We start from the raw sequence: 52646 nt of genomic DNA, 5'->3' as shown, positions 1-52646 counted from the left end.
TTGGTGTGTTTGGGCTCACTGTCCCGTTGGAACAACCAAGTTTCACCCTTCTAGCTGCTGATGTGAGGCGAAGTGGACGAATTTGGAAGTGGTCATCCTTTTTCATTATTCCATCCACTTTATGCAATGTACCAGTACCACTGACAGCAAAACAGCCACATAGCATAATGCTACCACCACCAGGCTTGACGCCTGGTAGAGTGTTGTTAGGTTTGAAAGCCTCACCTTTACTCCTGTAGTACTTCTGTACCACTTTCCTATTTGGAAAAAGAATTGATCAAAGAAATCATAACCATGATGAGTGTATACAAACTTCTGACTGCAACTGCAACTGCTTTCATTATGCTCTGTAGGGTAAAATCCAGTTTGTGTACAACTTAAGAAATCTAAAATGTGTGTCTAAAACACCAAACTAGTTTCACTAATGAAAGCCTCCCATGCAGGAAGAAGAGCAGAGTAGAGTAAAAAAAAAAAAAAACGTGCAACACAAAATCAACAATATTTTGTGCATTAAAACAAAAAAAAAATATATTGAATAATAAAATTAAATAGAGTGGAAATTAGAATATAATAGGCAGCACAGCTGAATGAATGAGAACATAATAAATAATAATAATAGAGGGTGAACATTTTGATGTGACTGCTGATGTGCAGCAAACAGCTTCTCATAAAACATGATATGAGATGTGTCAAAATGCATTAACATCACTAGAGTCCAAAGTCCAAAGCAAACATTTCATACCCTAAAGATTATCTTTTGTTTTCTTTTGTTTTGCACGGTGCACTTCTCCTTTGTTCTCTGTCCTTTGTCTATATCTCTTCCTCCTTCGGCCCCTCTCTTTCTCTCCTTCATTCCTACCTCGGTCACCTTGCTACGACGTGAACCTCTCTCAGACCTTCTTGCGCCGCCGAAAAACACGAAGAAGATCATGCCTGCTGAGCTCAGTCTATGCTGAGAGAAGGAGGGAAGGAGGACGCAAGGAGAAAGGGAAAGACGGGAGGAAACGAGGAGGAAGGAGAGGACAGGAGGGAGGAAGGGAGGGGAGGGGGGAAGAGAGAGAGAAAAACGAGACAGGGGTAGTGGATGTAGCTGTAGCTGTGGGCCGGGGGGTGAGCTACCTAGCCCGGGCTGCTCTGCTGAAACATCCATGGGTGGCTGTGTCGGGAGCCACCACGACTCTTCGGGCAGCTTAAACGAGAACTCGGACGGCACTGGAGGTAACTTGCGGGGCTTGTCGACGTCTTTTATTGGCCACAAGCTTGCATTTCTTTTTTCCTTTTTTTTTTACGAAGGGCTTCCTCCAGGCTCCCTGCATGTTGTCCTGACTGGAGGTCTTCTTCCCTTCCTTTTAATATCCGAGCCAGACAGAGCCGAAGACAGACAGCAGTCCTGCCGGGTGTCTCCCTCCATGCACCTGGCCTTAAAACGGCAAACGACGCCTCGTCTGCTCTCTACTTTACAAAGTGGGAAACATTGACTGTGCCAGTCTGCCTCCCTTTGTTCTTTGGTGTTGACTAAGCTAGCCGGCTAAAACGTAGCTAGTTAGCTTGCTAGCTTTCTGCATAACAAATATGGGTCACAGGCAGCAATGGCATGCAAGGGGAGCGCTCAGGCGTGATTCAGTGTGATTTCAGATTTGAATTATGCCCAGATTCTCTGCACAACTTGAAGTTACTGACAGCTCGAGTAGGGGTGCACATATGGCAGCTGCTGATCTTTTCTTATATTTATCATTATTATTATTATTGATTGTTTTCGTTGTGAGCGAGGTGTCGGGTCATGCTGTGTCCTGAAAAGTGGTCGGAAGAGTGGAGGAGGTGTCAAAACTGTAGCTTTATGACTAAAAGCGAAACTTAAAGTGTGAGCAAAAAGTGATATATCGCACAAAACTGCAAGGTAAAGGTTAGTTTTATTTACTGAGCAATAAATGGAGTTGCATGCAGTCCCAAAGCATAGTAGGGATGACAGCTCGAGCAGTGAGAAATTGAGTGCGACACTGTCTATGAATGCATGCTGTAGTACATATTCCCTTTATTAGATAGTTTACGTTGGTGATATGGATAGGGTGCACAGTGAAAGAAGGGTGCTTTGTCAACTATAAAAGCTCTGGGTGGGGTTTAAGGGGAATTGTTGCGTTTAAATGGTGTGAATCTTTAAAAAAAAAAAGAGGGGGGGGGAGAGCCTCTTCTTGTAGTTTGAGGTGTTGTACACAACTTCCTTAGTGTTGTTTCCTGGTTTGTCTGATCTGAAAATGAGTTCTGCTCATAGCCAGTGAGTTATTTTAATTACAGAGCGGTAAATACAGTTGGTCATGTGGGTGGGGGGTGGAGACTTAGAGATGCTGAGATAAAACTTGGTTTCCTTTATTCATTCCCTCGTTGCCTCTGCTTCTGTCTTTGCCAGTTTTCAGGCTTCCTCCCTGACTAGATATTGGGTATGAACAGCAGCGGTATCTGTAAAATGTGGAGGATCAAGAGACGATGCAGCGTTAAACGGATGCAGACAAGCAAGCAGGAACAACGCAGTTCAGTTCAACATAGGCACATTTATGTGTCACTAAATCAGATCTCGTAGGCAGGTTTACACTGCAGAAATTTCTATGTTAAATTGTTGTACATACCGGCCTACATAAATCCTTCCTGAATGACACCCAAGTAGGTTACTGTTTAAAGATATACGTGAATTATTGGCTGACAGACGATGTGGAAAGCAGGCTAATGAAGACTTATGGACAGAGTCATGCAGACAATTTCATAACATGAGAGCATATCCGCAGGAATTCAGGCATGCACTGCTAGAAAATGATTACAGCTAAATGACGCACTAAAATGCTTTTATGTTCCTGATGTTACTGATTGTTTGGTACTTTTGCTAATGTTTTGTATAATCACATAAAATTGTTTAAAGAGCCTGTCCAATGAAAACTGGCACAGTTATATTTTCCTCTAAAGATAAATCAGGAACAAAAAAAGCAATTCAACTTCGTAGTTGAGCATTTCCGCCTTGGAACTGCTTTGTACCTGTGTTGGGTCTGGTGCCCCTCTAAGAAACTGGAGCTAGAGCCAAAGAAGAATCCTGACTATTGTAATATATAGTACTTAAGCGAGTCTTAAGCCACTTTTAACAAAAGAAGGAATGACTGTCAGGCCGTCGGATCTCCATCTGTCCATATTTGCAATCAAGTATAAGCATTTGACATTGTCACACTAAAGGCTCATGCTACCCCTTTACCATAACTTTTCTAATCAGGGTCCAAAATGAACAACCTTCTAATGTAGTTAGTTTCAGTTTGCCAAATAAATGTAAACGAGTATCGAGCTCAGGGTCACGGGAGAGGTGGATCAATCGTACCCAGTGGTCAAGTTCCCAGTCTATTCCAGGACTATCACAGTTGACAGCCAGCCATTCCTGCTCACATTGATGCCTATGTGCAATTAAGAGTCACAAGTTAACCCAGAGCACTTCAGCGTTAACTGCTGTACCACTGTGCTACCAAAATAATTGTGGGTTGCTTTTTTCCCTACTCACTTACATGTGTTCTGGTTCTGAGTTTGATAAGCACACGCTCATGGCTCAAACCAATGCGTGATTTAGACTTCTGTGGGAAATCTATGTGGTAACTTACGACATAACTGGAAAGTCCTTTTAACCATACACCATAACCTTCTACATAACCCAACGCAGCCCACAGCAACTTGAATGGCGTGGAAGGTTGAAACGCAGGGTTACGAGGAGTTTCCAGTTAATACGTAGAATTCCCACAGAAGTCAAAATCACGCGTTACGCAGAGCCTACAGACACCTTTTCAGACCGTCACTTACATGTTGTAGCTGTGTACTGTCGTCAGGGGCCAGTGTCACAAACAGCCCTTTTTTGTGCTGTTCTCAATACAGATCAACAAAGGCCTGAAGCAAAATTAAATGTTAAAAATAACAATAAGTGTTCACTTTTCAACTAATCTATACATAGCATCTTAGACACCAGTCTACGTGCTGTTGGGTCATTGGAAGACTGAAGGGGAGTACTTTTGCTTTGGTTGTGTACCCCTTTGCTCTGTGTAGGTAAACAGGCACAAACGTAGTACTATAAAGCAAGCGTCGCACAGCTGCTGTCTGAGCTATTGACTCCCTCCCTGACATTTTTCTTCTGTCCTCTACCATGTAAGCAATCATTAACACTAGTCAATGAGCAGATGATTAGGACTTTATGGGCTGTGTGAAGAAGTGGATAATTGAGATAAAGAGCCTACAGTTTAAGAGGGTTAAGTTGATTAAATGGTTAAGCATCCAGGATTTTTACTTTTATGTTTGATTAGTAAGTTAATTAATCGTTTAACGATTCACAAGAATTTGGCTTCAGTTTTGCTCTGGGCTCTTCTTTATTCAGCATAAATCTTTGTCACTTTGCTGGTGGATATTGTTTGTTTTGTTTTTAGTGTATTCCAGTTTTCTTGCCTGGTGAGTCAAAAAGTTAATTTGAAGCACAGTTTCTAACGCTGTTGAACTCAATCCATAAAATATATTTCAACTATGATACATCAACATGTACTAAACCTTGTGCAGTTCACTATTCTTCAGAATAATTTTCACATTGAGCACCTATGTATGAATTTCATTGGCACTGGGAAGTGGTTTACAGTATTTGAGAAGAGTTGAAGGTCAGCACCAGGAGAGGAACTTTAATGTATGTTTATCTGTGTTGCTATCTGTTTACTGTACAGCTGCTGCATTGTTTTCCTCCTCCCTGAAATATCAAAGGCTAAACCTGTCCAACTAGGTCCCCCTCAACCTACTAAACGCTGTGTACTGTAACCTGTCTAATGAGCTTATTTCAAACGGGAAGTCTTTTCAGCAAGTTCAAGCAAGTATTAAAAGTAGCACGGCTAGAGGCTTGTCTTACTAAAGTCAGTTGAAGGTTGGTGTTATTCGACTTTGCCACATGATCATCAGGGTTCGTGTATACCAGCAGGTGTAACTCAACACCTTGATCCATCAGCTTGCTCGCACCTCCCTGTCTGTGTTGTGTATTCAAACATACACGCTGTCCTGTGTGTCGGCCCCTTCGGCGGTGATCCAGATGGTGTTACTCACCTGCCTTCACGCTGCAGCCGGAGGGCTGTTAGATGCTAGAACCGTAACCATTTAATTGGGTTTAGTACCAATACATTTTTAGCTTCACTTTGTCTAAATGCTTCATTTAGACCTTATATTATAGTGTAGGCCCATTTTTAATTGACAATTGAATCATGCTTGTGTTTATGAGCAAAGCTGAAAGTCTTGTTTTGTTTCCAGTGAATCCTAACTTTTGTTATGCCTGCTTCCTCCTTACTCATAATCTCTACTTCTCATTTTTATCTTCTGTGGATTTCCCATCTTTTCTCATCTTGGATCCCACATCTGTCTACTTTCTCTTCCCTACATCCAAATTGCTTTTGTTTGTCTTCTTTCCTTTTCTTGGTATTTCCCCTTTACTCCTTCTTCTCTTTGTTGCTTCCTCCGTTTATTCCCATTTTGGTTCACACCTTTGATTCCTCTTTCCCTCCCTCACTTTTATGAGAGTCTTTTTCAATATTTCTGTTTGGTTCTTCAATTTTCAGTCTGCGTCAGTCTTCCTGTTTTTATTAGTTGCATTTTCTCTCTAAATCCCCCCTTTCCTCTCCCTCTCTTTGCCGCTCCCAGTGGCTCTAGGGCGTAACCAGCCCCTGAAGAGAGAGCGGCCTAAATGGAAAAGTGACTACCCGATGACTGAAGGCCAGCTGCGCAGCAAAAGAGATGAGTTCTGGGATACGGCGCCAGCTTTCGAAGGCCGGAAGGAGATCTGGGATGCGCTGCGGGCTGCGGCCAGCGCCTTTGAGAGCAATGACCACCTGCTGGCTCAGGCAATCCTTGACGGAGCCAGCATCACACTGCCACATGGTAACACACATTTCCACAGTGATGGGTCTAGTTGACAAGTCATAGATTTTGCTTTATTTTCTGAAAAATAGCTGTAATGGGACACTGAAATGTCAAAGTCAAAATCTCCCCTTCGAATACTCACGATACAGAGCTTTTACTTCATGCCACCTGTCAGCATTCAGTACCACACGCAGCTACTAAATAGTAGCTCTTCAATGTAAAGAGGTTAAATTTACATAGAACAGAGAAGCAAAGGGAGGCTGCTTCCCCAGGAAGTGTCTTTAGATTGCCCTCTGATAAGTTTCATAAACAGGAAGCAAACTTTGCCACATATTACTGAAGCATTTTGTTTATGTAAGTGCCTTCTTTGCTGTCCTTGTTAAAGTCACAGACTACAATTGACATTTTAGTGAACATGGAAGTAAATAGAGCGATTATAAAGCATCAATATAATTCAGCCTGCTATAAAAGAACCTCTTAGTGATTTTCAGTGACCACATTTTAGAGTTTAGGCTTTAGCTGCGAGGAAGTGCTGCAGAAGTAACCCATAAATAATAAATAAGGGGCATGTTCTTGCTCTGCTGAAAGGAGGAAGTAATAAGTCACCTAAGTATGCCAAAGAGTTCAAAACACAAGAGCATTCTCTTAGAACAAATCTACAAAATATATGTGGCTCAAATTCAGGAAGCCCAAATCCAAGCTGTTATAATAAGCTGCTGCAGTAGGCTTTCTACGCGTGGATGTATCGTTCTTTATTGTTCCCAATTCTTCAAACTTCACAAAAATAATACAGTTCTGTGCAGAATCCCTCATTTCTTTATATTTTACTTGAAAAATGGGAAATAGATGCAGAGTTGTTGAAACATGCAAACATACAGAGAAATACAGGGCACAAGGCAAAAACAGAGTTTGTATAATTCTACCAAGCTTGGAAGGGAATATTATTTTTAAGCATAGCCTGAACTTTAATAAGCAAGCTTTCTTGTAATTTCTTTAAGTAGTTTTCAGGAATAGTTTCTTGGAGGACATTAAAAGCCCTTCTTTAGATGTTTGCTCCCCCTTGGTCTGTTGTATGTCAACGTGATCCCACAATGTTAATAATGTTCAGAGTTCTGGGTCTCTGGTGAGGCCAATCCATGATGCATTATAGCCCATTCTGCCAGTTGCTTGGTGAAATTGGTTCCAAAGAGGGTGTTGCACCAAAAACATTCTGGTGATTGCTTTGGTCACCAGCAGATTGGAACAGTTACCTGTATTTTCTGTGGAAAACACCAATTTGGCTGCAAACACAGTCAAGCAGTAGTGAAACACTGACTGGAAACGATGGTTTGCTGCAGCGAAGAGGCAGAGCTTTTACTTTGAAGACGGATGCTGTCCCATTTCTGGTTTCTTCTCACAGTTTCACTACTGTTTGGAGACCACAGGAAGGGACCGAAGCAGTCGCAATGAGGTTTTTGCCAGCTGGTCTGGGACATTTTTCGAATTTTTCCCCTAGCGACCAGTGGTTGCTAAGTGGTCACTGACCTACCTCTCGGCCTTAGGTAACTGGGGCCTTATTAAGTTGATGATGGTTAGTGGTCACCTGACTGCAAAACCTGTATATGTATATTTTAAGTACCATTAAGAACCTCATGTCAGTGCCTTACAATGTCTACTTGATTCCTCTCAGTAGTTTGGCTAGGTCAGATCAGGTCCTGCTGGGCTGCAGCTGTGGATTCTCTAGACCTGACATCATTGTTTCACTCTACCAGCAGTGCAGTGCAGAGAGTAGACACAACACTTAAATATTTTCACCACTCACACATTTACATTTTCTCAGTCAGTCATGCAAAGCATTGATTTCAAATTTCTTTCACCATTCTGCCCTTGTTCACCAGGACACTTTTGGTCTTCCAGTACTGCTTTACACTTAAACTGAGCAGCATACAGGAATCAGAACTGACATTCCTAAATGTTTTCATCACATTTAATACATCACATGTTGTACAATTGGGATAGAGGGAAAGATGGATGGATTCTTAACTGGTCCCACAAGGGAAATGACTGTGTTCTGTGCAGCAGAATAAAGGCAAGTTTGCTTAAATCTTTTGGCTATGTGTGGTTGGCTGTGAAGTCTGTTTAATAGGTTTTAAGAAACAAATTGAAGTTGCGTTTTGTTTGATGTGAAAAGGCTTATCTTGAACATCAGGCCACCATTCTAGGTCTGTAGCAAAGGAAACGCATGAGAAAGAAACAACACATTCACAAATTTAAAGCAATTTTATTATGTCCAACATCCTAGTTATCACTCTTAGCAAGTTAAATATTAAGAAATCCAGAGTACAACTGAGGCTGACGAAGCCATCATTAGTTTTACACACACGTGTTGATGTTGCTAAAGAAAAGCCAGGGTATTTTTGTGACACCAGAATAAAACAATCGCTGTAATCTGTAGGATTCGCTTTATTCCTGTCTTTTCAGTAGCTGTTTACATTTAGTCTGCACCAGCATGGTAAAAAGAAAATGTTTGCTCACTATGGGACCAAACAGCGATCCTCAAAAATCCTTTAAAATTGCATTACCATTACTAGCTGAGACTTTGTTGGTGCCATTCAGGAAATGGATTAGTTTCTCCAAATCCCCACTTAATTCATAATGGAGACTTTTATTGTATTAGAGATGCATCATCTGATGGGTTCCCCTTTCACTGTTTTTTTTTTTTTTTTTTTTGTTTGTTTTTTTAAAGAGTTTAAGTTTTTTGTTTTGGTTGTTGTTGTTTTTTGTTTGCTTTTTTTAAAAAAAAAAAAAAAGGTTGAAAACAGATTTTGTGGTCATTGAAAGTTGCTCTGTGAACACTGAAATGAGATTCAAGTCTTTGTCTTTAGAAAACATAAGGAAATTATAGAGCATCTTTTCTGGAGCCATTTGCTGTCATTAGCCATTCATCCATCCATTTTGTGCTGCTCATCTGTCTTGAGGTATCAGGGGCATGAGGCCAACTCTTTAAGCACTTATGGAGACACTGAGTTGTTACAAAGCCATCCCAGAAACTACATCTCTCCAACATCTTTCCTGGGTCTCCACCAGGAGTAAAAACACCTCACCTAGGAGGCGTCCATGAGACAACCTTGTCAGATTCCCAAACAACCTCATCCAGCTCCTGTTGTGGAGGAGTAGCGGCTTTACTCTTATCTCCTCCTGAATGGCCAAGCTCCTCATCCATAGGGAGACAAGCCACAATTCGGAGGAACCTAATTCCTCACACAATCTTATTCTTTTGGGCACAGCTTGTGACCATAGGTGAAGGTATTGTCACTACGGCAGGCCAGTACAGCATTCTGTATCTCATTGTGCAGCTCTAGTGACAATAAAGGCATTCTATTCTATCTGCATCACTACCAGTACCACCTGAATCCATCTGTTAGTCTCCCAGTCTACTTTCCGCTCACTCTGTGATACCCAGGTCTTCCAGCTGAGTCCAGCCATGTAGATTCTCATCCTGTCCACTTCACACACTTCTTACAAGAGTGAAAGTTGGAGGTCATCATTCAATTAAGCCAACATTGCCACATAATCTACAACAGCAGATCCTGATACCACTAATCTCAAAACCCTTCACCCCTTGGCTGTGCCTAGAAATTTTGTCCATCAAAGTTATGAATAGACTCTTTAACAAAGGGCAACCTTGGTAGATTCCAGCTCAGGATCCAGTCTGATTTACCGTGGGTAACACAAACCAAGCTCTTACCACACTTGGCAGGCCAAATAGCCCATAATAATGGGCTAATACCGCATACTCCCAAAGCACCCCTCAAACGACATCCCGAGGGATGCGGTCATTTGATTTTTCCAAGTCCATAAAATGCATGTAGGCTGGTTGGGCAAATTCCCACGCAGTTTTGAATATCCTTGTAAGGATGGAAGGATTTACGGATTCACATCACTTATATTTTCATCCTTTAAAATTCAAAACGTGTTGGGGGGGATATGCAGCACAGCAAGCACTTCAACAACATGTTTCTTTGCTTTTGTCATAAGATTCATTCTTTAAAATTTGGTACAAGGCTAATTCCACCTTGTGGGTGGAATTTGTTTTTGTTTTGATGAAATGCCACAACCAAAAGCATCAGTACCATCTGGAATACATTGGTGTTCTGCAGCTGAAAAATAAATAGCTGTTGAAGGGAAAAAAATCAAAGGAAGATCCTTTCCAGATCCTGTTTATACATTTTCATTGAGCCATGTTAAAACTAATATTTATCTTAGCCTTTTGTGATGCTGGCTATCACTACTTCTTCATATTGTGCGCTCTCTGTTGTCCCACATAGAAGGAGCCTAAATAAACAACTGTTTAGTTGGTGTGCTGAAATATCGGAGGTAGGACAGCTCAACTGTAGATTTATTTGCTCAAATTTATATTTATTTTATGTACCTGATAAAAGCAGAGAGCTATAAAATATTTAAACATGCTCACCAATTATTTATGTAGACTCCTGCACAATATATAATAGTGTGGTTGTGGTTGAAATAATTGCTGCACTTTCGTTTTGTGGTGGTTTTTGGTGATTGCTGCTACGCAGTGGGCTACACGTGCCAGAAACCAGCCTTTTTGCCACCTTATTCCTTCACAATTACATGAACTCTGCACTTTTCTTGAAGGCAAGAGTTACTTTCATGTCCTCACCGAGGCCAAAGTTGTCATCATCTAGAGAGTAGCGAGAACTTTTCTGGGCTTCTGCTAACTCATCTCGGTTTTGGTTACAGGAAAACTCACTGCTACTCTCGGGTGCATCGTGCTTCGGTTTAAGTCATAAAACAGCGCAACAGCAGCAAGGTGACCTTTTTTTTTTTTTTAAATGTCATTTAGAAGAAACTGTGGTCAGGCGGTCTTCTCACTTTTGTGGGGAGAGTTTTTCATCTTTTTGGATGTCATCATCAACTTAATCTTCTGTTTTTGTTAATCCACAATAAATATGACCTTTTAGTTTTTTGGTATGAAAAGTAGTCACTTTGAATTATTTTGCAGGGTATGTATCTGTCAGGAATCCCCCTCGTGAACAGAATGGCTTACATTTTTACTCGTGGACACAACCTCTTCAGTATGCTATAATTCCCACTTTCTGTCCACCAACTCTTTTATTGTCAGAGTCTGAATCACAGAAATTACATAATGTTTCGTTATGTTTTAGTCCAAGATGAGACTTTCCCTTTTCTCCTGCTTCCACAGTCTGTCCCCCTACAATCTTTATTTTCTATTTGTATGACTCTCATTTCTCCATTTCATATTAATCCAGGGTATTATGAAGCATAGTTCAGGTTTTGGCTTTGTTGAATGGGAAAAAATGTTTTAACTTTCACTTTATTACAAATGACTAATAGATTTCTTTAAACAGAAAGTATTCCATCTCATGCACAGCAAGGTATATATATCTATATATTAGAACTTTTTTGTTTAGACAAGTAGTCCATGAAGAGTTACGAAAAGGAAAAATTAGAAATGACCCTCCTGTTCACTTTAGTGTTTTATGGCTCTGCATTGGAAGCTCCGAGTTAATCATTTACCGAGCTCTTACACTTCTGTTTATATTGTAATGTGATTTATTGACAGTGGCAATTCCTGCAAACCATAATCTGTAGCTTTCATTTGATTTATTAACCAAATTAATATTTAGATTTTTTTTTTTTTTTTTTTTTTTTTTTAATACCGGTATATTGAATTAATTGGTTATATTCTCCGTTCTTCCAGGAGCTCTAACCGAATGCTACGATGAATTGGGGAATCGATACCAGCTGCCAGTCTACTGCCTCTCTCCCCCCGTCAACATGATCGAGGAACGCTCCGATGAGCCCGACGGTTCAGATCCTGACTCCGGAACCACCGACCCGTCCTTGGGCAGCGCCGGTGAGCCTGGCACGGGAGGGGAATGCCAGCTTCGGCTTCGCCTCTCCACGGGTCGCGACCTCCGGCTGGCAGTCCGTTCCACGGACACAGTAGGCATAATGAAGCGGCGTCTACAAAGTCAGGAGGGCGTGCCTGCCGCAACGCAACGCTGGTTTTTCTCAGGGCGGCCCCTGACAGACAGACTGCGCTTGGACCAACTCAACATCTCAAGAGACTATGTAGTGCAGGTCATCCTCAGCCAGCGACCACCACCAGAGCCTGAAACTACACCAGAAACATCAGGGCCAGTGGCAGCAGAAGAAGTAGCCGCACTGCCACAAGAGCCCACGCCGGAGGAGGATTGATGCTCCCAAACTGGCAGCCTGGAACGGGGCATACCAGTGATGTGATAGTATAAAAGTTGGAGGATAACAAGGGACACAAAAGAAGCTGATTTCTCTTCTCTTCTCTTCTCTTTTCTCTTCTCAGACATTTTTTGCTGAGAACTTTGTTTGGGCTGATATTAGGCATCTGCTGGAGCATAAGGACTCTTGGATTGAGAAAAGACTAATCCTTTTGGTTTTTACACATTGAAATTTTGACCTTTTTTGAAGTCTTTTTAACTGTTCCTATGGAAACCAAACAGCAAAAAGAGAACTTTGTCAGATGGCTAAAATGGGTTTTCTTAGCAACACTGATATTTGAATGTTTCTGTGTTTCAGTTTCCATTCAAGTTCTGCTCTTTGGCAAAGCTGGTTCAGCACAGAGAATTCTTCGTATAAGGCGACAGGGTTACGCGTGTACTTTCACAGCATATGTTTTCAATTTAGACATTTCAAAAAGACACTTAACAGTACTGAGAGTTATTCAGAAATTCTTCATTTAAATACATGATAGTAAATCAGTCAAGAATGCTTGCGTCAGGGGATAAAGTCGGTATACAAACAGCCATAAAGGAAGTTTGGTGTAGTTGGTTAGCAAGCAGATGTGTTCTCCCTCTTGAGGCACTCAGAGGACATGACTGGATGCTTTACCAAGCTGCTGCTGCTGGATCATATTCTTTATTTCACTCTGCTTCACTGAACAATCAGATTAATCATGTTATAAATAGTCAGCCTGTGCGTGAGAGTGCGTGTGAATAAGTGTGTGTGCGTGTGCGGATGTTCATATATGATCAGGACACAACCACCACTCATTCATGTGGTGAAAAGGATGGACATCAGAAACACAGTTGCATATTTTGATTAAAGAATGTTTTTAATGAAAACTAGTCATTGTTTGTTTTCTTCGATCTCTCTTTCAGAATTTCATATTTCGATGAAGACTTGGGACATACTGGACTGATATGCCACAATACTTACACTTGCTACAACTCTGGGATTGCCTTTTAATAAGGTTTATGACTTGCTTAGTTTTTCCACTTCTTGCGTTTTAATTAAGGTGACTTCCTCACTCATTTTCTTTGCTTAATACATTACAAATATTACACGTCAAATGGTCTCACAATGTAATTGTTTGTAGATTGCATAGTATTGTGTAAATGGCCTGTATTTGTAAGGACCCCAAAGCGCTTTACACTACATTCAGTCACACACATTCACACACTGGTGATGGCAAGCTACATTGTAGTCACAGCCACCCTGGGGCGCACTGACAGAGGCGAGGCTGCCAAACACTGGCACCACCGGGCCCTCTGACCACCACCAGTAGGCAACGGGTGAAGTGTCTTTCGCAAGGACACAACGACCGAGACTGTCAGAGCCGGGGCTCGAGCCAGCAACCTTCCAATTACAAGACGAACTGCCAACTCTTGAGCCACTATCACCCCTTGTGTATTCCCATGCACATAGCGTCATTTTAAAGTTACAAATAGGAAAAAATTATCTTGTATTTTGTGGCTAATATTGAAAGGAAAGGTTAAGGCTAAGGGCAAAAATTAACTTTCTTTCTTTTTACTTGGTAAAATGAGCTGTGTGACATCCTCAATACCATTTTAAGCCTGAGTACTGAATTTACACATCATCACCTCCTATAAGTGTAATATTTTGCATCAGTTTTAATTTGAACAAAACCCTCAGAATGGTTTTAAAATGTCAAAACAACAACATTTGGCTTGTCTAATTTGTTTGGGCCTTTGGACAGGTGCTGTAGCCATTTCCATTATAAATGTCAGGCTAAAATAATCGCCTCCTGGCTTCAGTCACAAGTCAAGTCAAGTTGGCTTTATTGTCACTTCAACCATATACAATTTAACAGTACACAGTGAGGCGAAACAACGTTCCTCCAGGAACCAAGGTGCTACATGCAACATAAATTTACAACATAAATTAACAAAAAACACTAAACTAGCTAACTAAGAGGCCTAGTTAGCTGGCTAGCAGAGACAAGAACTAAGAGGCCTAGTTAGCTGGCTAGCAGAGACAAGAGGTCTCCATAATAATGTAATATAAGCTCCCAGAGCATTGTTTTTGTGCTGATGTTAATGCCGCGGGTGTTTTTGGAATTTTGCAAATTCTAAATCATATCTACAAATATAACAGCAGAGCACTACTGACTCTTACACACACATGTGCCTCAGCAACATCCCCCACATGCTCTGTAATTTCACGTGGTCAACCACTTTGCGGCTAAGTTGCTGTGCTTCCTAAATGTTTCCACTTTGCAATAATACCAGCTGATTGAGGGAAGCAATTTCACAAAATGACTTGTTACAAAGGTGGCAGCCTGTCACAGCGCCACACTTGAATCCAGTTAGCTCATTAGAACAACTCATTTTTTCACGAATGTAAAGGCAGATTGCTTGGCTTGATGGTTTTATGCTCTGCGGGACTGATAACACCTAAATTTAAGAGGGACTGTTTCTGTCCTTTGTTGTGTGATTACAATTCAGTAATGTGTCTTATCAATCTTTAAAAAACTAAAATGTAGGATTCCCCAAAAGATCAAATTATAATTTCAGGATCTGACACTGATATATCCATGATAATCTAATCTGTTTTATCTGTCTAGTCTCTTTAACAGGAATAATACAGCACACTTAACAGCATAATACACACTAAGTTTTTCCTGTAGTCTCTTTTCTCTATAATTTCAACATCATTGTTTAAGCCCATTCATTTAGTCCTGGCAGAAACTGGAAGTTTTCTTGAAAAACCCAATTACGCAAGCATTGATTAATTGGATTTGTTTTTGAAAGAAGTGCTGCTAAGCGGCATTCCCACCTTGACAAAGACATACCTGCTATCATTCAGCTGGTATGAGGAAGGAATGCCAGCTGCCTCTCCACAATTCCTATAAAATACAAAGGAAGTTAAAGAGTTGATAAGCCACTTGTTTAATATTGAGAAAAGTCGCACCGTGCACACACACACACACACACACAGGGAAGTGGATGTGGTGTAAGGTTAGTATGATATGACATTTTCAGTCCCCATAGAATACGAAATAGGATAGTGGTGGGGAAAAACCTTTTACTTAATTGAAGTGAGGGTCCAAGCAAGGAAATTGCATTTCCTTTCAAAACAGCATAAAACACACTCCCCTTGAGTCATCTGTTGCCTTTTTTTTTTTTTAAATAAACAAAGGTTAATCAAAAGAAACCCCTATACCTATGTGTATTTATAGGAAAGGGTCTACGAGTTGTCATTACAGGTGCAACCACACAGGCATGCTTAAATGTTAGTGGTTATTTTGGAAAGAAAACGCTCTGCAGGTAACTTCCCAGATGTATACGTAAAAAAAAAAAGAAAATGCAACAGTGATTTTTCCATTTGGTCATTGCGTTTACAAAACTCATTCAGATAATCCTGTTTTGTTTTTTTGTTTTGTTTATAATCTGGGTTTTCTCCTTTATTTCGTTCCTGATGATTGTGTTCTCTTGACGCATTCTGTGGAAGCGTCCTTTTTCTTGTTCTTCTTTAGAAGTCCCATGACGGCTTTCTAGATTACCTGCTCCACTTTCAGTGGCGTATAACCATATTTAAACATTTTAGGGGTTGCAGTTCTGTTTTACAGAAGTTTCTGTATCATTAGTTGGCCTTACTTCCCCCCCAAAGTGGTTAGTGTGATCACACAATCATCAGATTACAGCATGGATTTTGTACCGAATGAATTGTCGTCTTCAACACAGCTAAATTAATCAAGCTTAACAAAAGAGGAGAGCCGGGTGGAAAGCTAGTGGTAATCCATTTATTTTGATCATTCATTAAATTTCCTTTCATGTGCAGTGTGGTCCATTGTCATCGTCATCATTGGTCAGGTATTAAAGAGTTCCTCTTTTGAGTGGGGATTTCTCAGCCTGACGTATAAATGCAGCTGCAGCTGCTGCCTTTACACAGACAAACACTGCTTACTGCATCTGGTTCCAGTGTGAAATTTTGAATCAAGTTTTGCAGGGTAAGATCTATTATATTCCATCTGATTGTCACAGATATTCAGGAGGAGGAATAATCTGCTCACTTTGGGTTATGTAAAAATCAAAAATTTAGGTATCTTGAAGTATGTTTAAAACTTCTTATATAATTGAAAACACTTTGAAAATGCTGTTGTACTGGTTCCCAAATTTGAGTTCTCATCCTTTGAAGGGTCAAAAAGGTTTTAGGAGGAACTATCTGATTTTTTTTTTATATACTATTTCATTTGATATCTTCTAAAAAAAATTTATTAGATTTATTTTTTTAATTTTTACTAAACTAACAGATAGTTAAACTAAGGATATTTTCTCTGTAATTTTATTTGATTTTAATTAGTTTTCCAAGTTCACAATTCTTTTGTTGTTATTTTATTTTAGTTATCACTGCTTTGATTTAAAGGGTTAATTTTGTACTTTTTTCAAGGTTTAAAAAGAAATATTTTTATTTGTTTATGTAAAAGAGTCCCATCACTTCCTTTCTTTTGTTACAGATGCATACATTTTTGCTCATGGTTGTGTGGGCTATACTGAGTGGCGCCCGCTCTGACACCCAGCAAGCAGATGTCGAGACACTCATGGATAATGGTATCTCCTTGTCTTTGAATATTCCTCCATGTTTTCATTTTTGTTTTTATTTCACCAACAGTAAAATCAATTTTTTTGCTTTACCTAGTTGTGGTCCTGAGGGTGCCCTCTTTTACGGGTAGCATGGTTCACGTTCCTTTGACCTGCGGAGAAGCTTTTCAGAATGAGCCTGTGTTTTGGAAGAAAAATGGTAACGCAGCTTTTAATTCAATTCATTTTACTTATGTAAAGAAAAAGTCAAAGTCACAAGAACTTTCTTTTGCTTGTTTGCTCTATAGCTCATCAAGCTTTTGTTTATCCAGACGTCAAACTTTCCCGTTTGTCTCTTTATGGCTTTTTATGACCACATTGTAACAATGAACATGTCCGTGTCTCAGGTCAGGAGCTCAATCCTCCTCTGCAGGGGAACCAAGTCCAGGTCCTGGTGGAGGAGATGAAAGGAGGGAACTACACTTGCCACCTCAGTCCAAGTGGAGAATACCTGAACCACACTATGATCTTAATCCAGCTTAATCCAGACAACAGGACAGTCATATTGGAAAACAGAGAAGAAGGTAAGTTGAAAAAAAAAGAAAGAAGGAAGGAAAGGAGCAAAGGCAAAGAAAGAAGTGAAACGAGTAGGGGAGGGAGAACAAAGAAGGCATGCATGAAGGGAAAAGGGCAAAGAGCAGATTTTCTTTGACTGGATTTAGCCTCAGGCTTTCTCTGAAGAAGAAATGGTATTGATGGGACTGAACAGCTAAGATGATGGTCAGATAGGGATTTAGGATAAGAAAAAAAAAAATAGGGAAAGGGTGTAAGGGTGGGGTTCCAGAGCAGAAAACAGAAACTGGATCAAAGGATCACCATTAGTAGTGTCAAAGGAATTTTAATAGAGAAGATGAGGGAAAAGAACAACACAGTGAGCAGGCTTTATATTAGGCCCATCATCACATTGTTAGTGCTCATGTTTCTCCATAAGGTTTCAGCTTTGTAAATCTCAAACATTAAGTTTCTGCAGTTTTGTGCTATGAGGCAATGTTTTCCTGTGATGGAACAAAACCTTAAAGTTGAAGAGGCAGCTACAAAGCTTTTTTTCTCGTTTACAGCAATTATATCAATGCCCTGAGTGATTTATTTGTGTTTACTCGATGGGATCTAGAAGAACAATGAAACACTACAAGTGTAAGCTACACTGTTCATAAGAACATTAAACAAAAGAGAGGGAGGGGACTGACAGTAATTCTGTTGCTCCAGGTCACATCCACTGCTCGGCACCAAACTATACAGGATTCTTTCACTGCTCCTGGAAAAGAACAGCGCTCAGATCTGATGCCAGTGTGGTTTTGGTTAAGGCTGAACGGTAAGGACAAAGACAATGCATAGCATACTTTGGTTGGGTGCTGGTGTGGAGGAGGTGCTCTAGATAGTATTTTAACATCAACTTATATTTATATTCCAGTTTTACCGAAGATATCCCCTGTGAGCTGGATGCTGATGCATCAGGGGTTCGCTGCCAGGATGCCCACTGCCCATACAAAGAGGAGCAACATCGCATTTCCTTCACCGTTTACATACGCAGCCATGCTCGTTTGGAGACCTACACAAAGTCTTTCTACCTGAGAGAAATCGGTAAGTTTGTTTTTGTGTATTTTAGCGTATGAAAAGTAACTTTCTTAGTCATCGTGCCGTGATTTCCTCTCTCCATTCTCTTTCTTTTTTAACCTTTGCCCACCTCATTTCTCTCCCTCCCAACTCAATAAAGTGAGACCGTCAAAACTCCCTAACCTGCACATCAGTGATGGGAAGGTGTTCAGCTGGGACTACCCTGATACTTGGGAGAAACCCTGCAGCTTCTTTGGCCTACAGTTTGAGGTCAAGCTGGTGCACAGTGGACATCCCTGCAACAGTGACAATCAAATAATTGTAATTAATACACGTACATCTATACACCAGATTCATATCTCTTTGCTGATGTCCAGTTTAGTCGAGGTTTCTTTGTCTTTATTAAGTCGCCTCTTCTTTGTGCAGAATATCACCACTGATACAACCAAATATGAGGTTGGCGTTAAGACCAAGAAGTATGTTTTCTGTGTGCGAGCTCAGGACAAGTTCACCAGAGGGCCGTGGAGCCACTGGAGTCAGTGCACGTAAGTGTATTGATTTTTATTTATTTATTTTTTGCTAATTCTGTTCCTGTGCAAGGATTCACACTATTTACAAATCATTGTATACTGACTGATCCAATCTGTACTGTTTTGTTCTTTTTACCAACAGAGTGAACAAACATAACGTGGCATGCTAAGCGTTAGCCGCTGGACTCTGCTGCCGCACCAGAAAGAGGAAAACAGTTTTTAAAAATATTGTAATTCAGAAGGAAAAAAAAATGGTCTAATACATTTTTTCAAGTGATGCACAACATATGAAGCTGTGCTTCAGGAGTGAATGTATACCTGTACAGTATTTATTCATCCCTCTTCATCCCCATTCGTTATGTCTGTGGAACTACAGAACAATGTTACAATAATGATTTGTACTGTGATTGAAATGAATTAGTATTTCCTTCATGCCCTTTTTAACTTATTTATATCTGTTCAGAATGTTTCTCAACATTTTATAATAAATTAATGAACATGTCAGTTTATTGTATTTTCTTTCATTTTATAACAGGGCATCTCAAAATGTATTTGAATCCCATGGGTTATCTATAGTAATGACGAGTTTATTTTGAGTGCAGAACATACAAAAGATGAAAAATGCACTGACAAACTAGAAAAAACACAAAATCATAAAACTAAAGTACTTGTACATATTTTATATTCTGATATTGTGCGAGTTGCATGTGTATTCACTCATCATGTGGCTACGCGAGACAAAAATAGGTAATAACAATGACAACAGTAGGAAAATAATAGTCAGTAATAATACTGAAAAAATATTTATGACATTAGGGGGCGATCATGGCTCAAGAGTTGGGAGTTTGCCTTGTAATCGGAAGGTTGCCGCTTCGAGCCCCGGCTTGGACAGTCTCGGTCGTTGTGTCCTTGGGCAAGACACTTCACCCGTTACCTACTGGTGGTGGTCAGAGGGCCCGGTGGCGCCAGTGTCCTGCAGCCTCGCCTCTGTCAGTGCGCCCAGGGTGGCTGTGGCTACAATGTAGCTTGCCATCACCAGTGTGTGAATGTGTGTGTGAATGGGTGGATGACTGGATGTGTAAAGCGCTTTGGGGTCCTTATGGACTAGTAAAGCGCTATATAAATACAGGCCATTTACTATTTAAATGAAGGGGAGGCACTAGAAACCATGGTGTTTTGGGAGGTGCCATTATTGGCCAGGTCGTTAGTGTCTACGTTCTTTATTCAATGAATTATCTTTTATCTTTTATGGTGTTCGTGGTGTACAAGTTATGAACAGGAAGTAATGAAATGTTTCTAACTGTAAAAGATTAACTCGTTTTTAACTACCTCAGGAATGTAGAACAGTACAAGCAAGCGAGGTACAAAAAAAGGTTTATTTTCCTATTTACAGCCACAATTTTGTCGATGAAATGAAGAAAACACACAAAAAAGGCAGAGCTCAAGAAATGAAAAGAAACTGAATTTCCAGGGACTGCTTGACATATCATATAGCTTATGTTTCCAGAGCTTCAGCTTCATAAAATGAGGCCCACCTTAATAAGTAGTGAAATGTGTAAAAACCCACTTTAGTTACAAAAGAGAAAAAAACAAAACACACAATTAAAAAAATGTGCTATCCAGTTCTTGTATTCTCATCACCTTTAGTTGGTTCATTGACATTTGGATGTTCCAGAAACATTTCAATGAAGAGCTGTCACGATCTCACGAGCATCAACGAAATAAAACCTATGCTTTATGTCCGTTCGAGTGTTGCGTCCTGTGACGTAACAGAATCAGCATGCACAGAAAAACATGAATACGTTTCTGGACATGTATGCACATGAATATCCAGCCATGGAAGCCTGACTGTAATATGCATGTACAGAATGTAAATAACAAAAAACAGGCCTGTTTGTAGTGACCACCTACAGACACGTAACAAATGGTGTCACACTTGTTCACTAAAGCCACTGTTTTGATGAAATATTTTAGCTAGCCAGTTCTAAGACCAACAGATTTTGGTCTCTCAGTAGTTTTTAGAATTGCTGCATACGTCTGCATGTGCAGGCTGCTGTTATTTGTTTGACGCTCACAAAACTTCCAGACGTTCCAACTTTTCACTTCATTTATTACAAATCAAACAGACAATCCAAATACTACATAAAAAAACACGTTAAATTACCAGGATATCCTCGCATACTGAAAACACTTTCAATGGTTATGTAACTTCATTTTGCTTATTTGTTTCTTTTCGCTCTTTAGCTTTTTGCGGTCAGTCTCTTTGAAGGCAGGCTACTGACCTTAACTATAATGAAATTAGATTTGTATCTTCTCCTACTCACTTGGTACAGCAGAGAGGCTTGATAGAGTATTTTTTACTGGTAATCAACTTAACACATCTGCTACTATTCACCCATCTAAAATACCAAGCAGGCGTAAAAGATCTCGAATACTTTCAGGAAATAGTGGACCTCAGTTATCTATATTAAACCCTTGTTGACCACCATGAGTAAACAGGTGAGCTGGAGTCTGTGACATTAAATCAGTGTGGTCTCAAACAGGATTTTTTTTCCCACAATGCACCTTGCACACTGATAGTAACTGTAAACAATATTTGAACAAACAAATGTTCCAGACTAAGAGAAGGCAGAGAACATGCAGATATATAAACTGGGAAGCCCGTCTCAGTCCTGAGGTTTTGACCTTGTGTGTAATTGTCGGGTTAATGTTGGACTTTTAGTGAGGTTTGGTATGAAGGACTTTATGTTTGTTCTTGTGTTTGACAAGCGGATGATGCATTGGTTGCATCCACTCCAAGTCTTTGCGCTGATAATATAGTCCCTCCTCAGTGGTGCTGCCTCTTAGATAGGTACCTGCAGAAACAAACAGGCACACATTCAGCGCATATTTTAAACACATTCAGTTGAGTTCATGTTGATTTGGGGAAATGTACAAATGACACTGGGACACAACATTAAAAATGAGTAACTACATAATGGAAGAACATTTAAAGCCTTTACCATGTACTAGAGATGGACTGATCCGATATTACGTATTGGTATCGGTCCGATACTGACCTAAATTACTGGATCGGATATCGGAGAAAAATAAAAAATGTAATCCGATCCGAAGTATCACAAAATCACCTCACAAAACGTGCTACTTGGCGTAACTCAGCTCGGCGCATCGGAGCAGTATCTGTCACGTGATAGAGCGGCTGTTGTCTGCGAGACCTGTTGGCGGTCTGTTGGAGCATTTGGAGCCTCGCTAAATGCTTCCTAACCGTGGCATTTCATCTCAGCGAAAACTATCCCACAGAAGCAAAGCAAGTGTGTAAGTTCATCCCTGAATGTTTGCATAGTATTTCCACGTTACGCTTAACAACTGATGTATTGAGCCACAGCTGGACTGGCCATCGGAGTTCCATATTGAGGTGAAAAGGAAGCGATTTGTCCCGTACTTCAGCTAGAATTCAAAAATAGACACAAAGCTGGAGTTATTCTGTCTTTGCTGCACAGTTGCATCTACTTCTCTCATTCACTTCCCCTTCCTCTCCTGTTATTACTTCAAACATGAAACTGATCAATGATCAGCTGATCGGCTTTTCTGCCGCAAGTCCTGTCTTTCTTGTTTGTTTATCGCCCACTTTGCGCTACAAAGAGGAGACCAGCGGATAAACAACAGCAGCACGTTTAAGCGTGATAAGCTGTTGTTAGAATGTATTTAATATTAACTTTGTAGTATCAGCTGATGTTTGCTGGAGCCACAGCTGTAAAAGCTGCTGGTCATGATATCCGTTTGGATATGTGGTGAGAGGGAAACATGAAGATGAAACCAGGAGATGTCCTTACTGAATCATCAGAGCTGAACAGGTGATGGAAAAACAGGTTTACCTTTTAGGTGACATGAATGAGTTGAAGGGAAGTTATGAACTGTTTCTGAGAGACAAATAACACCAGGATTCTTTTTTAGGTAGCTGACGGCTGGTAACTGTGCAGGGGCGGGTCTAGCAAAGTTTTGTCGGGGGCCAGGTTGGGCATTAACAGGGAAAGGGGGCCACAAAGAAATACTTTTCTTTGTTATGTCCTTTAAAAACTTTGAATAAATAATTATCTGAATCTTACAACAAAAGTGGTCATCTGATTAAATGTATAGAAATCCATTATTGTATATAGTAACTAATAAGTCTAATATACACCCTAATAAGCTATAGTACTTTTTCCTTTGGGAAGGTACCATCTGTGCAGTCTGCAATTCTGTTGAAGAAAGATGTTGAATCTATTTAAATATTGTAGAAAAATAATTGATTTCTGTGCATTTGTTTTACACTTGCATTAAATTAAAGTTGATTACATCAATTAAGGGCGGGGGGCGGTTCCTGAATATTTTTGCTGGGAGTTGGCAACCCTATTAGTTAGGTTGCTTAATATTCCCACTAAGTTGACCACAACATATTACTCAAACGACTGGAGAACTGGGCAGGTCTTTCAGGAACTGTACTAAACTGGTTCAAAACATACGTAGAAAACAGGAAATACTTTGTATCAATAGGTAACTTCACATCTGAGCAGACAAGTATCACATGTGGAGTTCCCCAAGGTTCCATCTTAGGACCCCTTCTGTTTAACATTTACATGCTCCCACTGGCACAGATTATAAAGAACAACAAAATAAACTATCATAGCTATGCAGATGACACACAAATATATATCACAATGTTACCAGGAGACCGAGGCCCTGTACAGGCTCTTGGTAAATGCATTGAGGAAATTAATGACTGGGTTGTGCCACAATTTTCTCCAGCTAAATAAAAACAACTGAAGTAATAGTCTTTGGTGCCAAAGAAAAACAATTACAGGCCACCAGAGAACTTCAATCTATACACCTAAAAACCACAAACCAGGCGAGAAATTTGGGTGTAGTGATGGATGCAGACCTAAACTTAGAAAAACACATTAAGACAATAACAAAATCAGCTTACTATCACCTCAAGAATATTTCAAGGATAAAAGATCTGATGTCTCAACAGGACCTGGAAAACTAGTCCATGCATTTCTCTTTAGTAGGCTGGATTACTGTAACAGCATCTTTACAGGTCTACCTAAAAAAATCAGTCAGACAACTACAGCTCATTCAGAACTCTGCTGCTCGAGTCCTCACTAAGACCAAAAAGTGGACCACATCAGTCCAGCTCTGAGGTCTTTACACTGGCTGCCTGTCCGTCAGAGGATAGACTTTAAAGTTCTGATGCTGGTCTATAAAGCTCTGAATGGTTTAGGACCAAAATACATCAGTGACCTCCTGACCCAGTATGAACCTTCCAGATCCCTCAGGTCATCTGGATCCGGTTTTTTATCAGTTCCCAGAGTCAGAACCAGACGCGGAGAAGCTGCATTCAGCTTTTATGCTCCTTATATCTGGAACAAACTCCCAGAAAGCCTCAGATCAGCTGAAACACTCAGTTTATTTAAATCCAGGTTGAAGACTCACTTATTCTCAGCTGCATTTAAATGAAGCACCAAATCCGCACTTAAGCTTAGATTTCAAAACTTACATTTTAACTACTGATTTTATCTACTGTTCTGATTTTACCTGTTTTGATTTTTGATTTTATATACTGTTTTGTTTGTTTGTTTGTTTTAATCAATTTAAAATCATTGTTTTTGTTTCTAATGTCTCTGTAAAGCACTTTGAATCACCTTGTTGTTGAATTGTGCTATACAAAAAAACTTGCCTTGCCTTGCTTGCTTACTCTTTAAAATACCAGAATATGGAGGATGGTGTAGGTTTAAATTTATTAGATTGATCAGTGTTGCTGAACTATAAAATGTTTTGGGTTGAGTGTATTTTTTGCATACAGGTATAACAGAATAGCTTCAGTCTCTTGTTTTTTAAAACTTGAGTATGAACTTATACAAAATGCAGCAAGATATTTATATTAAAAAACAGTTTTATTGATTACAAAATACGCTATATCGGATTCATATCGGTATCGGCAGATATCCAAATCAAATTTATGATATCGGAATCGGTATCGGACATTAAAAAGTGGTGTCGTGCCATCTCTACCATGTACCATGTACAGCACAAACAAATTATATCATAAGTTGAACAGTCGATGAAATAACCAACCATGTACAGTCCTACGGCATCACAGATAACAAAAATAAAGCTAAGAATGGACACAACAAAGTGCAAAGGGGAAATTTGCACTGAGATCTCACCTTTTAACCTTTCCATCACAACTGTAAATAAGAAAGAGCTCAACACTGATCCCTGATGTAACTCTACCCCGACCCTAAACTCATCTGTAATTCCTACTGCACACCTCAACACTGTTTCACAAATTTCTTGCCACTGGTGAGTTCCTCATTGAGTACCACAGTTACTTTCTTTGCTTAGGATGCAAAAGTCTCCTTCTTACTTTAGATTGTGTTCATTTATCCCCAGAATTGGATGCATTTTTTAGGATGAATTTTATACTTTAAATAATCTGAAATCAAGTAAAATTTAAGTAAGATTCATGTGTGTGTTGGCATTAGATGTTATTTTTTTAATATATCTAGTATTTTCTTGTAAATGGCTGTTCAGGTCTAGCAGGTGCTGTAGGTTTGAAGTATGCAACTACAACTATGCAAATGATACTGTTTAGCTTTTCAATGAGTGCGTACCTCTCCCAGTGTTTGTGGTTGAGTCCACTGAAGTCGTCAAGCTTGGCGATTTCTTTGAGGTATTGAGACAGTTTATACAGCTCTCTGTCCCGCTCCCTGTTGAGGTGGGCCTTCATGAAGGGTCGGATCTAACACAAATTCACAACAACAAATAAAGAGACAGCTTCATTAAGATCTGTAGTTTATTGTACCAAAAGAAGAGAAAAATGGTCAAGATAATTGTATGAACTAACCAACCTTAAGTCCATTCTGTGGGTTCATAAGAAAGTTTCTTCCAATGTCGTCAAACATAATGGTGTTCTTCCTGTTATAAAATTCTCCGTACTTCCCCCATATCACACCTAAGGGCTTCACCTGCGGAAGCCATAAAATAGATTAAATCAGTGCCATGATGTTTGCACAAAGCAGTAAATGTCCTCCACAAACATCATGAAAAAGAGGTATTCAAGCACATTTTGTCGTCACGGCGCGTGCAGTCACACCTAGAGTGCTAAATGACTTACCAGAATGTAAACAAACAAAAAAAACCCCAAACAACAACGATGTGATACATGTCACCTAGGACCATAAGCCAGAAACATTCCCGAGAATTTACATAGTTACTTAGCAAGCACGACGTGTATACAACTTAATCTAGTGACAAATCTCTGACAAAGAGATATCACCACTCTTATAAAATAAAATAATTTATATACTCAATAGCCTGCAGATAGGTGGAGAAAACAGAAACTTTTGCACATAGACCTGGGGCTAGATGTAGGGGTGATTATTTTAAATATGATTAGCATCCAGGAGGGTCTTTCAAATTTATCCTCACGACAAATCCATATTATATATGTGCTTCCCATTTGACACCCCAAGACTCACATATGTTTTCATGCACAGTAATCTTATTTAATGAAGTTATGAAAAATTATACCTTCATACTATGATTTACTTATCTTTTTTTCAGGCCCTTGAAGTACAGAGGGGTGATTCTTTTTAATATTCAATTGTTCCAGCAGTTTTAAGCCAAATCATCTGAAGCGCACTACCAAAATCCTGCTTTGGTAAATGGTGAATGAAATGGGTTTTATATCGCGTGTGTGTGTATAACCTGCTCTGAGCATCAACATCGTGGCCTATATCATAGTCTGACAAACTAAGCTGGACAAGCTTAATGCCTAAGATGTCAAGTAATAGAGACAGGCATTGACTGTTTTATCTCGTCTGATGATTCACTGGAGAAAACAAAAAAAGTACATTCCAAAGAGCGTTATCACCACATGGTGTTTAGTTGAAACAAGTGACAGCATATCTATTTTTTTTTACCACCAAACTCGTCTTCTATTCGTGATTTCTTTCTGCGTCAAAATTATTTGGACACTTTCTACTGTAACTGTGAAATAGAGAAACAGCATTTGCGTTCACATGTTCAAAAAATAATTTGTACAATGAAACAAATTAAGGTCCTGAAGATGTAAAATGTATTTTCCCTTTTACTCAGTTTACTAAACTAGAGGGGGGAAAAGCAATTTGCTGCGACACTCATGATCATCTATTGACTCATTCTCAGATATTGAGCTCTGAGAGAGTGCTCAAAGGCATCAACGGGAGCATCAGGCTAAGGACAGCCTGGACAGAATGAGAACAAATTTCCTGACCTGGTTTGATGTATTTTCCATTTTGGCTGTTTATTTCTGCAGCTCAAACTACTTTAAGCTATTTTTCATTATCTAAAATGTAACACATTTTAAGAAGGGTTTTTTAAAAATAATTTCTGTATCAAGTGTGGTGCATATCCTTTGTGAAAGCACCAATTATAAACCAGTGAAGGTTTCCAGATCCAAGGTTTCACATTGTTGACTCATCACATGGAATTTCCACCTGCAGTGACTTTATGACACCAGCTAAGATGACAGGGCATGTTGCTCATGACATCATTAAAGGGTGGAAGTTAGGCTACGTTCATACTGCAGGTCTTAATGCTCAATTCCGATTTTTTTGTCTGCTCGTTCACACTACAAATAAAATGCGACCAGTAAACGTGCTCTAGTGTGAACCCTCAAAGCGGCCCGCATGCGCAAAAGAAGACGTCACACACAACGCGCTGTTTAGACCCAGACCAAACAATATTGTTTGACTGATGGCCCTTAATATAAAGACTTCGGACTTTACGTTTCCCAATTTTTGCTTTAAGTTATTTTGTTATTTACATAATAATGTAAATATGGTAAATGGTAAATGGCCTGTATTTGTATAGTGCTTTACTAGTCCATAAGGACCCCAAAGCGCTTTACATATCCAGTCATCCACCCATTCACACACACATTCACACACTGGTGATGGCAAGCTACATTGTAGCCACAGCCACCCTGGGGCGCGCTGACAGAGGCGAGGCTGCCGGACACTGGCGCCACCGGGCCCTCTGACCACCACCAGTAGGCAACAGTTGAAGTGTCTTGCCCAAGGACACTTCACCTTGGGCAAGACACCTAATAATGATCCTTATTGCTGTTTTAGAGGAGCGGTGCTGCAAAGGATACTTGCAGATTTCTGTCAGAATCTGCAGATTATACAGTATAAATAAAATGTTCACGTTTCTCCAACGTTGTCTTCCCAACAGTTTCACTGACATCTACGCTGGATGGCCAGGAAGCGTTTGCGATGTCTTATCGGGCGCTTCTCCGGCACTGATAATTGGCGTCTGTCTTGTGTCAGTGACGTAAAAGACGGATTTAATGCGACATGACCGTCCAAACAGCAGTCGCTTTCTAAAACATCGGCTATGTATCGGATTCAGTACCACACATGAAAGTGACCCAGATCGGATTTGAAAATATCGGATTTGTGCCGTTCACACTGTCATAACATGATCGGATATGTGTCGCATAGGGTCAAAAAAATCAGATTTGATGCGCTTTCGCCTGCAGTGTGAACATAGCCTTAAACTTTCAAAACCAAACCTTTGTGCATGTTGTGTACATGTGTAGCTCTCTCTCTCTCACTCACTCCTTGAGTAAACAGAACCTCCTATTTAACATTTGGAGATTGCTACAATATGACTGTAGTGTGTGTGATTAGGTGAATGATGCTGTAGGAAAAAGCACTTTGAGTGGTCAGTTAGGGCAGAAAAACTCTGTATAAGTCCCAGTCCATTTAACATTTGACCATGAAACTGTCTGTCACAGTCATGTGATGCTTGCAGTTTACCCAAAATGCCTTTTTGAGGATCATCTGAAAATAGATACTACCAATACTAATGCGTGTTTCTGTTATTCAGTATGACAAACATTAAATTCTTGGAGATGTTCCCTCTGAAACTATGATATATTCTATAATATCAATGCTCAGATTTAGTTATAGAAATAATGCTGAACAAAAATTAGATTATGGCTTTAGATAATGACACTAAGATTGGATACAAATTTGATTTTCTTGCAGTGTTATGTTCAATGACCCATTAACTGCCAGAATGAATAACGCTTAAACCTAAAATAAATCCAAATATATTATAAATCATTTCTTCTTCTGTGAAAGATATGTCCAAAGCATTGATGTGTGACCACAACAGTGACACAGGCCAATATTTTAAACAGCAAGTGTACCAACCTCCACAACTCCTCTCTTTGGGGTGTGTACCGTAATCATGGCCCCACTGTCCAGCATGAACGTAATCTTGTAATTAGGGTTGTCTGTCACTCCCAGCTCCTACACACACACACACACACACACACACACACACACACACACACACACAGTGGTGTTATCTTCTGATCAATCTACACTCATATAATGTATGCCAACTTGGTTAACACTGCCACCTTTTGGCAACAAAATGTACAGGATAATAAAAGAAATGGTAAATAATAATAATAATGGATTGGATTTATATAGCGCTTTTCAAGGCACCCAAAGCGCTTTACAATGCCACTATTCATTCACTCTCACATTCATACACTGGTGGAGGCAAGCTACAGTTGTAGCCACAGCTGCCCTGGGGCAGACTGACAGAAGCGAGGCTGCCATATCGCGCCATCGGCCCCTCTGGCCAACACCAATAGGCAAGTAGGGTAAAGTGTCTTGCCCAAGGACACAACGACCAGGACAGAGAGCCCAGGGATCGAACCGGCGACCTTCCGGTTACAGATGCGATTCCCAACCCCCTGAGCCACGGTAAAGAAATAAGAAATAAGAGAAGTACTTGCCTTCATTTTTGCATCAATCCATTTCATACTTGTAGCAGCTTAAAAGAGAAAACACATTATGTGTGTTAATTAGTAATGAATTAAATCATGAAAGAAAAAAATAACAATTAAACACAACACAATGTCTACACACACCCAAGCACAAGAGGCATCTCAGTGAGAGGACGCGGTTCTCCAAACACATACTGGACGTTTAATTGGGTATTTACCACAATTACAAAAATGGGCGAGCTCAGTCTCTTTTTTGGTTGGTTTTTTTTGTTCTTCTTGGTGGATCAGATGCTCAATTTGGGCCAAAACATCAGGAATTAACTAGACAGACATACTTATACAAAAACCCCACACTCTAACACAAAAGCAATGAACCACTGCCACAGACAAGGGAAAGAGACGGACAGATACGTACACCAAATTACAATATCGTAGTCCTCATAGGCTGATGTCAGGAACTCGTGAAGGTAGGGTCTCATCAGCTCCTGACCCGTTTCTGCACATGACTTGTGATCTGAACACACACAGTATTATTGTATGGGTGTCCATGGTAAAACAAGCAGCTGATAAACAGACAGTAACTGCAAAGCCTCCTCTTTTGTTTCTTGCAAAGCATCTTATTAAAGAGACACATGATGATATCAACTCACCAAACAGTGTGTAGTCCACATCCAGAACCAGGAGCCTCTTGCCTTCTCTAGGAGGGTTTAGTTCCTCTACCTTGTACTCTTTGACTCTTCTAGCTATTTTTGCCAGGTTCTCCTCTCTGAAGACATAAAACAATATTTGTTTCTCAAATGCACCCACACATCCACACACAAAGACAGGTTTCCTTCAACAATTTCTAAAATTCTGACAGACCTGTTCTCCACTTCAATGACCTCCTCCTCAATGTCAAAATCATTGACAACGTCATCATTCTCTGGTGGAGGGGCTAAAACGTCTTCCTTCACGAAACAAAATATGTGCACGGTTAAAACTGTATCAGTCAGTACATTATACCCATAGCATATATCCCTCAAAAATGTCAACGGCTGTCAGATCTTCACCTAAACAACCATTTTCTGATCCATTAATCAAAGCTAGCTGATTCCAAAATCCTGACTAAACAGATTATTTACAAGTTACCCCTCACCTCTCTTGTCTAGTAAACCTGAACACTAGCCAGACACACAGTCCTTCTATAATAGTTCCAGCCAGATATATATTTTTTTCATTTTCTCTATCCACCTACCAGACTCTCCTCTCTGGTACCCATCATCATGATCTTGGTATTAGGCTTCAACTTCAACGAGCCCAGCTTCATCTCATCCTCTGCTGGTTTACCTGAGGGCAAGATGAAAGGGAAAGGAACAGAAAATATATATAGAGAGAAATTCTGAAAATCATATTAAGAGCATGCATAACTTTTATAAAATTATATATATAAAATAAAATAATTTATATACTCAATAGCCTGCAGATAGGTGGAGAAAACAGAAACTTTTGCACATAGACCTGGGGCTAGCTGTAGGGGTGATTATTTTAAATATGATTAGCATCCAGGAGGGTCTTTTATGTAGACTGCACAATTAAATAAAAGCACAAGATGAAATGTCCTTTGGTCTCACACTTGGATTGGACTTCATATAGCATTATTTACACTAACTAGCGCAGAAATCAGAATCAGAATACTTCAAAAATCAGGTACTTATCATTGACATCATCTCACCTTTGACCTTGAGTCCCAGGAGTTTCTGTCTCTCTGGCAGGACCCCAGTCAAGGTCTTGATGGACTGTTTCAGGTCCAACACCGTGTCTTCCTCAGAAAGAGAACTGATGAAGTATTCCTGACCTCCCCACTTAATGATAACCGACACCGACATGACTCTTCGGTGCTCTTCACACACACATACACACGACTGCAGCTGAAGTCAGGTATGCACGCGCACCCTAAGCAAAAAATGTCCAGCAACAATAACAAACATGCACGCGCACACCTTGCAGAAAGGGAGAGACGGGCAAATTCAAAGGAAAGGTGTTAGGATGCCACCATGTAACTGGCTGGAGCTCGACTTAAAACAAACAAGAGCAGCTTGTGATAAAACAGAGAGCCAAACGGGACATTACTATTGTTAAGCAGGTGATGGTACGTCTGGCTATTTCAAGACACAACGGCCAAATGCCACCTAATCAGCTCAGACACTGTGTGACTGTCCCTGATGCTGATATTTATAGCACAAGGTTGCTAACACTGACTAGCAACGATGTAAACACGCCGGGTTTAACAGCCAGCTCGCGAACATTAACTGACTGAGCTCCGCGGTCTGCTCACTCTTACCTGGTAGCACAAACTAACATGTAATGCTTGGCACACACTGTCAAATTTCCTCATAAAGTTGAATGAATGAACTGAGTTGGCCGTTCAATTTCATTCAGCGGGAGCCTCACACACCGCTGCTCTCTTCCTGGCGTCACGAATCTTTCCGGTAGTGACGTAATTGAAAAAGGAGGCTTTGTTGCTATAGTGACTAAAGCCGTTACTTTAAAATACAATCCTTTGAATTGTATATATATATATATATATATATGCCATAATAAATATTTCAGCTATATTCAAAATAAAACTGGACAATTAGAACTGTCCAGTATCTAATTGTCACGGTTCAATGACTGACCACTACCTTATGCTATGCATTATGTATCTTGATACAAGTCTAATTTCACAGCAGGAAACACATTATGATTTACCATGGTCTAGAATCAGAATCAGAAATTGTTTAGTTACAGATGCACCCTTAAAATATTTATATGAACTAGAGAAACCCCTTAAATAAGGTGTAAATATAATTAAGACAAAGGCAATCAAAGTGTCATATTAAATTAGAAATAAGTTTTAAAACATACTATGTACAATATAAATAAATGAAAGTGAAAATAGTCTATGTCCACGCAAGGATAAGGATACTAATAGTATTGGTTTGAGAAGTATGTACTTCTTAAACCAATATATAAATGCTTAATAGGAATGTTTGCTAACCCCTCCCAAAAACAGCAGTCTTTTTGACGAACAAAACACACCTTTGTTCTACTATAACTTGCCTGGCGAAAGGGGAATTTATGCTTATCCGCACTGCCGGGAGAATATCTCATTCATATAAACCTAACAATTCCATAAAACTTGTAAAATCAAACACAATTAAAGTAACTAAAGTGACTGGCCACCACCTTAGGCTATGCATTAGGCCTCTCCATTAATTTTACTTTCAGGTTTTGTCCCTAGCTAAATATAAATAAATAAATAAATAAATAAATAAATTCCCTCTTCACATTAGGCAATCGACATCAGTGCTGGTTTTTAAATCCAGATTGAAAACGCATTTTTATTCACTGGCTTTTGACTCAGTGGTTGACTGACTTGTATTTACTCGTATTTTATTGTTTTCGCTATGTTTATTATTTTATCTTATTTATTATTCCTATGGTATCTATTATGTTTCTATTGTTCAGCACTTTGGTCAGCCTTGTGTGTTTTTAAAGTGCTATATAAATAAACGATGATGATGATGATGAAATATTTTAGGCGTTTGTTAATATACTATGATGACTTATTTCTGTAATGTTTCATTCCCCTCCCAAATTTATTTTTACCATTAATTGAGTGACAAAAAAATCACACATCCTAATTCCACTTTATAACAGTCTTTGACAATATGTTGTGAATAAAAAGCTTTGTCAGGTTAAAAAAAAATATAACCTGTTCTTTCTGTACGGGACAGTAACATTGCGCATGCTCGGTACATCTTGCTTGGTAACTTGGATAATGGCCGCTAGGTAAGATGAGCGGATGGGCCGCGTCGTTTCACCGTGAAGTGCTCACTCCGGGAGGACCGTTAACTCGGGCGGTGGCGAGTTAAAATGGTCGATATCCGACCCGTAAGGCATCCAGAAACAGTTGTACATTGTGCGAACATCGTCATTCAAACGTAAGTTCTTATTTTTTTTAAGAGAAATTTGTCTACGTGCCATAACTGGTTGCTAGCCGAGTGTCCCAGTCTGCTACATTTGGGCTTACTTGCTTAGGGGAGCAGGTTATGGTAATCCTCAAGCGTTATAAGCTAGAACATTTTATGTGAACATGTGCGAAGGCTGGCGCCTTAATTTGTAAGGTCAAAAGCAAGCTGATTCGTTCGGAGTGTTTTATTTCCCGCTGTGTTAAACATAAGCTAGGTTGTTGTTGTTAGTAGTTCCTCGGCTCGGTGACAGTGATGCTAGCTGAAAGCGTTAGCTTGATGCAGCTCATCACATAGCGCACGTACGCTGTCATAGCTCGCTATTTCTATCACTTTTACATCCACCAAACTGCGTGGAAACCGTAGGCATGCATTGTCATGTCTGTTATAAGTATTCATGGACGATACAGACCAGTATAGCAAGCAAAATATTGCCGTATTTGCGGCGTAATTGCGAGAATTTATTTCTGTCGAGACAGAGGGGTTACTAGAGTTCATGGCGTAGCACAGTCGTTGCAGCACTCACTCATCCATAACGTTTTCATTGCCGGTGCTTCAGTTAAACTAGTAAATGGTATGCAGCCATTAGACCAAATATACTACAATATACCCTACAGCTGTCAAAGGATTACAACGGATAAAAATTAATTGGTAGACGGCCTTGTTATATAAGTTCAGATTCTGCAAAGTGATGTCTGTCTGGGCAGTGATAGTCGTGGTAAATTTAAAGTTATGTAAGTTAACGGGATCCTGCTACGGGATGCTGGGATAAGAGATGGAAACACTGCTGTTGGCAACTCAAGAAGGAAAAGAAATGTAAGAGCTTTGTTTAAATGGAGTGGATTGAAACTTCGTCACGTTTCTTTTTAAAAAACTAGCACTCACAGTGAAATGTTCCTCTAAAACTTCACGCAGGTATTAAAGGGCACTTAAACGAAGGGTTTGTAAGCAGCTAATTTTTTTTTTCCAAGTGCAGTAGATATGTTGTTTGGAAAAGGCCAGGAAAAAAGAGGGCAACATGTTGCTCTGTGGAATTCACTTTTGTGAGGCTTTGAATTTCCTTAAGCTCCAGCGCTTTTGGGTGAGAGCCTGGTTAACAATTGCTGATTTGTTGGAGAGCCTCGAGTTTTTCAAACATGCTCAGATTGCCTTGGAGTAATTCATGATCACTGTGAGAGGTTTCATCACTTTGAGGTTAATACGTTAGAAATAATATATTGAGTTGCATTGATTACATTTGGTGTGTTTGCTTTGCATCATGCAGTAGTGGCAGTGACGGGATTTAGTAGGTGGGAGGAAACAAAACTGAAATGCAATCTTTAAACAAATCTTTTTGTTTTAATAACTTCAACATTTGTGTAAGAGATGTTTTATGCCATTTTTTAATAGCATTTCATAACTTTGAGGTCAGTCGTTGAAATGGTTGAAAACCTGTACATATTCAAGAATTTTCCTACATTGAACAACCTTTAGCACCCACCAAATCATCAGAAAATGTAGTCAAACTAATTTTAATCTGTTCTGTTAATGCAGGTGCCATTTACTCAAGCATATAAAACATTTTTGTTTATCAAATCAGTAGGGAAATCCAGAGATAGGGTAACTGACTGTATGCTAACTGATCGTGCTTATATGACTAGTTGTCCATCAAAAGCCAATTTTAAGCCAGGATAACACTGATATTGGCTAGTGTATGTATAGAACCATAGATGCGAGTTAAAATGTTTTTTTTTTCTTTCTTTAATCCCATCCATTAGATTTTCCATCAGGATCTGTGTTGATATAATAAGTCAACATATTCTTTCTTTCTATATTTCATGTTTTGTAAACTGTTTTGACTTGTAGAAATTGTATTTTGTATGTGTTTATATCCGCCACCGCATTGCTCACCCCCAGATAGTGTTAATAAAGGTGTAAGTAAACTAGAGCTGGGCGATAGAACGATAACGATATGTATCGCGATATAACTTTTACTCGATAGAGAAATTAAGCTATCGCGATAGACCTCGCCGCTCTTGTCCTCTTTAAAAAAAAAAAAAAAAAAAAAAGGTCAGCCAATCCAAATTAAGTAGCGCAGAGCCGAACCAATCACAGCCGCAGCGTCACATCGCGTGACTTGTTACATACAGCACAAGTGCCAAGCCGCACGTGTGTTTGTTTGGGAAGCAGCCAGCGGGTAATGGAGCCAGCGCGTAATGGAGGAAATGAGTGTGCCGACTAGAAAAATCAACCGAGCGTGACCGAAGAGAAAACAGATGATGGTTCCAATGCCGGAGAGATTGTCGAACGGAAGAGCCAAAGAAGTTCCGTAGTGTGAAGGTATTTCGGCTATTTCAAGTCTGACAAAAAACAGAGTAGCGCGCACTGTAAATTGTGCCGAAAGCAAGTCTGGAAATACAATAAACTGGAGCATGCGTCACACTGTGCGCCACGTTATTGTTTCGGTGAAATGAATTTCTACAATACTGTTAATTCTACTCTCTGCAGTGTTTAAATGCTTACATATACACACAGTTACTGTCCCTCCACACATACGACTCGGTTCTGCTTCTATGCCCCAGCTTTGTTTACTTTTTCCCACCGAGGCTTCTAGACTTCTGATTGGCCAACATTTCTGCACGGTTAGGAATCTAGCGCCACCTGCTGCTTTGGCATGTTCATAGCAGCGTTTTCCTTCATTTCTGCCTTTATGTGTGTACAGGATTATTTTTTAAAACGGAAACGGAAAATCTCCGTTTTCAAAAATACCCGTGTACGTGTGGACGTAGCCTCAGTCTCTGACTGGAAGCGCTAATTCGTCATTCGGCTTTTGTCAGACTAAAGTAACTGTTAAAACTGTTTGAAAAGCTAAGCTATACAACAAGGAGAGATTGAGAATTTCCTTTTAGTTCTCAGTTTATTTGATATTGACAAAAGTTAGTCAGTTTTGTCTGTTCTTCTGTAACACAAACTAAGATTTATTTTTAGAATTAATATTTTGTTTCTAAGTGGAATTGACAATTTAGTCTGTTTCGTTTGTTCTATTTTGAAACTTAAACGCTTTAGCGGCTGCCTTTTGTGTAGTTTGCAATATTTGCCTTTATTTATCTGAAAAAGTCTCATGTTCCTTAAGTACATCTACCCTGTTGAACTTATTATGGGAAATAAATATTTAAATAAAAACAAGCTGCTGATTATTTCACATTTTACTTGTGAGCAACGGCACATTTAAATCTTACAAATATAGTTATTTGGCTTATATCGTGATAGATATCGTTATCGCCTGAAATGAAAAAAACATATCGTGATATGAAAAAATCTCATATCGCCCAGCTCTAAAGTAAACCAAGAAATTATTTTGGCAAAGAGAGAAGTGTAACCATTCTGTCAGCGCAACAGAACAGTATGTGGGCTTTTTTTTAAATGTGAACTGCAGATTTTGCAAGTATGCCTCTTATGCCATTTTTCAGACTTGACCTTTTGAGTTGCACCTGCATTAAAACATCTGAATGTGTTACCACATGCTGTACTTTCAGTTTCCCATGGTGGATTCTGTGCTGTTGGTGATTGTGTGGTAGCAAATAGAAAGGACTGGACAAATTTACATGTCTAGGTTGATTATTGACCCACAGATTTGACTATGCAAATTACAGTTGTGGGTGAAGCTGTTTTTAGCTGGGTCAACCGTGCAATGTTTCTTTGGAATCTTGGTAATAATAACCTATTCAAGACTAGCTGTTGTTCCCAGGATCAAGTTTCCGGCATTCCTGTATGGGTGGATGACGGTAAACAAAGTGAATTGTGGCTGACAGTAGTGCTTTCTGCCTGAACCTATAAAAATACTGTTGGCAGCATTTTGAGAATTTCTTGTTGGTTATTATTGCAACAGCCTTCTTAAAATCATGTCAAAATTATCTGGTAGCTTCATCATTATTAGGATTTTTATGCGTGATATCTGTTTGTAGACTTATAATTGTATGTAATTATACATGTATATTGTATATTGAGGTAGGATCAAATGAGTTTACCTTTAAGTCTGTTTGTACTAGAGCAGGGCGATATGGCCAAAAATATTTATCACGATATATATTTGAAAATTTGCGATAACGATATAACCGACGATATAATTGATGCGAGACAAAATACAACTCCACAACATTACTAGCGCAAAAAGACAACCTTCCATTTATTTTCACTTAAACAAGAAGCTGGTTTTTATGTACATTAAAGCTTTATAAAAATGTAACAGTGCAAATGCAAATTCCTTGCTGAAAGTTTAACCAAAAGGCATTTCCAGTAGAAATGGGCTGACATATCCTGAGCATAACCATGTATAATATCCACTGAAGTTAAAAAGAGGTGCAGTACGCATTTTTAAGACCATAAGGTGCACGGGATTATAAGGCACATTAAGCGAAACAAAGCAGTCAGATAAATCAAACTTTATTAAACTCATTCTTCTTGCTTCCTCCACTTCTGTACCATTGATTCATTAATGTTGAATTCTCTGGCAGCTGCTCTATTCCCATGTTGTTGCAGTATATTAATGACTAACCTTGTATTGTGGATGGATTATCTCAGTTGTTCTCCTGACTGAAGTTTGGTCCGTTTACAGCATCCTGCCATGCGATTGCATTTGTCTCTAACCATGAAGAACCTTCACGTTAACTTTTATAAGTGGAAAAGTGTTAGTGTTCGTCCTCCAGCTTCACTGTTTATGTTATGCTAACATAGCTGTGTCGCTAGCGATCACGTAGCACATCATTATATACCAGCTAGCCCAACTTCAGTAACCCTACAAACGTCACTGCTGTTTAGTTTCCTGTCTTCATTTATGTTGGAAGTGATAGCAGAGCTGTACGTTTGATTTTTTTCAGAAATCTCTCAGTCAGAACATGCAATATCATGCTTAGGTAACTAGCGAAACTAGCGAGCTAACTTCCGCTAGCTTCCTGCTAACTTCTAACTCCGTTAAATGTAATAACTTTTGTTTTCATGGATGCCTGGAAGTTAAACTTTATAGTTACACCTGGTAAAGCAGCAATGCTGATCGTTTTATTAAAGATGAAATAATTTAGACAGTTTTTAACTCTAAGTGATGCTGCAGTGTTGTTTGACCTGAAGCATATGGAGTTTAGGACCCAGATTACTCCCAGATTTAAGAGCATCTTAGTCCGACAAATATGACAATAACGACGGCCGCTTGCATGTTCTGCAAAAAAATGTGCTTTGTTGTGTATCTGACGGACAAACACCAAACCAGTTCCACATCACGGAAGTTGCACCATTTTTACAAACCAATTCTGGTTCATCTGTTTCACTCAACAATCGGCCATGTGCGTATGAAAACAAAGGCACTGCGCATGCGCGTTTTACTCCCATTCTATCGCGATATTTCATTTTCCTATCGTTGCCTAACATTATACCGGTATTACCGTGAACGGTATAATATGGCCCAGCCCTAGTTTGTACCAACCCTTTCTTTGTCTCATTATTGTTTAAAGTGTATTTTGTTGTTATTTTAGTCATGTTCAAAATAAATCAATCATTCAGTGACAAAAAAAAAAGAGTTCTTATGTACACAGCATCACTCGATTGGCTTTAGTTAAGATGGTAAGAAAATGGTCAATGTTTCCCAGCTGTATGGCACTTAATGTTAGTACTGTGCTTGAATAAATAAGTACATATTTAGGCATGGGCAAAAGAAGTAGTGGGTTAAACTAATCTGCAATTTATTGATATAAATCAACAGTTAACTGTTGTTCCTGAGCTGTTATGACACCACAACCACTAACCGAAAGATGTGGCATATGGCAGCAACCATCTTGATCTCTGTGACAGGAAGTTGTAAACAAGCAAGGTAAAAAGTAAGACATGACACTAACCAGTGTGGTTCTGCAGTACTTTGATTTAGAAAATGAGGGGCTATATGTAGGTTTCAGGGTAAAGTGATAACTACTGGAAGTAGTGGGTAACCCTTTTTGGCATAGGTTTGTGTGTTGTGGATGGTGCCAATTCTTATATTCTGTTCTGACTAGTGAATTAGTTACCTTAGTTATTCTGTTATGCTGTTGTGGCAAAGGGGTTTCCTTCATTTAGAAAAAAATAAAATATGTCCACCAAAGATGTTTTGGGATTCTACCAAAGCAAAATACCAAGATAGCAAAATGGACTTTCTAGTTTCTGTTGTATTTGTTTATAAAGTAGCAAAAAACTTCCTTTAAGTAGTTCTTTGTCTCTGGACCCATTGTACTTCAGTCAATAGTCTCATTGAAAGTCCTGTTTGCATCAGGAAAAAAACAAAACACTGTCAGTATGCTAGCCTTTAGAGACTTTAAAATGATTTACGGTCATGTTACTAACTTATTATAAAAATTTGTGGTAATAATGTAACAATTGTTGAGTTTTACCTTTACGTTTAGACCACAAATGAATGAGACAGTTTTGTGATTGACCTCTTAAGTCTTTCGTCTTTTCTTCTGTCTTTTCTTCCTCTGTAGCTCACAGCTTTTCCTTTGACCTTTATAATAACTGAATTTATATTTTGTTGCCTTTGTTTTGGCTTTCATCTCTCTTTCTGTTTTCCTACTCTCACCTCCTATAACTGCTTCATATTAAGACTCCATCTTCCTTTTTTTATTTGCATTTTCTCTCTTTTGCTACAGACCACCCACTATTAACATCACGTCTTAGTGGTCAGTTCTGCCTTCGGATCAGAGCTTAAACTGAAACCATGGCAGTGAAGGACCGCGTAGAGGCTGTGCTCAATGTGGGTCTGCGTGTTCCCAGCATCATGCTGTTGGATGTCCTCTACCGCTGGGATGTCAGCTCCTTCTTCCAGAAGATCCAGCGCTCCAGCCTTTCCAATAACCCCCTTTTTCAGTACAAGTATCTGGCCCTCTACCTGCACTACGTAGGTCAGTGCCACCTTTCCTGTATTAAAACTTAAGAAAATGTTTGGTGTAACTGAGACACTTTGTTTAAATGCTTTGCAATGTCTGTACCACATTAAAGAGTTCCTCATTTGAAAACATCATGTGTACTTCCCTGTAGTCAGGTTACCATGACCTGCACTGAAACAGTATTATATGCCATGCATTACTGTTTTACCTCTGTTGGTTGAAAGTGCGTGATTTCTTTTTCCATTCAGAAGTGTCGACTCACGTTTGGTATTAGTCAGTAAGTCACGAGGCTCAGCTCTGTAGTGATTGAGAGGGATTATTTGACAGTGTGGCGATCGTGGCTCAAGAGTTGGGAGTTTGCCTTGTAATCGGAAGGTTGCCAGTTTGAGCCCCGGCTCGGACAGTCTCAGTCGTTGTGTCCTTGGGCAAGACACTTCACCCGTTGCCTGCTGGTGGTGGTCAGAGGGCCCGGTGGCGCCAGTGTCCGGCAGCCTCGCCTCTGTCAGTGCGCCCCAGGGTGGCTGTGGCTACAATGTAGCTTGCCATCACCAGTGTGTGAATGAGTGGATGACTGGATGTGTAAAGCGCTTTGGGGTCCTTAGGGACTAGTAAAGCGCTATACAAATACAGGCCATTTACCATATCTGCTTTTAAGACACACTAGAAACTCAGAAAACCAGTACTCAAACACAAAGTTCTGAATTCAGTTTTGAAGGCATTACAAAATGTCTTTGCAGCACAAGTGGTTAGCCAGATACATTTACAGTGACACAGAAACACTGAAAGTAACATAAATGAAATAGCTAGGCCTCGTTCTATTTTTGTAATTTAACCTAGCTGAAATAAAGCTATTGTTGAGTTTTCTTTGTGTTTTGGCTGTGTGAGCTCTCAAACTTGGCTGCAGTTGGTTAATGAGCCAACAGGCTTGGCATGTGCTGATGAGCACTGTGGGTGGAAAGAAAGAAGGGAGAACAGGGCAGTAAAAATAAATATGTCTTTGCACTGAAGTGCTTTTAGACACAGTTTTAGGTAGTAGGCTATTGTATGGTAAGGCTTTCTGCAGTTTGTCAAAAATACCCCCCCCCCCCCCCCCCCCCCCCCCAACTATGTCATAAACATCTGTCATACGCTTTATTTATGTGTTTTAAAACGCACTCTGGTCTGCAAACAGGAAGACGGATGCCTTTCAGAATGCATGACTTTCTTGTATTTCTTTTATATTTATGGCTACTTCACAGGTTACATCTTGAGCTTGGTGCTTCTGACTCTGCCTCGTCAGCACCTGGTTAAACTTTACCTGTATGTTCTTACGGCCCTGCTGCTGTTTGCTGGTCACCAAGTGTCAAGGTAAACATTCACAGAAACTTAAATCTACCAGAATAGCTAACAAGATGCCACTACTCCTCTTTTAAATACTGATGTGTGTATGTATGACAGTTTTCCTCTTGTTAATTCATGTGAAGGACTGGACATTGTGAGAATTTCCTCTGTATTGATTGTTTTCGTTTTTCTCTGTCAGGGATTATGTTCGCAGTGAACTGGATTCGGGTTATGAAGGCCCTGTCTACCTGGAACCTCTCTCCATGAACAGATTCACCACTGCACTCATAGGTATAATACTCATAGGTATAATTGTTCAACATTCATATTATTGAAGAATGTGAATGATGAGGTACCAATGTATTGCACATAGATAATAGTGGTGCAACGGATCAAAAATCTCGCGGTTTTAAGTCATGGATCAGAGCAATTTTCAGATCAGCAAAAAAGACAAAAATGTAACATTTACTTATTGAAGTATTTTTTTGCCTGTTGAAAATATTCAACTCAAGACTCATTCCAGGGCAGTACAGTCTTTGTATCTACCACTCAATTCAATTCAATTTTATTTATAAAGAGCCAAATCACAACAACAGTCGTCTCAAGGCGCTTTATATTGTAAGGTAGACCCTACAATAATACATATCGCTCATTATATCGCACTCTGCTGTGATATAATGAGCTGTTATGGTCACGTAGCTTTCCGTTGCCCTGGAGGTCCACCCATTTGTAGTAGTTAGGGCAACAGAAGATGCCTGGGACAGTTCAGCCATAACTTAAATCTTTTCCTGCTCATACATGCTTGGAATGATCTTGCCACTTAAGTGGACGCGAACAGGATATCATAGCGTGGCTCAAGCACGTTCATCATAGTTTAAACCCCTTGTTTTGCACAACGGAATACGGCCTCCCGTCTGCAGCTAAACACCCCAATAGCTTTTGTAATAGCTTTAGCCCGGTCGGACTGGGCAGCAAACTCCTCTGCTCCTCCACTTGGACCGCTAGCGCTGGCCATAACTATCGCTTGACAGACCCACCACGCGCACCATACACATACTTTTTCTTTCTTCTTTTTCGAATCTTCGGATCACGTGCGTGCCAAACCGTGGAGTGGGATCAGTTCGGATTACGGCTCAACCGCGATCCGTTGCACCACTAGTAGATACAGACCCGTAGACCCACTTGGGCAGCAGAAAGATATTCATTTATTTATTTATTTAAATTTGAACTGTTTCCTTCTTTTTAATGGCTGCACATACTGCTGTACAAAGTATAGGAACATTAATTTTATAAATTGGCACCTCGTAGCACTGCAGTACAACCAGTAGGACTAAAGCGCAGAATTCATATGCTCTAACCAAATGGCTAAACTGAATGGGCATAGTATTCAGAGCATATGATGAGTAGGATGCATCTTTTGCCATGGGTCTGTGTGAATTTCATCCAAAAGAAAACAGTCTTCATTTTGGGATTGTGTTTTTGGACCCTGCATGGGGCAGTAAGTTGAGATTATTCATTGAATTTGTGTAACCTGGGTCAGTAAACATTCATGGACTATAGTAGACTGTGCAAAGTTGCTAAGAAGATGCATACAGGTACTGGCAAAAGAAAAGCAGACACTTGAGTCTTTTCCTTAAGAAATGTTTGTGTAACAGGAATAAGCACACCTTGTTTTTGTCTTTTTAACAAAAAAAGTGGAAATAGAATACTTGGCTGCACATATGTACATATTTAGCATTGCTCTCATGTCCATGTGAGCACTTTCATTAATTATATAAATACCCAATGCTACAGCATCCACATTAATGGGATTATGAAGGAACCTAATTTGTACCAATTCCAGAATTAAGAAGTGCTCACATACGTATGTGTTTCAGTCTTCCTCTGGGTGGGAAAGCAAAAAGAACAACCTCCTGTAATTTTTCATTATGTCTGTTGCTGCTATGCTTAATTATGTAAAAATGTATCATTTTCTAAATAGAAAATGCTGTAGAGTCTGTGTTTTTAGGACCTAGTTTAAACTTACTAGAGAGTATAGATGGAGTCTCCTGTGCTATAAATAGACCGCAGAGTGCTGCTTTTACTGCGTAGTGAAAGCCTGAGAAAGCGAAAATAAGATGAGTACAGTGACAAAAATATGCTACTGTAAGGAGCAATGTGAGATTAAAGCTGCTTCTCTTCTCTTTTAAATGTTTGTTCCTTTTTGGTGTTTGACACATTTTCACCACTCTAGGAGAGCTATAAATATTCTGATAAATTTTCTTTTAATTGTCAGTTACACGAAAATGATAAATACCACATCACAAAAAACATTTTAAAATCAGAGTGATAATAGTGTCTTTAGTCATTTATTCAACTCTTTGTTTTATATATGTGTGTATGTGTGTCTTCTTTCAGGTCAGCTGGTGGTTTGTACACTTTGTTCCTGTGTGATGCAAACCAAGAGGATTTGGCTGTTCTCTGCTCACCTCCTCCCTCTAGTGGCTAGACTGTGTCTGGTCCCACTCGAGACCATCGTCTTCATCAATAAGTTCTCAATGATCTTCACGGGCCTGGAGGTCATTTACTTCCTGGCGTCTAACTTGCTGGTACCATATAACCTGGCCAAGACTGCCTACAGAGAGCTGGCTCAGGTATTTATTGTGGGCTGATGTTGCAAGCTTTTCAGTTTCTGTGACAGGATTTCAGTTCTGAGATATTTTTCTGTAGATGGTATCAAAGGTATTCTTTATTTCGGTCTTTTTCTGTCCTGCAGGTGGTAGAAGTGTACGGGCTTCTTGCTTTGGGAATGTCACTGTGGAACCAGCTGGTCCTTCCAGTTCTCTTCATGTGTTTTTGGCTCGTGCTGTTTGCTCTGCAGATATACTCCTACTTCAGCACAAGAGACCAGCCTACTTCCAGAGAGAGGCTGCTTTTCCTTTTTCTTACAAGGTAAGACTATAAATCAGGCTGCAAGACACTTTACATTTTACGTCACTGACCCTTTAGAAGGTGTGTTTATCTATTTATTGCCTTGTATCGTTGAAGGGGCAGGTAGTGTGTACAAAACATAAATCTAGTTTTGATGTACTGGAATTTATTTAGAAAATCTAATTATATAAAAGTATATAAATTATATAGCATCATATAAATTACAGAGACATTAGATTGCAAAGCAAGTCAGTCTGCAGAGTTTGAGTAAAGCAAGTTTTTAGATTTTGAGATAATTTTGCAGAAATGTGTCAAGAGGAAATTCTAAAAGATGTGTTGGATCCATTTGTCACAGTGCTAAATAACCCATGTTTTGCACTGGTGGACAGAATTAAGTTAAAGCAGACGACTGAGATACTCATCAGAACTTTAAGGACGCGATCTAAATATTTAAAATTGTTTAGAAAGTTGTTGTTTTTTTGTCATGTTCTCTAAGTAATTTGCTCCTCCTTTCTCCAGTATCGCAGAATGCTGTAGTACACCGTACTCTCTGCTGGGTCTGGTTTTCACAGTTTCTTTCATTGCGCTGGGCGTTCTCACACTGTGCAAGTTCTACCTGCAGGGCTACAGAGCCTTTATGAATGACAACACCATGCACAGGTCAGCAAGGTTTTTATTTTCTTGATGTCTTCTGGTATGTTTCTTTTAATTAGTTTAGTCTGTTTTAGCCTCTCTGTCCCAGTAACCATCATGACTGAAGGCAATATGTTTTCTGACTGTTTATCCCATTCGTGTGGAAACACATATATCTGGAACTATTCTTTAAGGATGTCTGCATTTCACACAACTGTCTAATAGGATAAAATAATTGACATTGTATACCCAAAAGTCAAGTCTGGATAAACGTGTATATGATCTCCAACTTGAGTGCAAAGCCAAGGCATATAATTGTGTGGTGTGTTAACTCTAATTTGTTTCCTCTCTGTGCAGGGGGATGACTGAAGGTATCACCTTGCTAATCCTTGCGGTCCAAACTGGCCTCATTGAGCTGCAGGTCATCCACAGAGCCTTCCTCCTCTCTATCATCCTCTTTATTGTTGTTGCTTCCATCCTGCAGTCCATGCTGGAGATAGCAGATCCTATAGTCCTAGCCCTGGGAGCATCTAGAGACAAGTAAGAGAATATACCAAAGACTTTTTTTATGTGTTTATTTTTAAGAAAACTCTGTGTCCCACTGTTTGTTTTATTTTGTACTGATCATAAACAACTATTAATAACTATGGGCAGTTAGTTAATTATCACAGTATTCATTATCTATGGTCATCAGTACAACTCATGCTAACATCATAAATTAAGTAACACTACAGTGTACAGTCCTTCTTTCTTCATTCCTACCTAAACAGGCAGTTAGTCTTTTTGACATCAATAAATGTAATCTGACTCAATGTGTGTATACAAAGCCTGCTATCAACCTGGCTGCTTTCTCATATGCTTGTTTTGCTGCCTGTCCCGTAGGAGTTTGTGGAAGCACTTCCGTGCAGTTTCTCTCTGTCTCTTCCTGCTGATCTTTCCAGCGTACATGGCTTATATGATCTGCCAGTTCTTCCACATGGACTTCTGGCTTCTCATCATCATCTCCTCCTCAATCCTCACCTCTCTCCAGGTAACACACAACCGCATCGCAGTGTGCAAAAACATTAAATCAAATAGTTTAAACTTGCTCTACCCAAACAGTTGAGCCTAATACTAATTAAACATTTATATTTGCTTGTTTGTTTAATTCCATAATAACTCTGAAACACTGTACCACCAGGTCCTTGGCACTCTTTTGATCTATGTTCTCTTCATGGTGGAGGAGTTTCGTAAAGCTCCAGTGGAGAACATGGATGAAGTCATATATTGTGTAAATGGGACCTACAGATTGCTGGAGTTTCTGGTATGTCACACACACATACACCAACTCTTTGCTAAGTTCTGCCTTCTGACTGTAAACAGACACTGTCATCTAATGCATCAGCACGGTCTCTGCCTCACTGTCAGTGATTTGTTCCCTCGCCAGGTTGCGGTGTGCGTGGTGTGCTATGGTGTATCAGAGACTGTATTTGGCGAGTGGAGTGTGATGGGAAGCACCATCATCTTGGTCCACTCGTACTATAACGTCTGGCTCAGAGCCCAGCTGGGCTGGCAGAGCTTCCTGCTCAGGAGAGATGCTGTAAACAAGATAAAAAGCCTCCCCACAGCTAGCAATACACAGCTGCAGCAGTATAACGACATCTGTGCTATCTGCTTCCAGGTATGAACTGTTTTTATGTTTATCTAAAGAGGATGCATGAGAGAGTTAATCTGGGGCTTTAAAAGGTAGGCTAATGTGAAATTTGATTTGTTCCAGGACATGACCAGTGCTGTGATCACTCCGTGCAGTCATTTCTTCCACGCTGGCTGTCTGAAGAAATGGCTGTATGTCCAGGAAACGTGCCCTCTCTGTCATTCACAACTCAAGAGCCAATCACCAACTAATGGCGGAGCTACCCAAGAGACACCTGCAGCCAATCAGAACCCTGCAGGACAGGAAGAAGCCCCAGGCAACAAGCAGGAGGAGGACCACAGCACTCTACCGGAGGATAGGAAAGAGGAAGCGTCAGTAGAGCAGGAGGGAGATAATGAAACTACCACATCAGCTGGGGAAGCCTCCTCTTCCACCTCCCCCACTGGCATGCAGTCTGCTCCCCTGCACATCGTCAACCCTCCATTATCATCTTCCTCTTGTTCTTCTTCTCCTCTTGCAACTGATTCTGTGCCGCACCAGTCCCCTGCAGATCACCCTTCTGCATCTTCTTTCTCTACCTCTTGCACATCAGACACACCTGACGCTCCTGCATCTCACTGCCATTCTGTCTCCACCTTTCACCAACCAACGTCACAGGTACTGACCCAAGCAGAGGCGAACCCTGCTGAACCCGAATCCCTCCCTCAGCTAAAATCAGTCTCCCTTGTGGACAGCAAGGAAAACTCTACTGGTCCATCATCACAATCTAACCCACCAACTCCCCATTCAGTGGAACCTCCTCCTCGTCCTCCACCCCCTCCTCCATTCAACCCCTGAGCTCCATTTTAACACACACACAACATACATGCATGCATGCATATATAATCACACAATCTAAATAATCCCCTATTGTACTTGTCCAACTGTTTGCTGTTGGCTCTCCCATCATGTCCAACTCCTTCATATCCATATTATGTTTCAAAAGATCTTAAACAATCTCTAAACAGAAATTCATCACTCGGTATTTAAAAAAAAAAAAGAGAAGACAATGATTGCAGCTTTATAAAATGTTAGTACTTGGAGCAATGAAAGGTTTCCCATGATAGGTGTAACCCATGCCAGCAGTGATTTCATCACAGGTGCAGTTGTTTTCCACATGTTCTTTCACAGGGATTCAAATTTAATACAAAAAACAGGATGCAGTAATCTCATCTCAGAATGAATTGGGAGTTTTACACCATGTCCAGAAAATGTGAAAATCAGATTTCCATCCCAGCCTTTTTCTCTCCCCCCCCCCCCCCCCCCCCCCCCCCACAATCATGCTTTTACCCCTTACCTTTTGATGCCCGACATTTAGGGCAATGGTTGCTCCTGCCTTTGTTTGTACAGCTTGAACTTTCACTGCTGTACATTTCATAGTGTTTGGGTGCCACGATTTATCGAACAATTGATCAGACTATCGATTACTGATGGTTGCATTTTATACCGTGACAAAGTCTTAACATTTCATAACGTCTAGAAATTCTCCACATTTTTTGTTTTTCACTGCTGGGTGTCAGTAGTGTTGTGATTTAGTGAATACTGAGCGTTAGCAGACTGAATGTTGTTTATTGAGGTCGCCGCATGACCTAAAGCCTGGTGCTAAGCAGAGGACACATGGTATGGTCTAGCTGAGGGGTGCAGTGTGAACTTTTGGTTCACATTGAATAACTTACATGTGTCAAGCTTTTGCTTTTATACTACTTCAATATCTGATTCAGACTTGTTTGGCTGGTCCCAGCAAAAAAACAGTTCTATTCCTCATCGCCAAACTTTTGTATTACTGTTAAAGCAACTTTATTTTTAAGGTCATTTTTACATTACTGCTTTATTGGATACCACACGCTGCAAATGGACTAAGGGGAAGATGGAGAGACGAGGTATAAATTAGTCCACAGAGTTGATAAGGAGCTCGGATTTTGCCCTCATTAGCTCTATTTTATGGTTCTCACTCGCGCTTACCGTTGCAAGCTTAGCTCACTAACAGATCAACCAATCATTCACATTGTTGATCGCTGATGGCAGGAGCCAATCAGCTCCTTTCATCCAGTTACATTAGAGACCCTGTATTTTCCAAGACATTAGGGTTTTCCTGCTCGTCAGTCAGTTTACTCCATAAATTGTTGATACCAGCAAATTGAGCCATAGCTGCTTCTTCTTTTTTTTTTCTTTTTCACAAAAACACACTTTCTTTTGGCTACTGCATTTAGCAGATGAAGCATGGCGAGGAAGAAATATGCTTTGAAATGAGTGTGAAAGACTGAAAACTTGAGGATGGCAAGTCCTGATGCACGCTTATATGTAGACCTTGCTGCCGCTCTGACCACAGAATTTGTTCGTCCCCAATGTGCTATAACCTTGCTACCAATGTTTTTTGTTTTTTTTCTACCTTTTTTTTTCTTTTGGGGTTATATTTGCACTAATGTCATTTTTTTACTAGCAATGCTCCAAAGCTGTTCTGTGGATGTCGGCAACCAAATACCCTCTGATGTCTGTGTATGAGGAAACGGCCCAATCTGTTTGTGTGTAATGTACATAAATGTTGCTCTGTACGGAATCTATATTAAACCAGAGGAGTGTTGATAGATAAATATATATATATATATATATATATATATACGTATATATATATATGTAAGACGAGGGCTTGGTTTCTCCAAAGTTTCCTTTCTTTGTTTCTTCACGTGCCTGAGAGCAAAGAGAATTTTTTGGATAAGAAGCTGCTGGGAAATCAAGCCCTCTGATCTTTGAGACCAGCCAGTGTTGCTGCTTCTCCAGTCTATATGATGCATCTTTTAAGCTGGTGTGATCACTCTGGTGCCCTCTACTGTTAGGAGTGGGATCAGCATGGTGCAGACGGACAGGAGACGCATTAATTAGCGCTCAGCAGTATTACTTACTAGCACTATTATTAAAGGTCTTATTAGTATGAATGACCATATTCTTGACATTAGGAAGCGTGGGCTGCAGGGTTGAGAATGAATACACGATCAGTGTAGGATCAAACCTGACCAACGCTGTTTTGACTTTTTGTGTTTATTTTTTTAAAGAGATGAAATGTAGAGTTTGATGTATTTTGCACATGTTCTTCTGAAAGGTGAACCTAAGGACTTTTCTGTACACAACTTATTTTATTACCAACACCATTCCTTCAACGTTGATTTTTTTTTTTTACTTAAATACAGCACTTGAAACGGTTATAATGAATTGAGCTGTTTAAAACACACTTGGTTTTCGCCATGACGCATTTCCACTGCGTCCTGCATTGAGATCACCTGTAAGATGAAATGTGACGTGACGCCCCACGAGGGCGATAACAGTCAGTGGCAGCTGTATGTGAATTTTGCATTTCAGTATTAAATAATGAATACGAGATGCTTGTCAGCTGTTGATTCCTCAAGTATTTGCTCGGTTATTACACCACGTTGGAGAAGTTGCAGTTTCTCTCTTCAGGCTACGAACTGTGGCTTCATTTTTTCATACTGTCTGGGACAGTTTGACATCAAATTATTAGCACATAATAAGCTAATAATTGTGCTCAATATTCATCTGATTAATATAAAGTACATGCAGACAGTGAAGCTTTAAAAAAAAATGCAATCTTTAATGCATTATTTGCATCCTGTGATTTGTGTTTTTCTTTCTACATTTTTTTCTGAATTGACTTAAAATACGCATCAGTGACTGTGGTAATGTGCCAACAAATGTCTTAGCCATCACTGGTGCTCCTTACACTGAGCAGGATTCATTTTACAGTTAAGCTCCTCTAAGGGGCCATAATGCCTTTTCAGATTGTGAAGTCACACATACATATAAGTACAATAAGTTAACCTGAATATCTTTTTTTTTTTTCTTTTTTTTTTTTTTAAATCTTTTTTTTTTTTAGTTGCTCCTAATTGGCTTGCTCTGCAATCATAATTTCAGGATGTATTTTGTCTACTTAACTAGTACTGCTGTTAGACTTTCATATTTGATGATCTTTACTGAATGTGACTAAAAACCCAGAGACAGAAAACCATTTTTGACCAGTGTGACAGCAAAGTTAGCCTTGCATCTGATATCCAGATGTTTCACTGTTTCCACTTTTCACGATTCTTTGTAAAAATCATAATTTTTTGAGTGTGAGCAAATACAGAAATGGAATCTATAGCTGCCACGGAGTGAGAGCTCTGTAAAGACGTTTTACTGTATTTTCCGAATGCGTTCTTAAATCTGCTCTTCGATACTGTTGCCTCTGACTGACAGATGCGTAGAGATGAATTGTACTTGTGGGGCTGCTCTCCCCGACACTCCCTGCAGATTCTTGTTTAAGATGAATTGTTTTTGTCCATTGAGTTTATCCAAAAACAGCTTTAGGACCTGCTCTGTTTAATGTGGCTCTCAGTGCCATTTCTTTTCTGTTAAAATGCTTCATGTTGGTTTTTGGACTTTATGCCTGGCATTGCCTTGTTTATTTTACAAAAACTGAATGTCAAATAAAATGAACCATCCACTCTGAATGCTGTGACTGTTCTTACTAATACTTTGATGAAGTGTAAGGAAAATAACAAAATAAAGATCATTGTTTTGGAAAAGGTAAGCGACTGAAAAGTGGGTGTGATACCACCTGCTGAAATTAAAATGAAATGCCACACAAATAATGTTAAGCAAATAATAATGGGTGTAGTACGTAAGGTCAAAAGCAGTCGAATGTATTACAAAAGCTGTAACAATCAGTTTCTTTGAAAAGTCTCATTTATATGTACATTTTGGAGACAATGCATCAGGTGACTGAGCCGTTGCGTCTGACTTTGAGGTACTGCAACAGCAGAGGGCAGCAATACTGTAGGAAACATGCTCCCCAAAAATGAAGCCAAAACGTCTCTATCACCGCCTAGTGTCTTGGCTGCAGTATAGGTCATAAAAAAAACCCTCATCTATGTTAGCGGATGGGACTGGGGTCGGGCTAAAATTAGAAGAAAAAAAAAATCTGATCATTTTTTTTTTCCAAAGATGCTTTCTATCATTATCAGTAGTTCTCATCAGGCTGATTTATGTTCATTGGGTCTCCTTTCTTATAAGTTTGATTCTAATTAGTAACACAAAGCTGTTAAATTGGGGTGAAACGTCATCACGACAGCTTTGACTGGCAGCTGCAGTCACGGAGAAACTTGCTTATCTCTGTTCGGGAAGGGCAGATGGAGCCTGACGCTGAGAGGAGGTCCAGCGTTTACGTTTCAAAATCACGGCTGCCCCTGGGTGGGTCTGGGATGGGCGTGAGGTTCTGGGGGCGCTCCGTCTCTGGGCTGGGGCCCGGGCCGGGCCTCGGGGGCTTGGGTCCTGGTTGGTGTGTTGCCGGGGTTGTGGGCGGGTGGGTGCATGGGGGCCCAGCCCTGGAGCAGGGTGCCGCCGGTGCATCGAGCCACCTGGGGGGCTCTTCAACTGGTGGGGGAGATTGTCACATCTTTCAGGAACTCTCTCTGCAGGAGGGGGAGATACAGGAGAGGTGGAGGAAGATCTCAGCCTGGGTGTTTATTGTCTTATGTAGTCTGGAAGATGA

General features: G+C 39.9%; 4 protein-coding genes across 8 annotated transcripts; 3 read left to right on the top strand and 1 right to left on the bottom strand.

The window, feature by feature from the left end:
• The first annotated feature begins 1047 nt into the window (after positions 1 to 1047).
• Positions 1048 to 12584, top strand: ubtd2 (ubiquitin domain containing 2). The gene is made up of 3 exons (XM_085470606.1): positions 1048 to 1218; positions 5680 to 5916; positions 11624 to 12584. Exons 1-3 carry the CDS (start codon positions 1149 to 1151, stop codon positions 12121 to 12123), a joined length of 807 nt encoding a protein of 268 aa, XP_085326732.1. The 5' UTR covers positions 1048 to 1148; the 3' UTR covers positions 12124 to 12584.
• A 497-nt stretch (positions 12585 to 13081) lies between these two features.
• il12bb (interleukin 12B, b) lies at positions 13082 to 19372 on the top strand. Of its 2 annotated transcripts, none has more exons than XM_085470605.1 (9): positions 13082 to 13153; positions 16661 to 16754; positions 16843 to 16944; positions 17132 to 17308; positions 17991 to 18096; positions 18196 to 18365; positions 18499 to 18659; positions 18765 to 18883; positions 19011 to 19372. In XM_085470605.1, exons 2-9 carry the CDS (start codon positions 16661 to 16663, stop codon positions 19036 to 19038), a joined length of 957 nt encoding a protein of 318 aa, XP_085326731.1. In that variant the 5' UTR covers positions 13082 to 13153; the 3' UTR covers positions 19039 to 19372. The 2 variants fall into 2 exon arrangements, with proteins under 2 accessions (XP_085326731.1, XP_085326730.1); XM_085470604.1 differs by lacking the exon at positions 13082 to 13153 and adding an exon at positions 16082 to 16153.
• An 853-nt stretch (positions 19373 to 20225) lies between these two features.
• Positions 20226 to 32193, bottom strand: ublcp1 (ubiquitin-like domain containing CTD phosphatase 1). 3 transcript variants are annotated; one of them, XM_085470600.1, is made up of 11 exons: positions 32020 to 32193; positions 31411 to 31678; positions 30934 to 31025; positions 30561 to 30646; positions 30350 to 30465; positions 30115 to 30213; positions 29709 to 29746; positions 29113 to 29211; positions 25759 to 25875; positions 25522 to 25649; positions 20226 to 21723 (listed from the first exon to the last, which is right to left on the bottom strand). In XM_085470600.1, exons 2-11 carry the CDS (start codon positions 31562 to 31564, stop codon positions 21696 to 21698), a joined length of 957 nt encoding a protein of 318 aa, XP_085326726.1. In that variant the 5' UTR covers positions 31565 to 31678; positions 32020 to 32193; the 3' UTR covers positions 20226 to 21695. The 3 variants fall into 3 exon arrangements, with proteins under 3 accessions (XP_085326726.1, XP_085326727.1, XP_085326729.1); XM_085470601.1 differs by having other exon boundaries at positions 31411 to 31631; XM_085470603.1 differs by having other exon boundaries at positions 31411 to 31497.
• A 1277-nt stretch (positions 32194 to 33470) lies between these two features.
• LOC146700415 (RING finger protein 145-like) lies at positions 33471 to 51606 on the top strand. 2 transcript variants are annotated; one of them, XM_085470599.1, is made up of 13 exons: positions 33471 to 33664; positions 39423 to 39530; positions 40336 to 40587; positions 41811 to 41919; positions 42092 to 42183; positions 44290 to 44525; positions 44648 to 44823; positions 45322 to 45462; positions 45793 to 45975; positions 46318 to 46465; positions 46616 to 46738; positions 46862 to 47095; positions 47192 to 51606. In XM_085470599.1, the coding sequence occupies exons 3-13, from the start codon at positions 40404 to 40406 to the stop codon at positions 47903 to 47905; spliced, it is 2340 nt and encodes a 779-aa protein (XP_085326725.1). In that variant the 5' UTR covers positions 33471 to 33664; positions 39423 to 39530; positions 40336 to 40403; the 3' UTR covers positions 47906 to 51606. The 2 variants fall into 2 exon arrangements, with proteins under 2 accessions (XP_085326725.1, XP_085326724.1); XM_085470598.1 differs by lacking the exon at positions 39423 to 39530.
• Positions 51607 to 52646: the final 1040 nt, after the last annotated feature.

Source organism: Copadichromis virginalis, linkage group LG10 (genome assembly GCF_057382275.1).
Source record: "Copadichromis virginalis isolate Kocher_CV1m ecotype Utaka linkage group LG10, C_Virginalis_male_GT1.1, whole genome shotgun sequence".
Classification (NCBI taxonomy): Eukaryota; Metazoa; Chordata; class Actinopteri; order Cichliformes; family Cichlidae; genus Copadichromis; species Copadichromis virginalis.
The sequence above is the reverse complement of the archived record's forward strand: the minus strand, read 5'-3'. Positions and strand labels throughout refer to the sequence as shown.

Excerpts from the sequence above, each read along its gene's own strand:
- LOC146700415 (XM_085470598.1), top strand. The coding sequence starts at position 40,404 with ATGGCAGTGAAGGACCGCGTAGAGGCTGTGCTCAATGTGGGTCTGCGT. Across the intron at positions 44,824-45,321 it reads CTTTTCCTTTTTCTTACAAG|TATCGCAGAATGCTGTAGTA; the intron begins GTAAGACTATAA and ends TCCTTTCTCCAG. Across the intron at positions 45,463-45,792 it reads AATGACAACACCATGCACAG|GGGGATGACTGAAGGTATCA; the intron begins GTCAGCAAGGTT and ends CTCTCTGTGCAG.
- il12bb (XM_085470605.1), top strand. The coding sequence starts at position 16,661 with ATGCATACATTTTTGCTCATGGTTGTGTGGGCTATACTGAGTGGCGCC. Across the intron at positions 16,755-16,842 it reads CGAGACACTCATGGATAATG|TTGTGGTCCTGAGGGTGCCC; the intron begins GTATCTCCTTGT and ends TGCTTTACCTAG. Across the intron at positions 18,660-18,764 it reads ACAGTGACAATCAAATAATT|AATATCACCACTGATACAAC; the intron begins GTAATTAATACA and ends TTCTTTGTGCAG.
- ublcp1 (XM_085470600.1), bottom strand. The coding sequence starts at position 31,564 with ATGTCGGTGTCGGTTATCATTAAGTGGGGAGGTCAGGAATACTTCATC. Across the intron at positions 30,647-30,933 it reads GTACCAGAGAGGAGAGTCTG|GAAGACGTTTTAGCCCCTCC; the intron begins GTAGGTGGATAG and ends TGTTTCGTGAAG. Across the intron at positions 25,650-25,758 it reads ACCCACAGAATGGACTTAAG|ATCCGACCCTTCATGAAGGC; the intron begins GTTGGTTAGTTC and ends AATTTGTGTTAG.
- ubtd2 (XM_085470606.1), top strand. The coding sequence starts at position 1,149 with ATGGGTGGCTGTGTCGGGAGCCACCACGACTCTTCGGGCAGCTTAAAC. Across the intron at positions 1,219-5,679 it reads GAACTCGGACGGCACTGGAG|TGGCTCTAGGGCGTAACCAG; the intron begins GTAACTTGCGGG and ends TGCCGCTCCCAG. Across the intron at positions 5,917-11,623 it reads CAGCATCACACTGCCACATG|GAGCTCTAACCGAATGCTAC; the intron begins GTAACACACATT and ends CCGTTCTTCCAG.